The sequence below is a fragment of the Carya illinoinensis genome, chromosome 7 (genome assembly GCF_018687715.1).
Source record: "Carya illinoinensis cultivar Pawnee chromosome 7, C.illinoinensisPawnee_v1, whole genome shotgun sequence".
Classification (NCBI taxonomy): Eukaryota; Viridiplantae; Streptophyta; class Magnoliopsida; order Fagales; family Juglandaceae; genus Carya; species Carya illinoinensis.
In genome coordinates, this window is record NC_056758.1 from 23,776,466 (window position 1) to 23,848,554 (window position 72,089).

At 41.5% G+C, this 72,089-nt stretch overlaps 1 protein-coding gene across 1 annotated transcript; it reads left to right on the top strand.

Annotated features, from left to right (window-relative positions):
* The first annotated feature begins 43,720 nt into the window (after positions 1-43,720).
* On the top strand, positions 43,721-44,812 carry LOC122316247. The gene has a single exon (XM_043132778.1). It carries the CDS (start codon positions 43,721-43,723, stop codon positions 44,810-44,812), a length of 1,092 nt encoding a protein of 363 aa, XP_042988712.1.
* Positions 44,813-72,089: the final 27,277 nt, after the last annotated feature.

Below are 72,089 nucleotides of genomic sequence, written 5' to 3' on the forward strand. Positions count from 1 at the left end.
AGACAATATCGAATTTAAATCGTTGTTGGTTGTTTTTAATAAGTTGAAACAGTTATAATAAATCATGTAAAATAATGTATAGCAGCATTAGAAGCAAATCATAACAATGAAGTTGAAAACAAATATCATATCGGATGAACAGTACCATGAACACTATTGCTCTTACTTTTTTTCATTGCTAATTTACTTCTATACTAATATATAATTTATTTTTATACTAGTCTTATATTATACTGTCTAATTACATTTTATTATACTATAGTATTATATATTATTTTTAATGTCTAATTACATGCAATTATACATTATTATTACATGTTATTATACTTTAGTAAATTAGTACATGTGTTATTAATTTATTATACAAAACTTATTTAAATACTAGTGTTTAATTTATTTCTATACTTGATTATGCTTTGTTGTAATACTATGATGTATACATATTGTTAACGTCGTATTTCGAATACCTTTGTGCTAGACTCTCAGCAACTTGGATTTTCGGTCTTGGGCTTGCTAATATAGAGAAAACACCCAGAGACGGGGGCTTTGGTGGAGACTGGGGAGTCTCTGATGCCAAAGTTAGTATTGTCTTAGTATTTTATGTGAGTGAATAGAGAGTTCAGAAAAAGTTCTTCATATTTGGGGATTGGCTTTTATACTAGGTTTTTGGGGCCAACTTCCCATATTTCATGTCAGGGGAATGTGTCCTCTCACCAGCTCCTTTCATAAGATTCCATTAATGCGGCTTGGCTTCTTGGGTAGCACAATTAATGTAGTGTGACTCTTTGTCCCTTTTATCTTAAGGGTGCAAGTCGTCAGGCTTCTCCTTTAGTCAACCCATTTGTTTGCACTATGTTATTTGAGACTAAGCGTCATATGGGGATGCCGAGGTGATATGTCCCCTTCCTTCCCTGCATCTTGGGGGGTCTTTCCCTGCGATTATGTCCACAAGCCATCCTTTGATGGGCAGAGGGTGTCTAATGAGCTAAGGGGCCACCCATTCAGGCCGAGCTTCTCATGTTTGGGCTTAACTTCTAGGCTTTTGGCCAGAGGGAAAATCCCCTTACAGTTACCCCACCAATTCCTATTATACTAGTCCGATTGGAATTTCTTCTTTCATTTCCCTTCACGTCCTTATGCAGCTGTTGATGTTTGATATCCTCTCTTCTTGGAAAGGGTGACCCCTTCACCTCTTGGTTCTTCCATGTGTCGGGCCTAGGGCTCCCTTATTGGGTCTTTTCATCATTTGATGTGATGTGAGACGGTTCTCTTCCTAACTTTATTGGCATGTTTTTTGATGATTGGGTTCTAGCTCTCGATTGCGTCAGATATGTCCCTTCCACGTTGATGGTTGTTAGGCAACTCTCCCCACATCTCATCATGCTGCATATTTCCCTGGATTTGAATCATTCTGTATCTTGTTCAGTTCATGGGGGTGGGGGTGAAAGGCCAACTGTTGCAACCCTATATAAGCTTTGTCTTGTCCTTCTCATTCCCCCTTTGCCACATTTGCCTTCTCCTTGCATCCCAGTTTCCTCATTCTTCTTTACTCGACTTCTCATTCTTCCTGTCACCTTTCTTGCTATCACCCCCGATGGCTTTTAAGAAGATTGTTCAACCTAAGATTCTTGGGGAGCTAGGCCAACCTGAGGTCTGCACCTCAAAGCAAGTTTATGCCGGTTACCTTTGGCGCTCAGAGGTTACCCACGAGTTCTTGTCGTCGTTGTTTTCCACCTACCATGTCCCAGAGACAATGGTTTTCAAGGTCCCTGGACTGCAGGAAGGAGCCATCGACGCTGAGGGTTTTGCCTCGCACGTTGCTCTCTTCCCTAGTAGCTTCTCTTACAGGTTGTGGTTGCCTTTCCTTTGCCCATTTGCGACATGTTGGACCATCTTGAGTTGGCTTCCTCCAAGCTTCACCCAAACGCTTGGAGGGTTCTAATGTGTTGTTGCACTATATGGCAGTGTGCCTTACTGGAGCCTAACTTGGAGCATGTTGACTTGACTGGCCGCCAATTTTGAATTCCTTCTTACTCAAAACCTTATAATGCGCGATGGGAACCTTTGCAGTTTCAGGGCGATGCATGCCCTTGTCATACTGGAGTCACACTACCGCAAAGTCAAGGATTTGACCAGTAAGTTTTTCTTCATATCGGGTTGAGGATGGGAATTTCCTGTTGAGCAAATAAACCATGCTCTACCGCAGGAGGGATAAAGTAGCACTTAGGCGTGACTCATCCCTTTAGTATCCTGCAGGGAGGTAAGTTGTTGTTCGGAGATAAACTTGGCGAGATAATCGTTGGTGGAATGCAAACAGACACACATTCTATTCCTAAAAAAGTCATGCTTTCATTAATTAAAGCTTATACAACTATGTAAATTATAAATTACAAAACTTCCTCTGGCAAAGAAGAGTTCTGATAGCACAATAGTCCATTCTCCTTGCTTGTTTGTGATATGCGCCCCCCACTCCTCCTACAGCCCAACAGGGAGCGTTGTTGACGAAGATCGATTGAGGCTTCAAATGAGGCACATATCTGACCCCTTCTACTAGTCACTTTTCGCTCCTTCTTCTTTCAAGGCCGGGGGTAGATCACATGTACCCTGCCAACTCTAGGCTTCAGTTCCTGCACAAAGCATTCCTGTGCCAAGACTTGTTCTCCTTGGATCTCCCTCACTCAGTTAGAGGTTGGGAACTTCATCTTCAAGTGGTAGGTGGAGGTGATTGTCTTCAGGTTTTTTAGGGTTGACTGGCCAATTATGGCATTGTAAAATGACAGGGCCTTCACCACCAACAAGTCGATCATGAGAGAGGTCGTACAGGGAGCACTGCCTGCTAATACAAACAGTGCGATGGGGATAGTTTTCGTCTTGAAGTTGGCGACTAGCATGGTCACCATGAGGGCATCGTTATGTGGGTAAAGGACCCTTCCTCATCACTTTCTCTGAAGGAGATTATGGGGGCCGGCTCGCTTCTCCTATACTTGGTGGGGCAGTACTCAGCCAAGTACACTTCCTGGTATCGAGCCTCCTAGGCGTATGCCTTTCGCCTAGATGAGGTCATGGCTCCGCCAGCAAAACCCCCTATGATGGTCATGATTTCTCCTAATGGGAGTCCTCCATGCAACAACTGGCGGCGGCCACATGGGGGCCTTCGCTTGACTTCCTTTGCCTCAAGCTTTCTTCCCTCCTTGGTTTGTTGCCCCTCTCGGCGCTTCTCTCACTCTCCACACCCGTTTCTGGCCTATGAGCTGGAGGATACCTCTACATTGGCTGATCTACTTGGTCTCTTCCCCCTCTCAAGGAGTGGTAGTCTTCAATATTGTGGGTGGTGGACTGGTGGTAGGTGCAATAACGGTGGGCTGCCTGGCTGTCATCTTGGGTGGGCTGATGGTAGTCTTTTTAGATGGTGAGCGTTGACTGGTCAAGCCAAAACCCCAGGCCCTTTAAGGGGGCTTCTTTCCTCACATGTTTCTCTCTGCCTCTCGCGAGCCTTGCCTTTGAATGGGGCCTTCCTTTCTCTGTTTGCACACTCCAGCTCCTTCCTCCTCGATTCGGTTAGGGCATGGAGCATATCCTTGGCGTTGATGAAATTTTCAGCTTGATCCATGAACTCCCATAATGTGGCGGGAGTCCTTCTTGCTTCTTCACCATAAATTGGGGCTGGGGCCATACACCTCCTAGGAGCACTACCAAAGTTTTCTTCTCGTCTTGGTTATTTGTCTTCATGCACTCCTCGTTGAACTTAGACAAGTACGCCTTTAGGTTCTCGTCCTCCCCTTGCTTGATGGTAAAGAGGTAAGTTGCAAGGTGACGTCTTCTTTTGCTTGCCATGAAATGTATGAGGAACAAGCGAACCAGTTGCTTGAAACTGTCCATGGATCTAGGTGCTAGGGAACCAATCCACACCCTCGCTGGGCCCATCAAAGTCAGTGGGAAGGCTCGGTAGGCCACTTTTCCTCAGATATCGTGAAGGGTCATGTGAGCCTTGAAGGCTTCCAAGTGCTCGAGGTCCTTGGTCCTGTCATACATCTCCATGAGCGGGATCGAGAACTTTGGTGTTAAGGACACAACCATCACCTCCTCACTGTAAGGTAGCCCCTTGTTGGTGAGCAGTTCGTCCATCAATGATGGGGTATCCATCTTCCTTGCCATTGCCTCGTACTTTCCCTTGAGGTTGTGTAGCTCGTTCTGCATATTCTTCCTCTCTTCCTTCGCATTGCCTTCCCCTTCGGTGTTTCTGGACCCAACATGCTCGCTATTGCTAGGCTCCACTTCATTTCTTAGCTCGTTGGTGGTGTCTTTGAGCATTTCATTCTCTTTCTAGAGGGTCTCCACCTTAGCATACAACTTTCTCACTAACTGTTCCATTGCTGCTAACCTAACTTCTGTGTTTATTGATGTTGCTTCCTCTTGCCCCCAAGCCATTTGAGAACGAGCTGTCACAGGTATACGAAGGACACATGAAGTCAATGGAGATCCCAATGATGGAGCCACTGTTGATGTCGCATTTCGCACACCTTTGTGCCAGGCTCTCATTAACTCGGGTCTCCGATGCCAAAGTTAGTAATATCCTAGTATTTTGTGTGAGTGAATTGAGAGTTCAGAGAGAGTTCTTTGTACATGGAGATTGCCTTTTATACTAGGTTTCTGGGGGTTCACTACCCATACTTCATGTCAAGGGTATGTGTCCCCTCACCCGCTCCTTTAGTAAGATTCCATTAATGCAGCATGACTTCTGGAGTAGCACAATTAATGCGGCGTGTCTCTTTGTCCTTTCTATCCTACAGGTGCACGTCATCAGGCTCCTCCCCCTTTGCTTGTCAGAAGATCATGGGCTCTCTACATTTCCCGTCCACTTATTTGCACTGTCCTATTTGAGAATAGGCATCATAGAGGGATGCCAAGGTGAGATGTCCCTCTCCTTCCCTACGTCTTGAGGGGTCTTCCCACATGATTATGGCCATAGGCCGTCCTCTGATGGGTCAAGGGCCTCTAATGGGCTAAGGAGCCACCCATCCGGGTCGGACTCCTCATATTTGGGCTTAACTTCTAGGCTTTTGGCCTTGGGGGAAAAATCCCCTTACACATGTACTAAACTATTATTAGTCTATTTTTATTATATTATAAATATATTATGTTATAGTAATTAGCTCATACTAGTATATTATTGAATATAACTATATAAATATACTTGTATATATGATAAATATATAGATAAATACATATTTTTATAACATATGTACAATATCAGAATCGGATTTGGAGGGCAAAGTCGAAGTCGGATCTTATCAGAGTTGGTCTAGCGACACCTTCGACTCTAGCTCCTCCTATGATGCCCCCAGCCTTGCTTGGGATTGGACGAAATCTGAAGGATCGGGACATACAACACAAGGTTACATACCCTTTGTATATGATAGTTAAGATGCAATACACCTATATTTTAGCAATATGCAGTAAATCACAGTGAAAAAATTCTTAGCTTACTTAAGGACGGTGGCAAAATGAATAAACATGGTGCCAAGGTAAAATCCCAAAAGATAGTACTTTCATAATAAGTTTCCAAAAGAGTTAATAGTTGAAATCTTTTCCCAAAACAAGGGACCATCCAAAATATTGTCTTTATCAAAATACCCTTAAGTTTCTATCACCAAAATACTAAAGCCTCTCTGGCTTAATCTTTTACCCAAGAAACTGATCCTCGCTTAGGTTCCTGAGTCTCTTAAGCTCATTAATGAGATGAAAGGCTTTCGTAAGGGTCTTATTGATTGATTCCAAAAGTTCAGGGATTGAGGGCTCAGAGGAGTTAGTCTCCGTTTTCAGCACTATCCTCTCTGGAGGGAGTACCATCCTTTTCTGTTTTTTCATCTAAACCTATCACAACTTCTACCATTCTAGAAAAGGAATAATAGTAGAATATACAACTGTGAGATTTCGAGAAATCTCAATAAGTGAACAATCATCATACAATAAATAACACAAGCATATATAAGCAAACCACAAACAAGTGCAGTTTATAACCAATGCATGAACATAAACTCTTACAAGGAAACTTGACACATGCAACTTGACTTTTCATAAACTTTCCTTTCTTCTTTTAATCTTCTTAACACGTGTTCATATCATTTGAGCTCGGAATCTTGCACTTGGCACGACGTGTATTGCCATAACATTTCGTAACATATCGTGTCTTATCACAGAGTTCAAATGCCTTGTTCTTTTCATGCTTTACATGATTAGATAGCTCACGGCTCCCCTAAGCACCGTGTGTTCCCCGTTAGTTACCACATTATCCATCAAGCCCTTTGATTAAGGTGACTACGTCTTAATGATAACATGGTCTTTATATGCAGAAGTTCGTTTATTTTGCCTTCACCGTAGCACTCACCCACTAGTTTTAGGTAAAACCTTGCTCCGGTATCCTTTCTTAGGAACCTTTCAAGGTTCGTTGACTGTACTTCATCAACCCAGGGGTCTCCACTCAACTTTAAACACTCTTGAGTGGACAGGGAATTCCCCTAGGGCATTTCCCCATCCTAGCATTAGGGTTGTGATAAAAACATGCTTCGACTCTTCTCTTTTTTGAAACATGGACCCCAATGCATGAAACATGACATAGCAACTTATTACACTCATGCAAGCATGGACAATCCGAAACACATATGAGCCAAATGAGCATGCACATTTCACAATATGGCTTGAAAATATTAGAACATACAATCATAGGATGAATACATGTAAACACATATGAATCACACTTCCACACCCAAAACAAATTCAGTTTTCCTTAAAATAGCCTTGGCCGAAACCTCCAAATCCTTTAAACATGAGTTTCCATCATTCCATTTCATATTCACATGCTTACACACATTCATGGATCAACAAGCATACATAGTATGGAAATAGGTTAAAGCTGAAACCCTAAATAGGTTGAGGCCGAAACCCTAAACATGACATATTCAAGATATACAATGACATATCATCATCCAAACATGGCATTTCATTCTAATATCACAATCAAATAGGCATGCCATCATAGAACAAGATTTAATCCAAAGAAGTAACAAACAAAAGTTCAGCATACATATACAAGAGTTATTCAATAATAAGTTGGAAGTTTACTTACAAAAAATCTGATTGTATAATTTGGCAAAAATATGAAAAAGTACATGCAATACATATTATAAACCACTAGAGAAACCCTAATCTTGAAGCAAGGGTGGATATGTGTGTGCACTTATATTTTCATAAAAGCTTTGTAAACCAAACCCTAGAGTTCGAAAACCTAGAGGATTGAACTCTAGGTTTTCCCTTGGTTTATGGTCATGACCTTGCTCCCTCTTTCTCTTTCATGCATCTACAAGTTAAAACTTAAAACATCCATCTCTGGTTCTTCCTCTCATGGAGTGAAACCCTAGTTTTTCTTTCTTAAGTAAAAACTTAAACTTATCCTCTACAAATCTTGGGTTCCTTTTGCTTAAAACATAAAAGGTATCTAGGTTTCAAAGAGGAAACCCTAGTCACAAGAGCGAAAATGTGTGGTTGTGAAGAAAAACTTAAAAACCGAATGGAAATGGTAGATTTCCTTCTTGGGCGTGTGTGTGTGTGTGTGAAGAAAATGGTGGAATGGTTCTCACCTCCTTGAACTCTTTCCCAAGCCGAATGACGTAGAGTATCCTTCTTGTGATTCTCGACATAGAAGAAGTGAAATGGTGCCATTTGGTTGGTGAGAAAGTGCAAAGAACTTGAGAGAAATGGATGGTGCCGAAATCCTTAGAAAGAAAGTTAAGAATGAAGCAAAAAGGCCTCCCTCATTTTCGGCTATCCCTTTATATAGGGAACCTTCTATTACTCTAGAAAGAACCAAAGCCCTTTGCATGTTTGCCACTTGGCAAAGCAACTCTTCTACTTTCCCTTAGATGGGATTGCATAGAAACCCAAAAGCCTCCTCCAAGGGTGGCGTGTAGCACCAAAACCAAAACCCCATCTTGCCTCACCTTCCCATTTTGCCCTTCTCTTCTTGTCTAGATACGTAGAACCTAATGGTTGAAAAGTAAAAACACAATTCAAATCCTCCTTGGATTCCATTACCATGTGCATGATTGAGCTATAATATTGTGATTATTTTGCACTTAAATTCGAGTCAATCACACTTTTCTTACTAGTAATTGAATGGGTTAGGCCTTGACAAATCAATTCTAACTCAATTGATAACAGCCTAATTTTATAATCTTAATCTCTAATTTATTACATGAAATTGAGGATGTTAATTGTTGTGCAAATATGCATGTGAGCCATGCAGAAATTTCCCAAGACTTCACTCATGGAAGCAACTCATGCAATGCCCCTGCAGACTCACACACGAAAGTGTTGCAATTTTAACAACATGGAAATGACTTTTCGTATTGATGAAATATGAGTTTGGGCCATGTGGAAATTAATCACGAAGCCTCGAAAGCACTTCATGGAGCATCAAGCAGAAAACACTTCACACAAGCCCCCTATTTCAAACTGAAAGCACGTTGCACTAAAGCTAATCTCATGCTTTAGCCCCTGCTACTCACCACACCGAAACACTAAATAAAAGCACCAGACTTTAACTTTACGAAATTCACGCATGGGGTTTACCAACATCACATGCTACAGAAAACGACTACTCCTTACTTTTTCTTTGACTCTTCAATTGGCTTTTCCCTCAAAAGTAATTCACGTTGCACCTCACGGAAGCCACAAGTCAAATGCAGGAATTATTCACGCTAGCTCCAGCCTGCAGAACACAGAAGTATTGCAATTTCAGACACACTCTAGGATTTTCTTGTTTTGGGTCTTGAAAAAATGAAAGGCAAAGAGCAATTTTGCTCTATTGGGATTGACAAGACGCAGCAGGAGAGTTAGGGGAAATTTCATTTGGAGTCACGTTGCACTGACTTTCAGAAGTTTAGGCTTTAGCTTGCCAAGAAAGGAAAGAGGAGCAAAATAGGAGATTTGGATGTTGGCTTGCGAAAACAAAGAAAGGAAGACAAGCTGGACCAGAAGAAAAGAAATGGAGAAGAGAAAGAAACACACTTCACACTAGCTTCATTTTTTAACTCTGTTGGTCTAAGTCATAGAAAGTCAATGTTTTTGTTACCTGAAAGGTGGGGGAAAATGCAAGGAGGGAGCCCTCATTCAGTGGCTTTGGCTGGAGAGTTCAGTAGGACTTCCGAAGACCCAATTTTCCTTTCTACATTTTTAGCTTTTACATTTCCTTGCCTTGTGTTTAATTCAAGCATTTGTTTACATTGCACTAACATTTAAATTGGTTTCAGTTAGTTTGTTTTCAGTTTCAACCGAATACTTTCAGCATGTATTGTATTTGTGTTCATTTTTAGTAGTGTGCAATTTCTCTTTCACTGATTTTCAGTTAGCTTCAAGCGTATTCTTGCCTGATTTATGTTGGTTGTTTGGAATTTGTTTGGACGTGCGTAGGATTATTTCCTTTGGTGATGACTAATCTAAGTACTGTAATTTTTTTGGGGTTAGATTGAACTTTATAGATTGGAAAATAGTAGCTTTTTTATTTGCACACATGCTGTTTGATGAAATGTCCCTTAGAACGTAAGATTTGTGAACTTCCTTTTATTGCTTGGAAACATTGGATTAGATGACATTGATGAATGTGGTTTAACTTCTTAAGTGAGGATAATCATAATTTAATCAATGTACGTTCACGAATCCACTTTGAAAAAGCAGTGGTTCTACACAACACTACACCTAGAGGGGGTGAATAGGTGTAATCCAATTTTTATGGCCTTTTGAAAATTAGTTAAACAAGCAGTTAGTAAATGAATCAAATAACATAAATAATCAACACATGATTTTGATCATGGAGTGGAAACTCATTTGAAGAACATCTTCAAAATCTAAAACCACTGCGGGTGTAAGACACCACCTTAAATCCACTATAAAAATTTTAGTTCGTTACAACCAATTTAGAGACACTCACAAAACCTTTGTAGTAGCTAAACCTGGCTTGCCATACCACGAGCCACCCACTCGATCTCTACACGCATGTAGTGTTGGAACTCCGACCTTTCTATAACTTCCCACGGGAACCTCTCGATCTCTGTATCAATAGTAGCTCCGGACTCTTCCGACCAACAAATATGTCCACTTCAATGGACTCATGTAAGAGTTGATTTTGAGTGTGTTGTGGTGGAGAAGTGTTTATCCAAGAGAGAATCAACCAAATGGGGGAGAGGTTGCTCTAAGAAGTTCTTGGAGGCCCTTAGGGTTTTTGCTCTGATTCTCCACACTTAGAACAGAAGTTAAGCTATTCTATTTATAGTTCCAATCAAAGGAGGCGCTACAAAACCCTAAATTGTAAGTGATATGGAACATTGGCTCGAGCAAAGTATCGAGCGAAGGTCAAGCGGCACAATATGCCTGAGTTCGCTCGACGCTGAGTGTCGAGCGAACACTCTGCCTGGGTTCGCTTGAGCTCAGTTTCAAGTGAGTGTCGAGCGGCCCAATTTGCCTGAGTTCGCTCGAGCTCAGTGTCGAGTGGCACAGTTAGCTCGAGCATCATGTTAAGCGAGGGTCGAGCGAAGACATCTGTTTTGACCAATAACGAGCACACTTCAAGCACGCTTCAAGCCTTTCCACAACAACATTTGTTACAATGCTATTTTACACAGGTTTTCACAAGAATATGCTAATATGCTCATTTTTCCCTCAACAATCTCCCCCTTTGGAATTTCTGTGACAAAACCTCTAACCTATACGTAAGACTTAATCCTAGCGCAGCCATCACTAGATTCATATTCTTGAACACTTTGAAATATTTCTGCACACACTTAGAAAAAGGGTAAACATACCCATACACATATGCACAAAAACGTGTTTGCAATTCGCAAACCATAATTCATGAATAGACATGTCAAGTACAGGTTTTAGAAAATAAATATTTCATTAAGCAACAAATCAAAAATTGAGTTCAAGAACCATTAGTCAAACAACAACAGCTAACATGAGATATAAATCAAAAGACACAACCAAAAGCTGTTGTTCCCCCAACAAAAATGTGTTACTAAACAACTAACACTCCCCCTGAGTTAACACTGTGTTACTAAAAAACTAACACTCCCCCTAAGTTAGTACAAGTAACACTCCACACTCCCCCTGAGTTAGTACTGTACTACTCCCCCTTTTGGTCACAACAGGCAAAGGGTCTCAATCATCACCATCTGCATCCTCATCATCCTCATTAAGTTGCCCTTCGATGTCATTGAAACGTTGGGTCACAAACTGCTGCAGATTATCAATTTTAACATCAAGGCTATGAACTGTAGCATCTATAGTATCGAATCGGGCATCAAGATAGGCTAGATACTTAAGAACCTGCTGAAGGTTGGGCTCAATCGAACCAGGGGCTGAAGTGGATGGTGCCGAGGGAGACAGCTGAGAACTGGATGGCTGAGAGTTCGAAGGCTGAGATGAGGGAGAGGGAGGGTGCTCAACAAGGAGAGGGTGCGGGGTGGTGTGAGCACGACTAAGCTGGATAGTCCTACGACCAATAGGAGTGTTAAGTGCAATTCTAGGCTCATGGGGAAGTAAAACAACTGACTGGGAGAGGGCCAATCGGGTGATTAGACAAGCTAAGGGAAAACCAGTCCGTGTTTTGGAGGACCGATACGCCTCAAGAATAACCCGACACAAAAGACTTCCTAGATCAATGGGGACACCATTGATCAAGGCATACAACAGAGTGACACGGTCAAGACCCACATCACTATTATGAACATTAGGATCTAAATTAGTAAGAACAATCCTACTGAGAATGAGGTGATCAGGTGTAAAACAAGCAGTCAAAAGAGGGGTCGTCCCTTCCCAATTACTAGGCTGACCACAAAGACATCCAGTAATGACTTGTGGACTGGGAGGAGATGTCCGTGTATAGGGATATACAGGATGGGACACACAAGGGGCATTTAGAAGATCCGCTATCATGCCCAAAGTTACCCGGAAGAGAATGTTCCGGAGACTAACCTCAAACGAGCCATCATTAGACACGTTATGAATGTTGGAGTAAAACTCCCTAACCAACTCCACAGAAGGAGTGGGATGACCAGTGGTCAAGCTTGCCATTGGTGAGACTCAAAGATACGAGGAATGATGGTCTCGGTAAGCTCACCTAAAGAGACTTCACGCTCGACTATAGGAGTACGATGAGAGAAGTTCTGAGAATACAACTCCTGCGCTTGTGCATTACAGAAGTGAGCTTGAGCGGGTGCAGGGGGGTTGTGGCGAGGACGAACACGTTGAGACATGGTTTTGGTTATAGACAGGGTCAATGACGTTAGACAAGGCTAAGGCAATGTGAAGACCTGATGAATGCATGTTTAATATGTCAAATGCATGATGATGATTAAATCTAAAGCTTGACCTTCATGCCAACCATGCTGACACAACAATGCCAATCGACAATGCAAGACTCAGTGCATGCCCATGTTTCACTCTTCATTTTTCAAACCAATGATACATGCCTAGTCCAAAATGACCCATGTGCATGCCAATGCCAACCCATATGCATGAACCATGTCTCTTCTAAAATAAACCACCTTCAAACACAATGCAATCTTAAGTCAAACGACGTCCCAACACTAGGATAGACGTGAAATAGGTATGGGAACAATGCTATGCCAATGCTTGATGAAAAAGAGAAAACAAAAATCATTGAGGCATTTTACCAAACACTTGGAGTGCATCCAAGTGAGAAACTCGGGCAAAAACCCATGGGAGTTTCAAAAGCCTCCTAAATACAACCAAACACACAACCATTACTCCAAAGGAGTTTCAATAAACCAAAAGAAAAGAAAACTTTCAAGAAATATCTCAAATAACCCCAATCCGAAACCCATATGAAAAACACACGAAAATACACCCAAAATAAATTCAGCAAATCATGAAAAAACAAAAGAGAATGGGCTTTACCTTGATTTGGATTTGATTTCGGAAGAAAATCCAAGTTTAAACCGAATGATTTTGAGGAACAAAGATGAAAACACAAGGGAGAGGAGAAAATTGCTCACAGCGTACTGCTCGAGTGGCGCTGGAGCTTTTATAATAGGCCTTCGCTCGAGCAAACTTAAAACCCTCGAGCGGCCTGTCGAGTGATTGTCGCTCGAGTGGTGTCGAGCGAGGGTCGAGCGAGACCTCCATAAAAGCATATTTTGCCCAGTTTTGAAACACATAACACTCACATGAATTGGACAAATATTGGGAAAGTCAATTTTCAAACCAAGAGTACATATCAAATGTAGAGGAGCATCATATTCTCATAAAACACATAGCTAAAAACAAAGTATCACAAGTAATGTAGACGAGCGTGTTTAAAGCGGTCCTTGCCCAATCAAGAAATTTCAACCGTAAAGCGTGAGCAGGGTTGGGCTGAACATGAAACCATTAGTGCTTGGGAAGCTCTTTTAAGACACAGAAAGTCAAACCCAATGCTGCTAGGACCTGAAACTTTCTGTTTAAATACTTGTTTCAGTATGTTCAAGAAAACAGAAAACTTATTCTGTTTTTCACCCATTTTTTTATTTTTTTATTTATAACAACATCACTTTTTCTTTTCCTTTTGAGATACCATATTTTTGCATAAGCGAACCATGATGAGGTCATCTAGCCCGTGGTCAATTCTGTATGTAGGTAGAGCTTCCTACCACCTTTGATTACCTTCCCAATAAACTCATAAGTGGTGAAATGTCAATTGACCGAGTTTGGAGTGAAGTGTGTGATGCCAGTCACAGATTACAAGAGATACTCATGTTCCAAAGTTTTGTAAAACATAGGTATATGATACAAATCTCAAAAGACACATGCACCTAGATTTTAGAATTAACAACCCCACTATTATATAGCGCAATCATGGAGTGCATGTACGAGCAGCAAACAACAACTAAGAAACTAGACAACTAACAAAAAAATCAACAACAAAATAAAATAAAAATGCATGTAATGCATACCTGTCAGTCTACAGCACCAAAACCATATGTGGCTTGCGTCATTCCCATTTGGATGATCGACCTTGGTACCCCTTTTCTTGAGTAGGGCTTTTCAATTCTCTTGGTGTGCCTCCTAAGCTCAAAACAGTTTGGTCGGATGTGACCAATCTTACCACAATGATGGCACACAGGGCTTGCTTTGTGAACTCTTTGTCTCAAGAAGGTTGAGACATTCTTAGGGCCATTCATGTAATTCTTACCCCTTCTAGAAGGATAAGCAGTTCTACTCTTAACGAATGTGGGAGCATGCACAAAGTGACTCATTAATTTAAAACAGTCTGGTCTAATATGACCTATCTTTCCACAGTGATGACATATGGGGCTCATGTTGCGAGCTCCTTGTCTTTTGGGAGGAGGAACTGACTTTTGCACTTGCAAAAGCTTCTTACCCTTTTCAGATGGATGAGCCTTCCTTTTCTCAGTCATTTCAGGAACAAACACTTTTTTTCTCACACTTTTATAGAAGGCTTTTGAGTTTGCAGGAGCATCAGGATTCTCTTCAAAGTAGCCTAAACCACTCTTATCACTAGAGGACTTTCCTAAACTTAGGAGTTTGTCAAGTTGGTTTGTCCCAATGGAGAATTTCTGCAACTTAGTATTTAACAAAGTTAGCTCACTTTTATTAGTTGTCACTTTATCTTCCAAAGTCACATTCCTCTTTTGTAACTCATCTGTTAGACCAATGGCTTCTCTTAGTTTGCCTTGGAGTCCTTCATTTTCTCTTTTGCATAAATCTATTTCCTCAATATGTGCTTTATTGAGTTTCCTCAATTTCACACATTCCTTATACAACTTCTCATAGATTTCCTGCAAGTCATCTTCATTCCCAGATTCATTTTCAGAAACACTCTCAATTTCAACCATAGATTCACTGCTATGACTTTTTCCTACAACAGAGGAAGTGAAAGTCATGTAGTTGAGATTTTTCTTCATGGGAGAATTCTCTTGTGAGTCACTTGACTCAGACTCACTATCAGTCAAGGAAGCAACATTAGCTTTCTCTTTGGCCTTCTTGTAATTTGCACACTCAAATCGAATGTGACCAAAACCATGACATTCATGGCACTGAATATTGTCCTTGGCAGCTCTAATGTCTTGCTTATAGCTCCTTTCTCAGTTTTCTGAACTTGAACCCCCATTGAAACCTTTGAACCTTCTCTTCTCCTGTCTTGGGTTTTTCTGGGCAAACATCACTCATTGCAAGTCCATCAGAAGATTCACCAGACTCCTCTCTAATAGCATTGAGGGCTAAGGACTTGTTTTTCTTATCCACAGGAAGAGTATGTTCATAGGTTTGTAAGGAACCCACCAACTCTTCAATCCTCATGTTGTCCAAGTCTTTGCTTTCTTCTATCGCAGTGACTTTGGGATGAAACCTCTCAGGAAGAGATCTAAGGACTTTTCTCACAATTCTGTTCTCAGGAATTCAATCCCCTAAATTAAAATGAGAATTGACAATATCATTAAGTTTGCTATAGAAGCCATCAAAAGTTTCATCATCCTTCATCCTAAGTTCTTTAAAGTTGGTGGTCAGCATTTGAAGTTTATAATTCTTTACAGCCTTGGTACCTTCATGGGTAACCTCAAGAATGTCCCATGCCTCTTTTCTCACAATTTTTGTTATTTGATTCAAAATCTAAAACCACTCAAGGTGTAAGACACCACCTCAAATCCACTATAGAAATTTTAGTTCGTTACAACCAATTTAGAGACACTCACAAAACCTTTGTAGTAGCTAAACTTGGCTTGCAACGCCACGAGCAACCCACTCGATCTCTACACGCATGTAGTGTCGAAACTCCGACCTTTCTATAGCTTCCCACGAGAACCTCTCGATCTCTGCATCAACAAGAGCTCCAGACTCTTCCGGCCAACAAATATGTCCACTTCAATGGACTCATGCAAGAGTTTATTTTGAGTGTGTTGTGGTGGAGAAGTGTTTATCCAAGAGAGAATCAACCAAATGGGGGAGGGGTTGCTCTAAGAAGTTCTTGGAGGCCCTTAGGGTTTTTGCTCTAATTCTCCACACTTAGAATAGAAGTTAAGCTATTCTATTTATAGTTCCAATCAGAGGAGGCGCTTCAAAACCCTAAATTGTAAGTGATATGGAACATTGGCTCGAGCGAAGGTCGAGCAGCACAATATGCCTGAGTTCGCTCGAGCTCAATGTCAAGCCTTCTAAATAAGGGTCCTTAGCATCCAAGAATAAGGCCTACTAAGAGTTTTTATTCCCACACTTAACTCTACCATCTCTATCCCTAGAAGATCAAGAGACCTTTTTATAATAAGATAAATAATAAAAGAAACGGGGACTTGGCAAAGTTCGGGTTCTCACATAGCCCCCGACTAAAAAATTAAAAAAAAAATCTGGCTTTGACTCAGATTTTTCAGAGTGTGGAGCGGAGCCAGATTCGAAGTCGAATTTTCAAAGTTTTGCTCAGCCTTACCCACCCCCTGAAACGATTTTGAAAGGTGTGAAACCATAAAAAGAAACCCAATCACCCAAATGATGAAAAAGACTCTTTCAATACCTCCAGTTCTGGAACCAGACTTTGATCTGCTTTGGGTCGATGTTGGATAGAATAGGAAACTCCCACATCAAGTGTTGCTGGTACAAGGAGCTGGGTTTTGGACAATTAGCATAGACATGCTCGAGTGCCTCTACCTGTTCAACCATGTACCTTACGTACTTGTCGGCATCAAGGTATCGGTTGATGCTCCCATTGCTACTCTCTTTGTGCTATTGAGCCACAACCAATGCCATTTCTCTCAAATCTCAACCAAGAACAGTTGAAAGTTGCTTCCTTTGTGGGTTTTTGTTTAGAGAGTTTGAGTATAAAAATTCTTTCCAGCGAGAAGCTACTCTTGTAATACCCGAGTCTTGCTATATAAGTCTTTACGTCATTTTATTTTATTCTTTAAGTTAAATATTTTAAGGTAAATATTTTTACTATTTTATTATTTTATTTTAAGATGGGTGTTTTTTATTTTATGTGAATTATTAAAATAAGTTGAGAGCATGATTTTAATACCTACAATATACTTCTCTTAAGTCCTAACTTTAATTATTTATGAATTTGACCCATTGATTTTATACCATTGGATTGGGTAGGTGGAATAAGTATTTTCTCATATTTGATCCAAGCCGTCCGTCCCTCACCAAACCTTCAAGATAAGCTTTGACTAAACATCCTTATTTCCCTTAAGGAATTGTAAGTCTTCTTCTCATTTCCTCAAGCCGACGTCTACTTCATTTCTCTCTTCTTCTTCCTTCATCTTCCAATTCAAGGGAAAACCAAAATTTCCTTTCCATTATTCAAGCCGTGTGACCTCCAAGAGAAAGAAAGAAATTTGTTTTCCCCCAAATTGTGCCATACACTTCTCTTTTATACCCATTTTGGATTTATTCATAGCTTGAAGTTTAAAGTTTGTTTTGATCTTGCAAGAGGTGAAGAAGTTGAGGGTAAGAGGTTTTTAACTCATTCCTTAGTATGGGTAATATATGGGTTTCGAAATTCATGGCTTATCTTATATATATATATATATAAATATATATTTATATTCGGTTTTGGGGTGTTGTTTAAGACCAACCGAACCATGTGTAATACTTATGTTCAGTTTATGTTTTTACATCTCTTTTATGTTGTGATTTTATATGCATATATTCATGCCCTGTTTTGAGTAACCGAATACGTATAGGGGCTGTGTTGAAGTTGTGATTTTGTATACATAATTATGCCCTGTTTTGTTTAGCCAAGTATGTATATGGGGCTATGTTGATGTTGTGATTTTGTATACATAATTATGCCCTATTTTGTTTAGCCAAGTATATATATATATGGGGCTGTGTTGATGTTGTGATTTTGTATACATAATTATGCCCTATTTTGTTTAGCCGAGTATGTATATGGGGCTGTGTTGGTGCTATGATTTCCATACGTATATATATATATATATATATATTTATATATATATATATGCCCTGTTTTGAGTAACCGAATATGTATGAGCTGTGTTAATGTGGTGACTTTCATGTATATATAGTTATGGACTGTTTTGAGTAACTAAATATGTAACGAGGTTGTGTTGGTGTTGTGCTTTTATATATTTGAAATAAAAGAGGGTCTTTAACAAATGAACTTACTTAGAATTTTAAATGATTCTTGGAATAAATTTGGTATGAGTATTTGTGTAGTGAGTTTTATTTTGGAAGTGGTGTTATGTTTTCTTTATTGGAAGGCTAGAGGTGTTAGATTATTATGGCTATATGTAATCCTATAAACTTGTTTTAAAATGGGTATTAAATGATTTAATTATAAACTTTGATGTTAAGGATTTTGAGTAACTTAATGGGCTATTCTAGCTATTTTCTATGTTATGCTTAACTAAATAATATGTGTTAATTAGGTTAATTATTATGCTTATGTTACTCTTGTAAGGGTTAGTCAAGAGCGTAGTTACTTGAAGTAACGTTACAGGTAGAAAACGACATTAGAATTATAATATTTTAGCTTCTCTTTAAAAGGAGGCCTAAAGGATGTCGGATGAGTATTAACATGCTTATTATTTATTGGATTAGGACCTACTGGCGTTGAAGGAACTGAAGTGGATCGACGTAAGTAGCTATGACCATATCTCTTTTCAAAGGTTCCTCTAATTTAAAGAGTACATGAACTTATATTATGTACACGCCTTTCTTGGTAGCCCCTGTGAAGTACCCTATCGATTATAATTGTGTGTAGGTGTATATGGTAATGCATGCATCATGAGATTTTCATACATGCTCCTTTAAATAACTAATGTTCTACTTATATATAAGCATGACATAATATGCTATTTTTCCAAAATAACTGCATATGCATTAGACTAAGAAAAGATACTAAAAATGTCTGACTGCAAAGAAAGAAAAGAAATGAACGAAGGTTAATGTATGAAAATACGTAATGGCCATATGAATGAAAAGGGTACCAAAGGACTAGGCAAATTGCAATACCGAATAAGTAGTATTGGTAGTGCACCTAGTGCTACCCCCTAATGGAAATGGATTTCTAACATGTGGCCATGGGTGGAATTCAGGTCCAAAAGGGCTGCTAACCCCAACACACGTGACGTAATGGTGTGCTGGCCAAAAGAAAGTGAAAGGTGAAAATAAGCATATGCATGAAAGTATGATATATAAGTATGTATGAAAATAAGAAGTAAAGATTATGCATGAAAGTATGAAATAAGTGTATACATGATAGTAATAAGTAAAGGTATGCATGAAAGCATGACTAAACTTTTAACCTGTTTATGCATGAAAGTATTGTCAGAATTAGTAATTGTTTATGGATGCATATTTTTCAAAAGAAAATACTAGATGTGATGACCCGCTTTCGCTTGTATTTTCGCTGAAATGCTTGTTTTTATTTTAATTAATATATTAGCTTATTTATTTTAAATTATTGCATTTTAAAATTAGTTTTTAATTTAATTGATGTTGTGTTTTATTTCTTTTTGTTGTTTACAGTTTTTAATATCTTTGCGGCGGTTTAGTGTTGTTTTCCCGGAATGAGAATTAGACCTCATCTTCTTTCCCTACACCTCTTTTCTTTTTCCTTTTTCTCTTTTTTCTTCTTTCTTTTTTCTTTCTTTTTTCTCTTTTTTCTTTCTTTTCTTCTTTTCCTCTCCTCCCCGCGTCGACCCCCCGTCTCTCTCTCTCTCTCTCTCTCTCTCTCTCTCTCTCTCTCTCTCTCTCTCTCTCTCTCTCTCTCTCTCTCTCTCCTATCTCTCTCACGCAGGAGCCCCTTTCAGCCTCGACCTGCCGCCGTCCGGCCACCGTGCGGCTCACCGCCTCCACCGTTCGACTCCCCTCCCTCCGGCGCACCTCCCCACCAAAACCCACCCCCATCCGGCCGGCCGTTTGGCCGGAAAAGCCCTTCAAAGGCTGCACGGTTTTTGTTCCGATCCGCCGCCGTCGCTCCACCTCCGGCCACTATTTCTTCACCACTTCATCACCGGTCCCTTGTCGTCCTAACCCACCTATTTCCGGCCTCCAACGACCACCGGAACAGCTCCCACGAGCTAGCTTTCCTTTTTGGGAAATCCGGCCCCTCTCCGGCGTTTTCGCCGCCACCCACGGCCAACCACCACTTCCAATAGCTTCACAATCATCCCTAGACCATTCCCTATCGATCCCAAGCCCTGGTTTGTCCCCGTTCAAAAGTGGGTATTTCACAACCCACGGCCACAGTGATTTTTCACTGTAACGTTGCTTTTTCTCCGCCGTTTGCAACGCCGGGTGTTTTCTAAAATTACCGTATAGCGCTGTAAGTATTTTCCAAACCCTATTTTCAGATTTAAATATATATCGCTCATTCAATTTATTATTGCCGCTGGTTGGTTAATTCCGGACTGAGTCCGAGGAGTTCGGGGGTCGGATGAATGGAGGACAGAGTTGCTTGATTTATTGTGTTATGGTTGGTTGTTTGTTTTGTGCATTGATAATTGCATTTGCATGGTGCATGCACGTGTATTTTATTTTATTTGAGAAATCCTGTTTTGCTGGCGTGAATGGATTTTCGGGTGCGTGTGTCTCACGAGCCCAAGCCGGGATGGGTTATTATCTCGGTGGAGCTCCTCTGGTCACTCGGGAGTGGATAATACTGAGTGACGTCCCCTGGGTTGTCGCTGGGCGACGACAGGAGCGGGGCTAGAGGATGGCCCGGCCAGGTACGCGCGGGGCGCGAGTCTGGGCATCGCTCTACTCACCGACTCCGTGGCCCTTCGCTGGCGAGGGCTAGAGGATGGCCTGGCCAGGTACGCGTGGGGCGCGAGTCTGGGCATCGCTCGTTTAGGTGTCACATGCGTAGTCGTTACCTGCGGTGTGACACAGAGCCAGGGTGTGCGGATGATCCCTAGGGGAGATCATGGTGCATGCATAACCGGTTTGTTTTTATGGTGTTCAGATGTGGGCCATTTTCTGGGAAAATGGTGGTTTGGGCCATTATCTGGGATAATGGCGAGGCGTGGTTTTTAAGGATATGTTTTTATTGGGCCAAATGGGTTTTTTGGCGTGTGTGGTAAAAATGTGGTTTTGCGGGACATGTGTATTGGCTTTTCTTGCATCCATGTTGCTTGAGTTCTATGTGTTTTTATCTGGTGGTGTTTGGGTTTTACTTACCTGCGGTACCATTTTTGGTTCCGTAGCTTTTGGTGCAGAGTTCGAGGATGAGGAGGAGGAGGCTGAGCCCGAGGATGCGGCTCCGCCGGGTTGCTGATGTTATGCTTTGTATTTGATATTATATTATATGCTTGTTTTGTAATATTTTATTTATGTACGTTTTGGAATAGCTTTGTATTAAACAAGAAAAATTCTGGTACTTAGTTATTGACTTGCTTTTCACTGCGTTTTTCTCGTGCACTCTGTTGCTTTTGCACACACTTGGCACACGTCGTTAGGGTGGTGACCCGTGATGTCATCATCCGGATGTCTCGATTTCCCTGTGTCCGTGCATGGGGATTTGGGGGCGTCACAGGTGGTATCAGAGCGGTTTGGCTCTGGGTAAAACCACATGTCCCGTGGGTAGTACCAGAATGCTTTTAAGGTTGTGTTTTAATTATGTTAAGTACAGTTATTTTATTTGTTTTATTTGTTTGAGTTTGTTTATTTGTTTTTATTTAGTTATGTTTTTACAAGTTGTTTCTTTTGTTTTGGTGTGATGTGGTGTTGGTCTTTGGTTCTGTTTTGTTGGTTGTTGGTTTTATTTGTTTTTGTTTCTCTGAAAGGGGGTCAAAGGTTGTGGTGGCAGGAAAATGGGAAGGCCAAAGAAATCTACTCAGGAGCCACGGGACAATACATCAAGAGATGACTCCATAGCTCAAGCCATACGGCAGATGACGGAGTTTATGCAGCAAAATTATAGGCCACAACAGACAGGGCCTTGGCCACAACCAGGGGGACCTTGGCCACAACAAGGGGGTCCCTGGCCGCCACAAGGAGGGCCTTGTCCGTAACAAGAAGGATTTTGGCCGCAACCAGGAGGTCCTTGGCCATATCAGGGAGGGCCTTGGCCTTACCCGAGAGGATCTAGCAGCATGGTGCAAGCCGGGTGCACCTATGAGCGCTTCCTGGCGCATAGGACTCCACACTTCACTGGAGAAGAGGATCCGCTTCGAGATGAAAAGTGGATCAAGGACCTGGAGAGAACATTTGAGGTGTGTGGATGCACCGAGGCGCAACAGGTACTCTACGCCAGCTATCTCTTGCAAGGCAAGGCGTCTGATTGGTGGGATACCAAGAGGGTGATGCTGGAATCAGAATTGGGATCTTTCGCTGCGGTGACCTGGCAGCGCTTCAAGAAGGAGTTTAATGACCGCTTCTTTCCCGCATCGGTAAGGAAGCAAAAGGCGAGAGAGTTCTCAGATTTGGTCCAAGGGGGCGCGACAGTGGAACAGTACGCCTGGAGATTCATAGAACTTGAGCGATTTGCTCCTCACCTTATCGCCACAGAGGAGATGCAAGCTGATCATTTTCAGGAGGGACTGCGCCCTGATATACGCCGTATGGTGGTCAGCCATCGGATATCCACTTTTCAGGAATTAGTGGATGTGGCCACCCTGGTGGAACGAGAAAACAATCTGAGTATGGGCCCCCTCCAGGACATAAGAGGCGGAGTTTTTCTGGTGAAGGAAGCAGCTCGGGTTCGCCTCAGAAATTTGTTCAGCGGACCGGGACTCGACCGCAAGCATCCTCAAGTGTTCGCATGGGAGGACGTGTGCCTGTTTGCGGAGTTTGTAATAGAGCCCATGTGGGTGAGTGCCCTTCTGGTGGGGCTCGATGTTATAATTGTGGCCAGCAGGGTCACTTTGCCCGAGAATGTCCAAGAACAGTTCAAGGAAGCCGTGGAGGTAGACGCGGTGGAAGAACAAACCCGAGACAAACAGTGCAAGCCCGGGTTTATGCTGTCACACCCGGAGAGGTGGATGATGAGGCGCCAGCGACCCATGATGCTGGAGTAATCACAGGTATGGATTAATTTAATTTTAAGTTGGATTTAATTTTTGGTGTATTTGGTTTATTCTTTGTTTTTTGGATTTCATGGGTTGATGTGTTTGGTTCAGGAAGAGTCCGTTTGTATGAGTTTTATGCTTGTACTTTGTTTGATTCCGGTGCGTCGCAGTCATTTGTATCTTCCACGTTTGCACGGGTGTGTAATTTGGTCACGGAACCATTGCCGAAGGCTATGGTAGTGGCTCTACCCGATGGTGAAATGGTGTGGTGTTCCAAGGTTGCTTTGGGATGCCCGTTAAATTTTGACGGGAGATTCTTGGATGCTGATTTGGTGGTGTTCAAGCTGTTGGGTTTTGATATCATCCTCGGAATGGATTGGCTATACCGATATTCTACTAGTATTAATTGCAGAAGTCGGATAATTAGCTTTCAGCTTCCAGATGGTGATTGTCTAGAATTTGCAGGGAGTAAGTTAAAGGAAAAGCCGGTAATTATATCGGCAATTCAAGCAAAAAGGGAGATTGCATGGGGAGCGGATGCATTCTTGGTTCAGATGGTGTCCACGCCGTCCGAGGAGAAGTCTTTGGCAGACATTCCAGTTGTGGAAGAATTTCCCGATGTGTTTGTGGATGACTTGCCCGGACTACCCCCTGTGCGGGAAATGGAGTTTGTTATAGACTTGGAACCTGGAGCGACTCCTGTGCATAAAGCTCCTTATCGCATGGCACCGGCTGAATTAAAAGAGTTGAAGACTCAGTTGCAAGAGCTGGTAGAGAAGGGATTTATTCAACCTAGTACTTTACCGTGGGGTGCACCAGTTTTGTTTGTTAAAAAGAAAGATGGAACCCTCCGTATGTGCATAGATTATCAGGAATTGAATAAGGTGACCATCAAAAATAAATATCCTCTCCCATGGATTGATGATTTATTTGATCAGCTTCAAGGAGCAGCTGTGTTCTCTAAAATTGATTTGAGGTCGGGATACTACCAGCTGAGGATCAGAGACAAGGATGTGCCTAAAACTGCTTTCAGGTCGAGGTATGGACACTACGAATTTAAGGTGATGCCGTTTGGGTTAGCTAATGCCCCTGCTGCTTTCATGGATTTAATGAATCGAGTATTTCGACCTTATCTGGATTCTTTGTGATGGTATTTATTGATGATATACTGATTTATTCCCGAGATGTTGAAGAGCATGTGTATCATCTTCATCTGGTACTTGGGAAATTGAGAGAACACCAACTGTACGCCAAGCTCAGTAAGTGTGAATTCTGGTTGGAAGAAGTTAAATTTCTTGGGCATGTAATTTCCCGAGACGGAGTGGCTGTTGATCCTAGTAAGGTAGAAGCCATTTTGTCATGCCAGCGCCCGACTACAGTGCGCGAGATCCGGAGTTTCTTGGGGCTGGCCGGGTATTACCGAAGATTTGTAGAGGGTTTTGCTCGCCTATCCGGACCTCTCACAGCTTTGACTCGGAAGAATACAGAATTTGTTTGGTCAGAGAAATGTGAGAGAAGCTTCCAGGAATTAAAGAACCGGTTGACGACGGCACCAGTGTTAGCGCTCCCAGAACCGCATAAGCCATTCGTAGTCTTCAGTGATGCGTCTAAGTTTGGTTTGGGTTGTGTCCTTATGCAGGAAGGACGAGTTGTTGCCTATGCATCTCATCAGCTAAAGGACCATGAGAAGAATTATCCGACGCACGATCTAGAATTGGCTACGATTGTTTTTGCCCTCAAGATCTGGCGGCACTTCTTGTATGGGGAAGCTTGCGAGGTATTTATTGATCACAAGAGCTTGAAGCATTTGTTTTCCCAGAAAAATCTGAATATGAGGCAGAGGCGATGGCTGGAGCTAATCAATGACTATCAGTGTGAGATCAAGTACCATCCGGGGAAGGCTAATATAGTTGCTGATGCTTTGAGCCAGAAGTCGCACTTAGAAGATGAAGTCGAGCCGTCAGAATTGGATTCGTTGCTTTGTGGGATGAGAAGGCTCCTCATAGAGAGTTCGCAGCAAGAAGAGGTTTTATCTTCAGTTCTTGATATTCGGGTAACTGATTTTGAAGAATTGAAGACTCTCCAAAGGAAGGATCCGAAGCTGCTGAACATCAGAAAAAGAGTCAGAAAATCTCGAGGGCCGTTGCATTATAGCATGGATAATGATGGGATACTTCGGTTCCGAGATCGCAGAGTGGTCCCCAAGGACTCAGATTTCAAAGAACGGATCTTGGCAGAAGCTCATGCGGCCCCTTATTCAGTTCATCCCGGCAGTACAAAGATGTATCGGGACTTGAGGAAAGATTACTGGTGGGATGGAATGAAGAAGGATATTACCTTATATGTTGAGAAATGCCACACATGCCGTCAAGTGAAGGCCGAGCACCAAAGACCTGCAGGTATGCTCCAACCCCTCCCTATTCCTGAGTGGAAATGGGATGATATCACGATAGACTTTGTAGTGGGTTTGCCGAGAACGCCTAGTGGGAAAAATTCTGTTTGGGTAATTGTTGACCGGTTAACGAAGAGTGCTCATTTTCTGCCTGTTAATAACACCGACTCTTTGGGTAAGTTGACCCGCTTGTATGTCAAGGAGATAGTGCGGCTGCACAGCATACCAAAGAGTATAGTGTCGGATCGAGACCCGAGGTTCACGTCGCAGTTCTGGAAGAGTTTGCAGGCAGCTTTGGGTACTAAGTTGAAGTTCAGTACTGCATATCACCCGCAGACAGATGGCCAGTCAGAGCGCACAATTCAGACCCTTGAAGACATGTTGCGAGCATGTGTCATGGATTTTCAAGGGAGTTGGGAAAACCATTTGCCGCTCATCGAGTTTGCATATAATAACAGCTTACATGCGACCATTCAAATGGCTCCCTACGAAGCTCTTTATGGGAGAAAGTACAGGTCGCCCTTGTGTTGGGATGAAGTCGGGGAGAGTAGGATAATTGGACCCGAAATAATTCAAGAAATGCAAAGCCAAGTCCGGATCATCAGAGATAAAATGGCGGTAGCTCAGAGTCACCAGAAAAGCTACGCTGATACCAGGAGGAGAGAGTTGTCTTTTGAAGTTGGTGATTGGGTTTATCTCAAAGTCTCTCCCATGAGAGATGTTAAGCGTTTTGGTAAGAAAAGGAAGCTAGATCCGAGGTATGTCGGCCCTTTTCAGATTCTGGAGAAGGTAGGGTCCGTCGCCTATAGAGTTGCTTTGCCAGATTATTTTGGGGATGTTCATGATGTCTTCCATGTATCATCCCTGAAGAAGAGCTTTGGACAGCAAGAGCCACGCTTTGTCGACCCAGCGGGTATTCAGTTGCAACCGGATCTCACTTATGAGGTTGTTCCGTCGCAGATCATGGATTGGAAGGAGCAACAGTTGAGGTCTAAGACGATACCTTTGGTTAAAGTGGCTTGGGGAGATCCGTTAGCTCAAGACTTCTCTTGGGAGCGAGTAGCGGACATGAGGGAGCAGTACCCATACTTGTTTGAATAATGAAGGTATGTATCTTAATCTTGGTCACAGTTGGTATATGTGCGTTTATGTGGCTTGCTTTAAGTTGGTGGTTGATCTTACAAATTTTGAGGACGAAATTTGTTTTAAGGGGAGGAGGATGTGATGACCCGCTTTCGCTTGTATTTTCGCTGAAATGGTTGCTTTTATTTTAATTAATATATTAGCTTATTTATTTGTTGAGGGAAAAATGAGCGTGTTGGCATATTCTTGTGAAAACCTGTGTAAAATAGTGTTGTAACAAGTGTTGTTGCGGAAGGATTGAAGTGGGCTTGAAGTGTGCTCATTATTGGTCGGAAGAAGCGACTTCGCTCGACCCTCGCTCGACAGAGCGCTCGAGCGAACTCAGGCAGATTCAACCGCTCGACCATCGCTCGACATACGGCTCGAGCGAACTCAGGCAGATTCAACCGCTCGACCCTCGCTCGACACTGAGCTCAAGCGAACCCAGGCAGAGTGTGTCGCTCGACCCTCGCTCGACACTGAGCTCGAGCGAACTCAGGCAGAGTCGACCGCTCGATACTCGCTCGACATGGCGCTCGAGCGAACTCAGGCAGATTTCGGCGCTCGACCTTCGCTCGACACTTCGCTCGAGCCAATGTTCCAGATCACTTACAATGTAGGGTTTTGAACGCCTCATTTGATGGGAACTATAAATAGAACATGTTAGCTTCTGTTCTATGTGTGGAGAATCAGAGCAAAAACCCTAAGGGCCTCCAAGAACTTCTTAGAGCAACCTCTCCCCCATTTGGTTGATTCTCTCTTGGAAAAATATTACTCCATCATAACACATTCAAAATCAACTCTTATTTGAGTCCATTGAAGTGGACATTGCTGTTGGCCGGAAGAGTCCGGAGCTGCCGTTGATGTAGAGATCGAGAGGTTCTCGTGGGAAGCTATAGGAAGGTCGGAGTTCCGACACTACATGCGTGTAGAGATCGAGTGGGTCACTCGTGGTGTTGCAAGCCAAGTTTAGCTACTACAAAGGTTTTGTGAGTGTTCTAAATTGGTTGTAACAAACTAAAGTTTCTATAGTGGATTTGAGGTGGTGTCTTACACCCGGAGTGGTTTTAGATTTTGAAGAGGTTCTTCAAATGAGTTTCCACTCCGTGAACAAAATCATGTGTTGATTATTTGTGTTATTTGTTTCATTTATTATCTGCTTGTTTGATTAATTTTCAAAAGGCCATAAAAATTAGATTACACCTATTCACCCCCCCTCTAGGTGTAGTGTTGTGTAGAACCACTGCTTTTTCATTATTTTAAATTATTGCGTTTTAAAATTAGTTTTTAATTTAATTGATGTTGTGTTTTATTTCTTTTAGTTGTTTACAGTTTTTAATATCTTTGCGGCGGTTTAGTGTTGTTTTCCCGGAATGAGGATTAGACCTCATCTTCTTTCCCTACACCTCTTTTCTTTTTCCTTTTTCTCTTTTTTCTTCTTTCTTTTTCCTTTCTTTTTTCTCTTTTTTCTTTCTTTTCTTCTTTTCCTCTCCTCCCCGCGTCGACCCCCCCGTCTCTCTCTCTCTCCTCTCTCTCTCACGCCGGAGCCCCTTTCAGCCTCGACCCGCCGCCGCCCGGCCACCTGCGGCTCACCGCCGCCACCGTTCGACTCCCCTCCCTCCAGCGCACCTCCCCACCAAAACCCACCCCCATCCGGCCGGCCGTTTGGCCGGAAAAGCCCTTCAAAGGCTACACGGTTTTTGCTCCGATCCGCCGCCGTCGCTCCACCTCCGGCCACCATTTCTTCACCACTTCATCACCGGTCCCTTGTCGTCCTAACCCACCTATTTCCGGCCTCCAACGACCACCGGAACAGCTCCCACGAGCTAGCTTTCTTTTTTGAAAAATCCGGCCTCTCTCCGGCGTTTTCGCCGCCACCCACGGCCAACCACCACTTCCAATAGCTTCACAATCATCCCTAGACCATTCCCTATCGATCCCAAGCCCTGGTTTGTCCCCGTTCAAAAGTGGGTATTTCACAACCCACGGCCACAGTGATTTTTCACTGTAACGTTGCTTTTTCTCCGCCGTTTGCAACGCCAGGTGTTTTCTAAAATTACCGTATAGCGCTATAAGTATTTTCCAAACCCTATTTTCAGATTTAAATATATATCGCTCATTCAATTTATTATTGCCGCTGGTTGGTTAATTCCGGACTGAGTCCGAGGAGTTCGGGGGTCGGATGGATGGAGGACGGAGTTGCTTGATTTATTGTGTTATGGTTGGTTGTTTGTTTTGTGCATTGATAATTGCATTTGCATGGTGCATGCACGTGTATTTTATTTTATTTGAGAAATCATGTTTTGCTGGCGTGAATGGATTTTCGGGTGTGTGTGTCTCACGAGCCCAAGCCGGGATGGGTTATTATCTCGGTGGAGCTCCTCTGGTCACTCGGGAGTGGATAATACTGAGTGACGTCTCCTGGGTTTTCGCTGGGCGACGACGGGAGCGGAGCTAGAGGATGGCCCGGCCAGGTACGCACGGGGCACGAGTCTGGGCATCGCTCTACTCACCGACTCCGTGGCCCTTCGCTGGCGAGGGCTAGAGGATGGTCTGGCCAGGTACGCGTGGGGCGCGAGTCTGGGCATCGCTCGTTTAGGTGTCACATGCGTAGTCGTTACCTGCGGTGTGGCACAGAGCCAGGGTGTGCGGATGATCCCTAGGGGAGATCATGGTGCATGCATAACCGGTTTGTTTTTATGGTGTTCGGATGTGGGTCATTTTCTGGGAAAATGGTGGTTTGGGCCATTATCTGGGATAATGGCGAGGTGTGGTTTTTAAGGATATGTTTTTATTGGGCCAAATGGGTTTTTTGGCGTGTGTGGTAAAAATGTGGTTTTGCGGGACATATGCATTGGCTTTTCTTACATCCATGTTGCTTGAGTTCTATGTGTTTTTATCTGGTGGTGTTTGGGTTTTACTTACCTGCGGTACCATTTTTGGTTCCGTAACTTTTGGTGCAGAGTTCGAGGATGAGGAGGAGGAGGCTGAGCCCGAGGATGCGGCTCTGCCGGGTTGCTGATGTTATGCTTTGTATTTGATATTATATTATATGCGTGTTTTGTAATATTTTATTTATGTACGTTTTGGAATAGCTTTGTATTAAACAAGAAAAATTCTGGTACTTAGTTATTGACTTGCTTTTCGCTGCTTTTTTCTCGTGCACTCTGTTGCTTTTGCACACACTTGGCACTCGTCGTTAGGGTGGTGACCCGTGATGTCTCGATTTTCCCGTATCCGTGCGTGGGGATTTGGGGGCGTCACACTAGATACTTATTAAGTTAACAGCATTGTGTACTACTTACTGAGTATTAGACTCATTTTGTGTTTATGTTTTAAACGTCCAGGTACAGATGAAGCGACTGAGGAGCTGGATACTACTAAGCAGGGAGGGGTAGGCGTTTAGTAGTCCCTTGGTAGTTTGGTCTCTTTTTGGTAACGGCATATGTTTTCTTATGTTTTGAGAATGGACCCCACATGAGGATGTTTAGAGAATGGACCCCACATGGAGATGCTTATTTGGGTTAAATTTTAGACAAGATACATTCGGGTATAATGTGTATTTTATAGTGGGGTGATGGAATCCCTTTCTACTTTTAGTTAGTCTTCTTTTGTAAGGACTGTAGGTACTGAGTCCCTTTTTGTTTAAAATAGTTACATTATATGAATAGATGACGGATTCTGAAAGTTTTTTATAAATGAATATAAATGTATGTCTATCAGGTATTTCTTTTAGTTTAGAAATCTAGAAATTATGCATGATGCATTCGAACCTGTCGCGTATTATTTTACTTAAATTTATATATATATAATGGGCATTTAATAATACTAATAATATATAGTTATAATAGAAAAAAGAAGAGGTATGAGATTACGATCTCACTCATAATAGGGTGGGATTATGACAACTCTACCGTCTTCGAGAAATGAATACTGGGAAAGGACTTTTGGTGCTATTCTAAGGGTGTGGATGGAGAGCCAAGACAGTGATGTGATATAAGGGGCTGAGCTGAAATAGTGGAAAATGAAAGAAAGAAAAGGATGATTTGCGTGCAAATCGAGAGACGAGCAGTAGCATAAATGATTTGTTTATAATTTATTTGAAGGGAAAAAGTAACTCAAGTGACCCGATAGTTTGGGTCGGGCTTGAACCCAGCTTGGGCTGATCGGGTTGTAGGCCTGGTGATTGGACCATTGGAACTTTATGAGTCATCGGACCATTCTTGAAAAAGCGACTGACCAAAACGATTCCTACAAAGTAATATAATCTGTAGAAATAAAGCGATTCTAAATAGAGTTTGAAACTGTAACTATTCTATCTACCATGCATGAATGTTTGCATGCCGTTCACGTCAGCACAAATGTTTTTTTACAGTCTAGTCTAAGGTGTGCAAGCTTCGAAAGTTCATTTAAAAAAAAAAAAAAAAGTTAAGCCTACTTTCTTTTAAAATTACCGTACAAAATTTACACGCTTTAAAAATATATTTAATATTACTAAAAAGACCATCTCCTATTGTAGTGATTTTATTGACCTAATGTAATGCCCAACCTAAGACTTTTTTTAAAAGCCCGACTCTAACCCAACCCATGTACACAGCCCTTGTTCTTTTATTTAAAAAAGAAGTGAAATGGTGTACTTCACTAAAATTTCCTTGAGAAATACTTTTTGCAGTCGGGAAATGTAGTCGGCGTGCAGTCGTGGAGAAAAAAGTAAATTAATACGGGACCTACATGAAAAAAAAAATTATTTTTATAACTTTTTTTTATTCATGTAAGTCCCCCTGAATATAAAATAATTTTTTTATAATTTTTTTATTCATTCCGTACAGCTGACTATATTTGCCGACTGTATCTAGCAAAGCCCAATTCCCTTACTCCCATGCCATCCCCCTTGTTCCTCACCTTTCTTCTTCTCCTGCTATTTTTCCTTCAACCAACGCCCTATTTCTTTTCTCCCATCGTCTACACCACCCCCCTCTCTCTCAACTATTTCAAGGAATCCATATATTTTTCGACACTAACTTCACCATGATTTGGTTAATATCGCCAATTGTAACGCACGAAATTTACTCCAAAGATGCTAATCAACCAATCGAAATAATAGGATTTTCCCAGTAAGTAGGCATAGAATGAAGCACACAACTCACACCAGTTATCTCTTCTTATTTCATGTTTGCTACTCTCTCTCTAGTTCTTCACGTTTTGGTAAGTCATCTTGTAGTTAGGTCATGTTGATCATGTGATTATTAGTGCTGACTTTGTAGTTTTTCGTTTATGTAAGTTGTTTATTTATTTGGAATATGCATTTTGGTTAGGAGAACATGAGATTTAGGTAGGAGTTTAAATTAGGTCTGTAAGTATTTGGAACAATGATCCGTTTGGTAGGGTTTTTATTTTCTTTGAAATAAGAAATTGAGTTTTGATGTAAGTGCGTTATGAGTAACTTGAAACTTTGTGTATGTACAAACTGTCATTTCTTTGGAAGACCGTGTGTTTGATTTACAGCTTTAGGTTTTTTTTTTTTTTTTTTTTTTTTTTAATTTCTTATATACAAACCGATATTGGCATAAGATGAACCACTATGTTTTGGTGTTAATGGTCTTTAATCAAGTAATTATATTGAGAAATTATAAAACAACAACCCCTTTACAATTTTTTACAATTTTGAATTTTCATATAAAATAATTTTATTTTGAAATATTTATTTTAATTTTGATTTTGATTTGATGTGTTTGAATTTTAAAAAAATATTATTTTATTGATAAGTTGTAAATAAAATGTAGTTAGGTTCTAACTCTATCATTGCTCAATTATATTACATAATTGTGTAGGTGGATATTGTTGTATTCTCGATTTTAGAGGGATTGATAAAAAAACAATTTTTTTTTTTTTTTGGCACTAATCTTGCGTGCTCACTTCTTCCTGCGAAACACTAGTCCTGGACATCTAATTCTTCATAATTGAGTGTGTACAATATGTAGAGCCATCTTCCTTCAATCGCTTGTTGTGCAGAAGTATTTCCTTGACCTGATCGACATTCTTGAGCAAAAATTCTCTTTTGTACATCCTCCGTTCTTGTGTCTTCATATAACACCCCATCTAAAAAATCTGTTAAGACTTAGATATTAACTCCCTTAATCCTAATTAGCATATGATTTGTGATTTTTATTTCATTTTATTTTATTTTTATTGAGAATCACACCTTGGGTTTAGTTGGAAGTAGTGTGAGAATCTAGTATGTTATTTTTAGAATGACTTCCAAGAACTAATAGAAGATTGCATCCTTAGTGGGCTAATCCAAAAGGTTAAGTGTGGACTGTTTTAGGTTTGAGCTCAAGAGTGTTTAAGAAGAATGTGGGCCAATAATAGGAACCTAAGCCTAAACTCATTAAGATTTTTTGGAGTAATAGGCCTTTCTTGAAAAGCCTTAAGAAATAGGGTCAACTGTGAGAAGGACTTGAAGACTTTGGGCCTAACTTGGTCATAGTGAAGAGCTTAGGCCCCAACCTTGGAAAAACATGCTTTGTTGGCCCAATCTTGGTTGATCCTTGAAGCCCTTATCAAGGCCTCAAATTTGGACCTAAGACACACTCTTTAATCCACACCAAAAGCCCACATCAAAGCAATTTCCTCAAAAGGCTCCTCAAGCCCAACAAGGCCCAAAAGCCTTGCCTTCCAATTTTTGCACTTCTATTTTGAAGCCCACATGTACCATAGCTTTGTTCTCCCTCAAATCCATATTATACCCCACGCCTCTGAGGTTTTCTTTGGACCTAAATTAAGCTTTTAACTTGAGTTAAAAGCATTAATCAACTTACACATAATTAGTTATCTCTAAACCATGTTTTAAGTTTAATTTCTTTTTTAATTATTTCTCACATTTTTTATCTGAACTCCACAATTTTATTATTGTTTTTCATCATTTTTATATAAAATTAGAATATTAGTCTTGATCCAACACGTGTCAATTGAGGCAAAGACATGTCATTGACCAAAACACCACAATTGGCACCTTGATGCATCACTTGGTACATTGTACCAATTCAGCCCCTAGGTCATGCCAATTACACCTTTTTCTTAAGGTAATTTTCATCTTTTAACCCCTCACATTATCCCTCTTAGTTCAATTTGAGTGTTGGTCGAATTGGCTCCAAGGAACCAAAGCATAAAAATCCAAAATGTTACATTAGAAGTTTAGTTGAAGCCAAATCGAATGGGTTTGTGGTTGTTTGGATTTCTGCACTTGGCTAAACCACCACCATACGCCACCTTCCTCTTCCTCCAATCCCCAAGAGCCCCTCTAGTTATCAGGGTGAGTCTTCACTCAAGCCACCCCAAGTAGAGCCAAAACTGATTGGCTATTGTGCAAAACATCACTTGGCAACCACCCACTTCACCCTCTTCCATGGGCTGCACACTCATCATCAATTAGCAGCCAATGCCTCAGCCTTCCACCACCTGAAAAGGGTATCAAAGAGTGTCATTTCAGCCATGGAGATAAAACAAAGGTGATGCAACCAATGAAGTGAAAATTTGTCCAAATTTTCAAACTTCTACCTGGCAGCCTTGCACCCTTAGCCTCCTTGCAGTACCTGACCTTAATGAGATGATGGTGGCATAGGGCACTACTCACACCTGCACAAAGACGACAAAATCTGGAATTTTCCACTCATCACCACCATTGCCCACTTCCACCACTCATGAACCTCACCATCGTCAAGCCTCTCTCCACTCACCCCTCCATTGAACACTATAAATACCCCTCCTCACTTCCTCATTTCTCCACACCTCTTCTCACAGCCTTCTCTTGATATTCTTGAGAGCTCTTCTCCCCTTGGTGTGCAAGAGAGTGGAAACCGAGTGAGTTAGGTGAAGTTCTTGAGTGAAGTGTGTTTGAGAGCTTTAAGGGCCACGACTTTTGTAAGTATTCTTGCTTAATCTCTTGCCAAGTATTAGAATAGTATGTTAGGTTTTAATTTATGGCATAAGAATGAATTTTTAATTGATTTTAATCAAGGGTTAGCTTGTTAATACCAAACCGGGTTGACAGATTTGATGATTTGAGGAAATAAATTATTTTGGGTTGAATTTGTAGCCATGGCATGAGTTGGTATGATTTTATATGATTCATAAATGTCTTAGAATGATTTTGGAAGGTTTAATTTTGAATTTACAAGCATGCCACAATAGGTTTTAATTCTATCTTGTATTGATCATCTAAGCATGCACGGTTTTGATTAATTTATGCTTAACTTATGAAGTTTTTATTAGTTTACCTAGGTTTGAATAATGTTGATATGAACCCGCAGGATGAAAATCCCTTGAACCTACAATCAATTTGAAAACTTACCCAAGAATGCCAAACTCAAGTCTATGGATGGAGAATTTAGACCCGTTGAACAGTGTCATGCTACAGTACTTCTAAACCCTAGTTCAAATAAGTAAGACATATGTGGGTTAAGCATCCTCAAACCCACTTATTCAAAACTAATAATAAAAATCCTTTAAACAAATTGAAAGCCTTAATATCTAAAGGCCATGTTTCTAAGTCAAGTCTTCCACAGCTTGGATCAAGTGGATCAAAGTTGGTTCTTCTTCTTTCAAGCTCATCTTGAGTGTTGGGCTCTTGCTAGCTTCTTCCCAAGTGGTTTGTACTAATCCTTGCATTGCTTCTTTGATCTTCTTGGCTCTCGATCTTGTAATTGGCCCATCTGAAACTTGCAAAGGATCTTTAAGAGTAGGCCTGCCTTGGTTCCCATCATTCCCCCTCTCCTAAAAAAGATTCGACCTCGAATCTTCACCTACATCAAAAGGAGAAAGATCAGAAACATTGAAGGTAGCAGACACATTATACTCACCTGGGAGATCCACTTTATAGGCATTGTCATTAATTTTCTCAAGGATTTGGAAAGGTCCATCTCCTCGAGGATGCAACTTAGTCCTCCGATAAACTGGGAATCTTTCTTTGCGCATGTGAACCCAAACCCAATCTCCAGGTTCAAAGATGACACACCTTCGCCCTTTATTGGCTTGGGAAGCAACCCTTTCATTCTTTTGCACAATTTGAAACCGTACCCTCTCATGGAGTGACTTCACCAATTCCGCCTTCTTTTGTCCATCCAAGCTACTCCTGCCATCAATCGGTAAAGGCATCAAATCTAAAGGGGTAAGTGGATTGAATCCATAAACAATTTCAAAATTGATTGTAGGTTCAAGGGATCTTTAAGAGTAGGCCTGCCTTGGTTCCCATCATTCCCCCTCTCCTAAAAAAGATTCGACCTCGAATCTTCACCTACATCAAAAGGAGAAAGATCAGAAACATTGAAGGTAGCAGACACATTATACTCACCTGGGAGATCCACTTTATAGGCATTGTCATTAATTTTCTCAAGGATTTGGAAAGGTCCATCTCCTCGAGGATGCAACTTAGTCCTCCGATGAGATGGGAATCTTTCTTTGCGCATGTGAACCCAAACCCAATCTCCAGGTTCAAAGATGACACGCCTTCGTCCTTTATTAGCTCGGGAAGCAACCTTTTCATTCTTTTGGGCAATTTGAAGTCGTACCCTCTCATGGAGTGACTTCACCAACTCCGTCTTCTTTTGTCCATCCAAGCTACTCCTGCCATCAACCGGTAAAGGCATCAAATCTAAAGGGGTAAGCGGATTGAATCCATAAACAATTTCAAAAGAAGAATATGAAGTAGTAGTATGCATGGTCCTATTATATGCAAACTCTATGAATGACAAACAATCCTTCCAAGTTTTTAAATTCTTATGAACAACAGTGCGTAAAAGCTGAGTTAAGGTCCTATTAACTACTTCAGTCTGTCCATCAGTCTGCGGATGACAAGTAGTGGAAAATAAGAGCTTGGTACCCAATTTCCCCCACAACACCTTCCAAAAGTAGCTAAGGAATTTAACATCCCTATCAGAAACAATACTCCTGGGAATACCATGGAGTCGCACTATCTCCCTGAAAAATAAGTCAGCTATGTTTGTGGCATCATCTGTTTTATGGCATGGAATGAAATGTGTCATCTTACTAAATCTATCCACAACCACAAAAATAGAATCTCTACCCCTTTTTGTCCTAGGTAGCCCCAATACAAAGTCCATAGATATGTCGACCCATGGTTCACTAGGAACGGGTAAGGGTGTATACAACCCATGTGACAACACTTTAGATTTGGCCTTCCTACATGTAATGCATCTGCCACAAATGCGAGTGACATCTCTCTTCATCTTAGGCCAAAAGAAATGTTCATGCAAAATATCCAAAGTCTTCTTGACACCAAAGTGTCCCATTAATCCCCCACCATGTGCCTCACGCACTAGTAATTCACGCATAGAATAACTTGGCACACAAAGTTTGTTTTCTTTAAACAAGTAACCCTCATGCTTGTAAAACTTACCAAATGCTGCCTTATCACATGTCATGTACACATTAGAAAAGTCAGCATCGTCGGCATATAGGTCTTTCACATATTGAAACCCAAGCATCTTAGCACTCATAGAAGTAAGAAGTACATACCTTCGAGATAAAGCATCAGCAACAATGTTCTCCTTACCTTGCTTGTAACAGATGACATATGAAAATGTCTCAATGTATTCCATCCAATGAGCATGCCTTTTATTCAACTTACCTTCACCCTTGAGATGCTTCAATGATTCATGATCGGTGTGGATCACAAATTCCCTAAGCCATAGGTAGTGCTGCCAAGTCTCCAATGCACGAACAAGAGCATAAAACTCTTTGTCATAAGTAGGGTACTTGAGTGAGGTCCCACTTAACTTTTCACTGAAGAAGGCTATGGGCCGCCTATCCTGCATCAAAATAGATCCAATTCCTATACCTAAGGCATCACATTCAATCTCAAAAACTTTGTTAAAATCAGGTAATGCTAGCACAGGTGCAGAGCACAACCTTTCTTTAATGGTGGAAAAAGCTTTCTCTTGATTAGCCCCCCAATGAAACCCAACATTCTTTTTAATGACTTCAGTGAGTGGTACAGCAATGGTGCTAAAGTCTTTAACAAAACGTCGATAAAAGCTAGCTAAGCCATGAAAGCTTCTTACCTCAGTGATGCTCTTTGGCATTGGCCACTCCCTGATGGCCTTGACTTTCTCTTCATCCACCTCAATACCCTTTGTACTAACAACATATCCAAGAAAAACAACTCTTTCCATGCAAAAGGTACATTTCTTGAAATTAGCATACAACTTTTCACATCTCAACACATTAAACACACATCTCAAATGCTTAATATGCTCATTTAAGTCCTTGTTGTACACTAGGATATCATCAAAATACACAACCACAAACTTGCCAATGAATGCACGTAGTACATGGTTCATCAATCTCATGAAAGTACTGGGCGCATTTGTAAGTCCAAATGGCATAACCAACCATTCATAAAGGTCATACTTAGTCTTAAAAGCAGTTTTCCATTCATCACCCTCTTTCATTCTAATTTGATGGTACCCACTTTTAAGATCAATTTTACTAAAAATACAAGAGCCATGCAATTCATCAAGCATATCATCTAATCTAGGAATGGGATGCCGATAATTTATTGTAATATTGTTGGTCGCCCTGCAATCAACACACATTCTCCACTTCCCATCCTTCTTTGGCACTAATAGCACTGGTACTGCACATGGGTTCATGCTCTCCCTCACGTACCCCTTGCTCGTCAAGTCCTCAACTTGCCTCTGAAGCTCCTTTGTCTCCTCTGGATTACTCCTATAGGCTGGTTGGTTTGGAATAGCAGCTCCAGGTACAAAATCAATCTGATGCTCAATGCCTCTAATGGGTGGCAACTCATTAGGCATCTCCTCAGGGAATACATCATCAAACTCCTGCAACAAGGAAATAGCCAAACTAGGAAGAGACTGGTGAGTGTCATCAAGAGTAAGATAAGACTCTTTATAGACAAGAAAAATCATAGGACGATATGCAAAGAAAGCCCTCTTAACCTCACTCTCTCTGGCATAGAAACTCACTTTTGTCTTTCCTTTCCTCTCTGCAGACTCTCTTTCTTTTTTCTCTCGTGGCTCTACTCTTTTTTCTCTACTCTCAGCCACATCTCTACTTTCTTTTTCACTCTTTTTGTTGTGCTCATTTTCACTATCACTCTTTCTTTTCTGCTCAATCTCTCTTTCACTCATTCTTTTTTTATCACTCTCATTTTCACTCTTTATTTTTTGATCACTCTCATTTTCACTCTTTTTTTTTTAGCAACCTCACTTTTCAGTTTCAGTTGGTCTTCATAGACCTGGCTTGGAGTTAAAGGAGCAAGCTTGATTGTTTTGCCCTCCTTTACAAAACTGTACATGTTTTTGAACCCATCATGTGTCACCCTCCTATCATACTGCCACGGCCTCCCCAACAAAATATGGCCAACATGCATAGGCACAACATCACAAAGCACCTCATCCCGATACCTCCCAATTGAAAAAGGAACTAACACTTGTCTATCCACCCTAACTTCCCCACAATTATTCAACCACTGCAATTTGTATGGTCTAGAGTGTTTTAAGGTTGGTAAATTCAATTTCTCAACCAAAGTAGTACTAGCCACATTAGTACAACTCCCTTCATCAATGATCATACTACATACTTTGCTATTGACATGGCATCTAGTATGGAAAATGTTCTCTCTCTGTTGCTCGGCATCATCCACCTTAATGTGTGTGTTGAGAGCATGCCTACCAACAAGAGACTCACTCACAGCGTATATCACTCATTCGTCATCACTAGCATTAACCAACTCGGGCACTCCATCACGATCATCCTCACTCTCAGTCATCACCTCCCCATTGTCACGCATAATCATCACTCGCCTATTTGGACATTGAGAAGCAATGTGCCCTGAACCCAAACACTTAAAACATTTAATATCTCTATTCCTTGAAGGTTGAGATTCTACCTTGGCTTTGCTGCTAGGTCCCTCATCTTTGCCCTTAGGTGGTTCGATCTTTCTCTTTGCTTCAGCAGGATCATTCCTATCCCACTTTGATTTCGAAGTAGTGCTAGAAACCAAAGTGTACCTTGCTGTCCCTTTTCTCTTTAATTACCTCTCCACCTTCATAGCCATGTGCACCATGTCCTCTATCTCTACATAATGTTGCAATTCAACCATATTGGCTATATCTCTATTCAAACCACTCAAAAATCTAGCCATGGTGGCCTCCCAGTCCTCCTCTACATTAGCCCGAATCATAGCCACCTCCATCTCTTATGGTAATCCTCCACACTCCTAGACCCCTGTGTAAGATTTTGGAGCTTTTGATAAAGGTCCCTATAGTAGTGACTAGGTACAAATTTCTGCCTCATGAGAGCTTTCAACTCTCTCCATGTCTCTATAGGCCTCTCATGATTCCTCCTCCTAGTAGTCACTAATTGATCCCACCAAATAATAGCATAATCAGTGAATTCAATTACTGCCAACTTTACTTTCTTCTCCTCAGAGTACTTATGACAATCAAATACCAAATCTATTTTTTTCTCCCACTCTAGATAAACCTCTGGGTCAGTTCTACCTTGGAAAGATAGTATTGTCATTTTGATGCTCCCCAAGTCTCTATCGACACCATCCCGACCCCCTAGGTTCCCCTCAAATCCTCTTTCACACCTAACTCCTATATGTCTACCCAACCCAATTTCAGATATTAGGTCTTCCTCATCCTTATCATCTCCTTCATTCTCATATGCATTTTCAACCCTAGGCTCACGTCGCCTCCGATTTCTCCCACCTTGCATATTTCTAATCTCTGCTTGTTGTTGATTCATCCTATCCTCCATTTGCCCCAATAGCATGTTCATCCGCTCAAACTGTTGTTGCATGACTTGTAACACAAATGAGTTATCTGCTATCCCCTTGGGTGATGAGCCACTGCGGTGAGACATTGTAATGTGCAGCAAAAAGAAAATGTTAGTAGAAAAAGAAAGGACCTCACACGCTCCCTTACGTGTTTACACTCAAATGATGGCACTCCACTCGTGTTTCACTCTAAATTTCCTTTTTTTTCTCGATAATAATCTCACACTCTCTTGCCTTGTATCTTGAGTTTTCCCACTCAAGTTCTTTCAGAACTAATTGAACTAAATCAAAACAAAGCAACCTTGTTTAATCCCAACTAGCAATTAGATCCAAGAAACAAGAACAAGAGAAACACGGAAGGAAAGAAACGACACGAGAATCACGGAAATTATACGAATGGAAGAGTGACTGTAACACAAGATACCAACTATAATGAAGGATGCACAACCCCTATGATGAAAGGCTCAAGAAAAAAATTTTGGACTTTTCTACACTTTTTTTTTTTTGGACGATTTTTTTTCTTTTTTTTCTTTTTTTTTCTTTTCTCAACAATTCAACCACAAACAGAAATATTCAATTGGGATAATTAAACAATTAAATTTAAACACATAAAAATTGACAAGAAAATAGATGGGAATCAATGAAACCATAGAAATTTCAACCCTAAATGGTGCAAATTTTCGCAGCCCTAGAAAAAATGAATTTCTGCATTTTTTTTGGAACCTTAGAACAATGAAACTCTAGAATTAAAGATGCAATAAATAAAAGATAGAATTAGACCTGAATAGAAACCTTGCTCTGAATACCAAATGATATGAACTCGCGGGAAGAGAATCCCTTGAACCCACAATCAATTTGAAAACTTACCCAAGAACGCCAAACTCAAGTCTATGGATGGAGAATTTAGACCCGTTGAGAACTCGTTTCAAGAACCTAGATTATATCAAAATCTAGACCCGTTGAAATCCCCTCTAAAGAACCCAAATTACGAGGAGGAATGCCACAAAGGTTGTGATTTACCTTTGATAAGTTCAAGAGTTCAATTAAGAACAAGAGGAGAAAACTCACTCACAATTAAAATTTGAAATAAAATAATGTCTGCCTTGAAATGGCTGGTTACATCATTTAAATACCCTCCCCAAAACATGATAAAACCCTAGACTAAAATTTGAGATCCTTTCTCTCAGAAATGCCCTTAGTGAACAGTAGCTGCGGTACTGTAGCGTGAACAGTGTCATGCTACAGTACTTCTAAACCCTAGTTCAAATAAGTAAGTCATATGTGGGTTAAGTATCCTCAAACCCACTTATTCAAAACTAATAATAAAAATCCTTTAAACAAATTGAAAGCCTTAATATCTAAAGGCCATGTTTCTAAGTCAAGTCTTCTACAGCTTGGATCAAGTGGATCAAAGTTGGTTCTTCTTCTTTCAAGCTCATCTTGAGTGTTGGGCTCTTACTAGCTTCTTCCCAAGTGGTTTGTACTAATCCTTGCATTGCTTCTTTGATCTTCTTGGCTCTCGATCTTGTAATTGGCCCATCTGAAACTTGCAAAGGATCTTTAAGAGTAGGCCTGCCTTGGTTCCCATCAAATGTGCATCGATATTATAAAAACTACACTTTTCTTTTTTAGTTTTGAGTCTTCTCTCTCTTGCTCTCTCTGAGGCGATAGAGGTGAAGGAAACTCTTGCTTTGGGCAAGGAGTGTCTCCTGGTTCTCGGACTGAAGGAGTAAGGTTTGTTATTTGTAGTATAGAACTATCTCTAGTTCAACAGAGGTGCTACCGAAAGGGTAATCCATACAGAAAGTCCAAAGGAAAAGAGTGAGTAGTCTTCTGAGTCATAATCCTAGCAACACGTTTGGAGGCAAAAATGGCTGATACCATCCTGGAGAACTGGGACAAGCTGAAATTGACTGAGGCTGAACAAGCGGAAGTCCACTTTGAGTTATCCACTAAAGAGCTAGCATTTCGACGTGGTAACCTCTGCCTACTGGGACTCATTGTGGCAGAGAAGGTTGTCAACAGTGAAGCCTTCAAAGCCACCATGACCAGAATATGGAGAATGCGAGGAGGGGTCCAGTTCAAAAAAGTAGGCACAAACCTGTTCTTGTTAGAGTTTCAAACAGTAAGTGATATGACAAAGATCAAACAGGGTCGACCGTGGATGTTTGACCATAACCTGATTTGTCTAGAGGATTATAATGGATTAGTTGCTCCTAAGGATATGAATTTTGACAAGGAACCAATCTGGGTCCAACTTCATAACATACCCCTTGGGGGTATGACCAAGCAGGTGGGGAAAAACATAGGGGAACTGGCGGGAGAAGTCCTAGAAATTGATGTTGATGAGGAAGGAATTGGGTGGGGGCCTTATCTAAGAGTCAAGATAGTCATCAATATTGCAAAGCCTTTGATGAGAGGTGCAATGAGTTACTTTAATGGGAACCGAGTGTGGATAGCTTTTCGCTATGAAAGGTTGCCATCCTTTTGCTTCAGCTGTGGGGTTGTCAAGCATGGCCCCTCAGGGTGTGAGAGCCCCATGCAACCGAGCTCCATGCATAGTAGAGAGGCGCCTCAATATGGAGCATGGTTACGTGCTTCATACCAGAAAAGTGCTGCCAAAGAAACACAGGGAGAGCAGGGCGGGAAAGGCACTGTAGCACCTCGAGTTTCAGAACCAAGGGAAGGAGATGATGACGTGGAACAAGCCTACCGACCACAGGGGCAGAAGTCAACTAGTTCTGACGTGGCTAGAGATACGCAGGAATCCTGCCCACATGGAGATCTGCCGATGTTGACAAGACTAGACCCTCCTAGTCAACCATCAGGTACTTCCCCCATACTTTGCTCTGAAGTCTTTTCCAAGAAAGGGGGGTCTGTTAATATAATTCATGGAGCTAAAGTAGGAGGCCATACACTGGGGGCCACTGACATCCAAGGGGAAGGAAAAACTGGCGGGAGAAAACAAGAAAACATTTTGGGGCAAAAAGAAAATCACGTGCCAGAAACAGCACACAATACCCCTACCCAAAGCTGTAAACCTCAGGAACTGCCTAATGAGAGGAGTGTCTTAAATGAGATAGAAATGAACTTTGAAACAATGGCCAATAGACCAGGACAGGGGAAAACATGGAAAAGAAGAAAACGTAATGTTCATGATACCTCCTCTAATCTGTTAGAGGAAAGGCAGGATACAGTTGGCTTTAATGAACAAGCTTCTAATCAACTGAAGAGGATGGGAGTGCATAACATGTCAACAAGAAAGAAAATTAAAACCAACATGGTGTTAATAGATGAGGATTTGACTGAAGGGGCAGTGGCTGGTGCTCAGCCCTGCCCAACACAATGATTTGCATTAGCTGGAACTGCCGTGGGCTTGGGAACCCACGGGGAGTTCGTGCACTTCGTGACCTGGTCAGGAAGGAAGTTCCCATGGTCCTGTTCTTGCAGGAAACAAAATTACATGTAACTAAAATGGAGTGTGTGAAAAGACTTTTGGGTTATGAATGCTGTTTTGCTGTGAGCAGTGAGGGGAGAAGTGGGGGATTGGCTTTGATGTGGCAAGAGGAGACAAATTTGAATGTGCAAAGCTACTCTAAGAACCATATTGATGCTCTAATACATAATGCAGAACATGATGGACAGTGGCAGTTTACTGGTGTATATGGCCATCCTGATACAGAATTAAGGCAAGAGACTTGGAATACAATTCGATCTTTGAGGGGCACAGTATCTGTCCCATGGTTGGTGTGTGGTGACTTTAATGAGGTCTTATGTTGGCAGGAAAAGAGAGGGGGTAGGAATAGACCTGAAAGACAAATGAGAACCTTCAGACAGCTACTTGATGACTGCTCCTTCGTTGATCTGGGATTCATGGGACCCCCATTCACCTGGTGCAACAAAAGGGATGTTCAACATACAGTTAGTGAAAGGCTGGATAGATATCTGGCTAATCAGGGGTGGATTGATTGGTTCCCAGGCTTTCGAGTGGTACATGGTAGTTCAGCCTCCTCTGACCACCTCCCAATTCTTCTGTATTCAAGGAGAGAAAAAAGTTCCAAAAGAAACAAGCTCTTTAGATTTGAAGCTATGTGGACTGAGGAAGGGGAGTATGAAAACATTGTGGAAGACTCGTGGAATGGAAGAACAAGTGGTAACCAAATGAATAACATCAAGACAAGGATTGGAGCCTGCTCCCAGAGACTGGCACAATGGAACAAGACCAAGTATGGTAATGTGCAGAAGAGAATTCAGCAATGTAGAACCCACCTGCAACAGGTCCAGGAGAGGGACCCCTATCATTCTCAGATGGAACTCCACCAAGAGGCAAGATGTCAGCTGCAAATGTGGTTGGAAAGGGAAGAGATCCTATGGTGCCAAAGAGCTAAGTCACTATGGCTACAAGGGGGAGACCAGAACACCAAGTATTTCCACTAGAAGGCTTCTCAGAGAAAGGCAAAGAAGTGGATTAAAGGACTAAAAGATGAGGCAGGTGAATGGCAAGTTGATGAAGGGAGAGATACAGTGATCATGGAGTACTTTCAGAACCTGTTTAAAGCCACTAATTAGAATGTTAACTTGGATTTTTTAAACAACATGGAGGGTAGAATAACTGAAGACATGAACCAGGACCTATTGAGAGAGTTCAAGAGAGAAGAAGTTAAGGCTGCTCTTGACCAGATGCACCCAACCAAAGCTCCTGGACCCGATGGCCTCTCTCCTTTGTTTTACCAAAAGTATTGGCATATAGTTGGCACAGCCACAACTGATGCTGTGATGCAGGCACTACAAAGTGGCACCCTCCCACCTACCATCAACCATACCTTTATCACCTTGATTCCAAAGAAAAAAAGGCCTGACAAGATAACTGAATTTAGGCCAATTAGCCTATGTAATGTGGTCTACAAATTAGTTTCGAAGGTCTTGGCAAATAGGCTCAAGCAGATACTGAATGATGTCATATCAAGCTCACAGAGTGCCTTTGTACCAAGAAGGTTGATTAGTGACAATGTGTTGGTGGCATATGAGATGATCCATTATCTAAGGAACAGAAGGAAAGGAAAAGATGGGTATATGTCTATTAAGTTGGACATTAGCAAGGCCTATGATAGGCTAGAATGGGACTACTTAGAGGCTGTGATGAATAGAATGGGCTTCCACCCCCGATGGACTCAACTGGTTATGATGTGTGTCAAGACTGTAAGTTTTTCAGTACTCATTAATGGAGAACCAAAAGGCCCCATCCATCCCTCTCGAGGTATAAGGCAAGGAGATCCTTTGTCTCCTTACCTATTCCTCCTAGGCACTGAAGGACTCATTAGTTTACTAAAACAAGCAGAAGAATTGAGAAAGCTACCTGGCATCAGAATCTGTAGAGGAGCTCCAAGAATTTCACACTTGCTATTTGCAGATGACAGCATCCTATTCTGTAAAGCTAACAAGGCAGAAAATAGTCACATTCAGCAACTTCTTGGCCAGTATGAAGAGGCTTCAGGGCAGAAAGTAAATAGAGACAAAACATCAATGATTTTCAGTAAGAATGTAGACTCAACCAAACAGAAAGAACTGATGGGTTTATGGGGGGTGCAACACTTCCAGCAGTATGACAAGTACCTGGGATTACCCCCACTAGTGGGTAGATCAAAGACAAGAGCTTTCTCGGATATCAAATATAAGGTATGGACCAAACTGAAGAATTGGAAAGAGACTATGCTATCTCAAGGGGGTAAGGAAGTCCTCATTAAAGCAGTGGCCCTCTCCATCCCAACATATACCATGAGCTGCTTTAAGCTACCAGGAAGCCTTTGCCATGAGCTGGAGCAGATGATGGCACGATTTTGGTGGGGGCAGAAACAAGAAGAACATAAAATCCACTGGGTTAGCTGGACCAAGCTTTGCAAACATAAACAGGCGGGAGGGTTGGGATTCAAAGACCTTAGAACTTTCAATGATGCTCTCTTAGCAAAACAGGGTTGGAGAATCATGAAAGAACCAGGTACACTGATTCATAAGTTATTTAAGGCAAGGTACTTCCCAAAGGATAAATTCCTAGAGGCCAAGTTAGGATTTAACCCGAGCTTTGCATGGAAGGGAATTTGGGAGACAAAGAAACTATTGGAGAGGGGATGCAAGTGGAGAGTGGGGTCAGGACAGAGTGTTAAGGTGTGGGGAGACAATTGGATCCCTGGCCTCTCACCCCTAAGCAGAAGTGATGGAATTGCAGCAGCATATGACCAAAATGCCACGGTTGATAGCCTAATAGACCCTCAAACTAGATGGTGGGATATGGAAAAGGTTAGGACCTTGCTGCCTGCCCAAGCAGCAAATGCAGTTTTAAAAATAGTCCTGAGTGGAAGTAACCATGAAGACAAGATCATCTGGGATCCTGAGCCACATGGAAAGTTTACAGTTAAGAGTGCCTATCGGCTTTTTAGAGAGGCAAAACAGAATGGGGTGGAAGGTGAGAGCTCGAGAAACATGGGACTAAAGAAATTATGGAAGGATCTATGGAACTTGAAACTCCCAGCCAAGATTAAGATATTTGCATGGAAAGCTTGTAAAGAAAGCCTACCAACTAAGCTCAATCTGGTGCAAAGAAAAGTGTTATATGAGGAAACTTGCAAGCTATGCAACCGAGAGATAGAAGATGTAGCTCATGCATTATGCTTCTGCCCTTCAGTGAGGAAAGCTTGGGAAACACACTTGCCTATTATCTTCTCATCTGGCCTGCCTAAATTGTATGGGGACCTTGCTGGATACATAAGTGGCCTAAAACAGAAAGACCACCTGGAGCTCTTTTTTCTGATTTCGTGGAGCTGCTGGTACAGGCGTAACCAAGCAACCTTTGAAGACAAACAAATCCATGTTGACCAAGCTATAGCCCACGCCCTAGCTGTCCAGCATGTCTATAAAACAACTCGTGGCCAACCCATGAAAATGGTGAGACAATACTGCAGATGGGAGCCCCCCCAGCCAGGAACTTTCAAACTAAATGTAGATGGGGCTATTTTCCAGAACCAACAAAGTGCAGGAATTGGTGCTATCCTAAGAGACAGTAAAGGTGAAGTTCTTATGGCAGCTAGCAAAAGGGAATCAGCAGTGGGTGATGCAACAAGCATTGAAATGCTGGCAATCCTCAGGGGCCTACAGCTAACACTTCATTTGGGTATTCAGCATCTTATCATTGAAAGTGATGCCTTGACCTTAGTAAAAGAGTTGCAAAAGACAGAACCATCGATGACTCTAGTTGGTAATGTAATTAGGGATACTAAGGAGCTTATGAGCTGCTTTCGAGTGTGTGATGTAAGACATACTATGAGATCTTGTAATGAAGTAGCACATAAACTTGCAAGGCATGCTTGGCAAGTTACTGATATTAGTCTTTGGTGGGGGTCTGTCCCTAATGTAATTGCTCCAGCCCTATGGGCAGAGAGGCAATTGTAATGCTAATATCTGTTGAATGAAAGGTTTCTTTCCATCGAAAAAAAAAAAAAATATTCAAGCCTAACAATAAGATTCTTAGTCATACCATCTTCCCGCCATAGCTTAACCTTTAACCCACTTTTCAATTTCGAACAAAACAAAACAAAATAAAACAAAACAAAATAACATAAAATCAAATCAAATAAATAAAATAATATAATTTTGAATTCAAATCAAATCAAATTAAATAAAATAAATTCAAATTTACTAAAATAATTTCAAATAAACTAAAATCGAATCTAATTCAAATGAAAGAAATAAAATAATTTAAAATCACAACTTTAAAATATTCTGGTACTGTACCAACCGGACATGTGATTTTACCTAGAGTCGAATTGCACTGATACCACCTGTGATGCCCCCAACTCCCACGTACTGACATGTGGAAATCAAGGTGTCCGGATGATGACAACCCGGATCACGCATCCTATTGCTAAGTGCCAAGTGTGTGTATATACAAGAAGTGTACAACAAAATAACGCAGCAGATAAATAAGGTTAGTCGACTAAGTACGAGAATTTTTTTTTTAAATATAAGTTAGCTTAAAATAAGCATACCAAAAATATTACAAATTAAAGTAATGAAGTCGTAATCCAAAATACATAATTTAAAAGAAAAAAATAATCTCCAACAATTACAAGTAGAGACGCCAATCTACTCCTCTGGTGGAGCCTCCTCCTCGTGCTCAGCCTCTTCTTCATCTGCAACAAAATCAATGATATCAAAAAAGGGTACCGCAGGTAAGTAATAAACCAAATAAACCTCGAGATAAAAATACATTTATACAATAACAAAATGCATGAATATGATGCCATATGCATGAGACTCAAAAATCATCCTTTCCCTGAAAAGAATAATTTTCCATGCATGCCAAAAATCCCATTTGGCCCAGAAATCCAATCCATTAAAACAGTCCCGCCATTTTCCTATAAAATGGCCCAACATAAAATCCATTAATCCAATCTCGCCATTTTTCCAAAAAGTGGCCCAATATTTATCAAAACCAATATCCAATTTTTTACCCATATGCACCATGGTCTCCCCTAGGAACCATCTGCACACCTTGCCTCCCTTTGCCACACTATGAGTAACGATCGTGCGTGTGACTTCATAACTAGTAATACCTAGTTCCACGCCTAGCGCATTCATAGTCAAGCATCCTCTAACCCCCGTCAATAGAGGGGCCACGGAGTCGACAAGAGAGCGTTACCATCCCGTCCATTCCTGTTGTCGTCCAGCGACAACCCAGGGGACTTCATTCAGTATATTGAGCTTCCGAATGACTAGAGAAGCTCCACTGAGATAATGTTCTATCTCATCTTGGGGTCGTGATACACACGCATTCAAAAATCCACATACACATGAAAACCCAGTTTTCATTATGCATATGAAGATGCATGCACTGTGCAAAAATCCAATTTTCATTTTACAAACATGAACATGCCTACACCTTGCAATGCATGTGACAAGTCACAAAAAAATCCAACAAAGCCCAACATCATCCAATCAAACAAAAAACTCTGTTCTCCATTCTAACCAACCCCCAAACTCCTCGGACTCTGTCTGGCACAACCAACCAATTTACAGAATATTTGTTAAAGCATAAATATTTTTAAATCATAAGAGTTATTCAGAAAAATACTTACTACGCTTTAAAGGCAATAGTCTGAAAGATCAAACGCGCTCAAGCTCACAGGTGATGCCAAAAGTGATAGAGCAGCGATGGATAGTGCTTTTTCAAACAATGGTCGTGGGTCCAAAATAGGGAATTTCGAAGGGGGAAGCTTGGCTGGCTATGGAGGGCATGGAGGAGCTAAGGGAGGTGTTGGGGGGCAGCTGGTGATGGTGGATCTAGCCATGAGAGGAAGGGAAACCCATTTCGGGTTAGGCTCATGCGGGGGAAAAGGGGCTACTGTGAGGGGTTGGTTCAGTGGCAGCATTAGATGGTGGCCCATGGTGGCCTAGTGAGAGAGAGGAAAACCGAGAGAGAGTGGAAGAAAGTACGGCTGGTAGGGGCGTCGAGATGGCATGGGGAGGTTGCCGGTGAGGAAGGAGGTGTGACAGTAGTGCGGTGGCCTGAAAACTGCGGACGACGGCGCTAGAGTAAAAGGAGGCTATAGCTTGGAGAGGGCTGTGGGGGAAGGTGGAGGTGAGGCAGGAGTTGGGATCGGAGGGAAGTGGTTGTCGGCATGAGGGGAAGCCAACGAGGTGGGCAGTGATGCCACAATGCGGTGGACTTGGGCTTGCTGGGAGGAGAGAACATAGGAGAGGGAAATAGGGGACAGGTCGCTCGGTTGGAAGGCAGGGGAGAAAGAAGAGGAAAGAAAAGAAGAAAAAGAAAGAAGAAAAAGGAAAAGGAAAAAAGAGGAAAAGAAAAAGGATTGGAAAGAAAATGAAATGCAGTCTTTTTAACTGGGGTCTCAAAACTGATCCAATGAAAAAAAAAGATTTGAAAACGGCAATTTAAATAAAATAACTTAAACTCAATGACTAAATAAAATAAGATAATAAAACTCAACAGTAAAAATAAGAAAATAATTTAGAACAAAAAGAAATTTAAATAATGAAAAGCAATTAAAATTAAGAAAGTACATTAAAATAAATTTCACAACTTAAAAAAATCATAAAATTAATCTAACGATTAACACATTAAATTTAAAACAAGAGAATTATTATTTATAATAATTTAAATAATCCTCCTTTAAAAATACACGTAAATATTGGGTATTACATTCTCACCCCTTAAAATAAATTTTGTCCTCGAAATTTGTATGGTCAAACATCGGCGCCAAGCAGGATGCAAGATACAACTAGGGGTGCTACCCGCACCATACGGTGCGGGGTAGGCACCCCCCCGCCCCCCGCCCCCGCATGGGGCGGATGGGGAAAATCCCCCCCGTCCCCCGCCTCCGGTGTGCGGGGGCGAGGTACCCTGTCCCGCATGACGGGGTACGGGGTGGGGGGGCAGTCCGTCCGGCCCCCCGCACCCCCCTTCTCTCTCTCTTTTTCTTCTCTCTCTGCCATTTTCCCTCTACACCGTTCTCCCTCTCTCCCCCCATAGCTTGCTTGAAATGGTGCGCTCCACTGTAGCCCACGCCCACGCCTCGACGCCATAACAGCCACCGTAGCCCACGGCCACGCCCTTACGTCGAGAGGCCATAACAGCCACCAACGCCCACGCCACGGAGATTCATCGACGAGATTCGACTGATTTCAGAGTAATGTAGCAGAGAGAGATAAGGAGATTCATCACAATCGAATCTCAAGCATCGGATAAACGGAAAAAAAAAAAAAAAAGAGTAAGAAAAACCATAACCTGGTTGAATTGAAGCACATCGGACTTGAAGCGGAGTCGATCCCCTTTATCGCAGCGAAATCGAATCCTCTTCCGAGCGCCTGAATTGAAGCACATCGGCTGCGCTTGGCGAACTTGAGCCTAAAATCACTCGCGAAATCGAATCCTCTTCCGAGCGCCTCCAAAGCCCTCATCTCAACGCCCGTCTCTGCACTCTCTTAGATATATATATTATATATGATACGGGGCGGGGGAAAAACGGACCGGGGGGGGTCCGTCCCCGTCCCCCGCCCCCGCATGGGTTACAGCTTACGGGCCGGGGGGCCCCGCCCCGGTCCTGACGGTGCGGATGCCCCGCCCCACACTGTGCGGGGACGGGGCGAACGGGGCGGGGCAGCGGGTAACGGGGCCCCGCTGCCCACCCCTAGATACAACTTCGAACACACTTGAGAAAACATACCATCAACTAATCCCAAACAAAAGCATGAGTAATGCTCTCCCCAAATCCATTCCTATAGGAGATTCCATCATATCTGCCCTAGTCTCCCAGTGACACATTACACCTAGTACATCACGCCAAGTACTCCTTGGGTGGCTATGTAATCTGAACCTCCATTTTCCACCAGAACTTTAATACAACACCCAGTAAATTCTAATGATTCTTATTTTCATACAACAAACTGTGCTAACCTCAATTGACTCCTATGCTAAAATTTCCAAATACAGGGAGCTTTGTGACTACTTACATACATTGCAAGCCAAACACAGAATGTCAAATGGCCTTTTCTTTCTAGGAGTGTGTCCATTTTCCAAAGGACAAAAGCTTAAGTATGTGCTTTGCTTAAAAATTAAAATTAAAATTAAAAATAAAATTAAAAAAATTGAAGGCCTATATATACATTCTTAAAATAATTAAAAAATATGCAAAAATCTGGTCAATAAAATAGCTAGTATTCTAATTAATGCACTCACTATATTTAATATGTTTCTCACTCTTAGGGCTCATTTGAACATTTAGAATATCTCAAAATATTTATGAATAATAGTAAAAAATATTGTGAATACTAGTAAAATTAATTGAGTCAATATGTTTTATTGAGTTTTGAGAAATGAGAGAGAAAAGTTAAATAAAAATATGAAAAATTCTAAAGGCAATCATTTTTGCCCACCCCAAAAACATTCTTCTTCTACCATTCTCCTGTAACATCCCCTTCTTTTCTCTTCTCCAAACTCTGAACCCTAAACCTAGCCAAAGACGCCATCTCCATTCCCCTTTAGCTAGTCCCAAGTTCTCCAATCTCTGAACCCTCCCTCGTAGCAAGCCCCTATGTCCAAAACGCTTGTAGGCCAAATCCCCCATAGTAAGCCCTTGTAGCTAAAGCCACGATGCCAAAGCTCTATCTTCCGTAGCCGAAGGATCCTTCACTTCACTTCTCCAATCTCTGAACCATAGCCAAAGTGCCAAGTTTATCTTCCATAGCCAGCCACGACACCTTCTCCATTTCCCCATAGCAAGCCCCAAGTTTAGTCTCCATTCACCATCTCTCTCTCTCTCTCTCTCTCTCTCTCTCTCTCTCTCTCTCTCTCTCTCTCTCTCTCTCTCTCTCTGTCTCTCTCTCTCTCTCTCTCTCTCTGATTTTGGTTGGATAGAATTTAGGTGGATTAATGTTGCATTGTGGATTTGTAGTTATTTTGGTTGTTTGCATCTGGGATGCAACATGTTAGGTGTAAAAGTTAGTTTTGTAATTAGTAGTTTTTAGATGAGAGAATCGAAAGTAATTCCTGTATTACTTTGATTGGGGGGAGTGGTACTTCACATTTTGTCAATTTGTGTGGAGAGGGCTCAATGTGACCAGTGGACTTGGGTTACCAATCAAGCTACTAACCCACAGTCACTTGAGAACCTTGCCCACCTTCAAGGCCCAGTTCATCCTAATCACCAAAAGAATAACTGCCTTAGAGTCCATTGAGCAAGGAAAGCTATCAGTTGGGGCAAGGAAAACTATCGATTGGGTACAAATAAGCCCTTGAACCCAGGATTTAAATTTCAAATAGCAAATAAGTCCACTATCACATAATAACAAAAGTATTATGGGCTCTATATATGTAAAGAACCTAAGTATGTAGAGATCATCTGATTCATTAGTATTAAAGAGAGTTTTCCATCGTGATTGCTGACTTAGGCATCAGAGGCGTTCTCCAAAATCCCCCCAAGCTATTCTACGCTTTGGTTGCAGGTGATCGAACGTGGGTGGCAGCGTTCATAATTGTACAACATAATCTTATTATTCCCTTAATTTGGTCAATAACAAATGGTATAACTAAATTTTTTGGACCATGTCACCATGATGCGGTGATTATTACATAAACACTAAACTGGACCCATGGGGAATGGTTCAATCCTCAGCTATGGTTGATCTCTTTTTAAGGTTGATCTCCCAATACCTTTATCAAAGGTTGAAATATTGTAATTAACTCTTGATATCCAAAGCATTGAATATTATCAGTTTTCCATGATAAAGTTGGATTGTAGTGTTTTAAATCCAGTCTTTCTTACACTTTTTCTTTAATACGATCTTATGTTTTTTTATATGTTGGTGAAAGATGCTATGTGTAGTAAAAAAAACAAGTGCAGAAGTAGGACCACAAGATTTATTTATGTTAATTGCTACTTACTCTTCTGAAATTATGAATGGCACCACATTCTTAAAAGAAAAGTCTGCAGTTTCTTAAACAAATATTGGGTTTGGGCTTGCTTTTACTTGGAAACCCCTTGCACTAAAAATGGATCAACCACTCATGAACTCATTAATAATAAAAGTTTGAGACAGTTATACTGTCATGCCCTTAGATAGATCTCAAAATGAAAATATAAGAACTTTGGCTTTACATGCAGATGGATCTTTTTAGCTGCTATCATTTAGATTTGTAATGTCATCTTTATTGAGGCAAATAATTCCTCTACACTTAAAATCTCAACACTGCCAGATAGCAGCACTACAAAGGAGGAAGATTCTAGAACGTCACACAACACTACACCTGTAGTAGAGAATATTTCTGTTGTAACTGAATGTTGATGTGTCTCACTACCATTGGTTCATGTAAAGGAATTCTTTGTATTCTTTCTTTCTCTTACATAAATCAGAAGTGTATAAATATACACTATTGTAAAGCCTTGGTGAAATAAAGAAGAATTACAACTTCATTTCCGAGTTTCTTTTACTCTCTAATTTTCATAGTTATTTCATCAAGCACATACTGTGCAAAAACTCTCATATGGTATCATAGAGCGCCTAGGACCAACGTCCCATCTGCTACAATGGATGATATAGAAAACTCCTCTTGTAAATCCCCCTCCTCCTCCCGTAAATCCCAACCCTCCTCTCGTCAATACAACCCCTCCCCAAATCAATCCAATCTCTTCTCTAGCTAACCCAACTATAATTAGTTCCTCATCTCACTTCATTACAATTAAACCTACCTTGGAAAACTACCTCCTTTGGAAGGCTCAGATTGTGCCATTCCTTCGAGGTCATTAGCTTCTTGGCTATGTGGACGGCACCATCCCTATGCCGCCTCCCATGGTTAACAATGCTATAAATCCTGAATACACAAAATGGGTAGTATAGGACCAACTCATCGTTTCAACAATTAATGCCTCTTTATCTGATACGGTTCTTGCACAAGTGCTCTCCTGCACAACCTCCTCTGCGATTTGGACCACTTCGAAAAATTTATTTGCAGCTCAATCTTCTGCTCCGTGATGCAAACCAAGCTCCAGCTCCCCCACCTTGAAAAAGGGCTCCGCTACCATAACTAAGTATTTTCACAAAGTTACCACTCTCGCTGGTACACTTAGTGCCACTGGCCATCCATTACCCATATCTGAGTTCACTATCTACTTATTGGCTGGTTTAGGTTCTGACTATGAGTCCCTTGTGACCTCCCTTGCCACTCGGCCAGATCCTTTGTCCACCTCTCAAATTTATAGTTATCTTCTGAACCATGAGTCCTGTATTTCACACCAGACCAATGCTCTTCTCTCACCCACCTCCCTTACTGCAAATAATACAACCACACCAAACACTCATACATCCAATTCCTTTCCCCACCGAGGACGATGTTCCAACTCTCGTGGTCGCCGTGGCCTTAGCTTTCCTACCGATGGAAACTCTTGTCCTCGTCCAATGAATTCTCGCCCTCTGTGTCAATTTTGCAACAAGCCCGACCACACTATCCTGACCTGTTATTTTCATTTTGATCATTCCTACCAAGCCCCACCACCCTCTTCTTTCTCTGCCAATCTCACGACCATGAACCCAGCACCTCCTTCTAGCTCTTAGTTCCCTGATATGCTGCCACGAATCACTTTGCACCTGACCTCTCTAACCTTCATTTCAATGTTGCAAGTTATCAGGGCACTGATTAGGTCAGCATTGGAGACGGTTCCTCCCTCCCCATCCATCATACTGGTTCTGCTCACCTTTCCTCTACCTCTCACAATTTTTTTCTCCTTAAAATTTTTCATGTTCCTTCTATAACTCGTAATCTTCTTTCTGTACATCAATTTTGCATTGATAATCCAGTTTATTTTGAATTTCATGTTCATACTTTCTTTGTGAAGGATTTGAAAACTCGGGTGGTACTCTTCCAAGGCCACGTTGAAGATGGTCTCTATATGCTGCCTTTTGGTGTTACGGCTTCTTCTCCATCCAATTCCACCTCTCCTCAACTCTGTCTTACTGAGTGAACAACACCTGCAATCTGGCACACTCGCCTTGGTCACCCGTCAGCACACACTACAGCTTTTACAATAAATCAGTTTTGGCTCCCTGTTATAGCATCCACCAATGTCTCTCCACCATGCCTTGCTTGCCCTCAAGCTAAAACCCATGCACTTCCGCATCCACGCTCTCCTTCTCGATCTACTGCACCTTTTAATCTTTGATTTTTGGACGTATGGGGGCCGGCGCCTATGCCATCCTCCTCTGGATGTAAATTTTATCTCAGTATTGTCAATGATTATTCTAAGTATCTTTGGTGTTTTCCACTGCAATCTAAGTCCGATGTGATCATCTTCTTCACGGCTTTTCTCGCACATGTTACAAATTATTTTTCTTCCATAATTCGAGAAATACAAACCGATGGGGGTAGGGAGTTTCAGCCTTTGAAAAAATTATGTCAAACTCATGGAATAATTCATTGCGTCTCTTGCCCCTACTCTCATGCCCAAAATGGCACAATCGAATGGCGTCATCGCCAACTTGTTGAGACTGGGCTCTCCTTGCTAGCCCATGCCTCAGTCCCTCAACGCTTTTAGGCTAAATCTTTCCACACGACAGTTTATTTAATCAATAGACTCCCTACACCCATTCTTCATAACAGATCACCCTTTCAAGTTCTTTTCAAAAAATTACCTGATTACAAATTTTTAAAGACATTTGGGTGCCTCTGTTGGCCCAATCTCTGGCCCGTTAATCCCATAAAATGGATCTATGATCCAAACCTTGTGTCTTTATGGGTTACAGCCCAAACCATAAAGGCTATATCTGTCTTCATGTACCCACATACCGAATTTACATTTATCGGGATGTACAATTTCATGAGACCAGTTTTCCCTTTGCCTCTACTTCTTCCGAGCCTCAATCTAATTCTCAAACTCGCAGCCCACCCATGACTTTGCCATTCTCGCCCTCTTCATTTGTTCCACTTTCCTCTGGACCAATTCTTCACCAGCCTTTACACACGACTCATGATCAGCCCATTTCCACTTCTCCTACTCAAGCTTAGCCCACTTCACCTACTGACGATCCACCTACTTCACCAACTTGGCCTTCCATTCCTTTGATAGACTCTGGAACACACAACCGTCCTCTCTCCTCTAGGTATTTTTCTTCCCACACCACTCTCCCTGAGCCGCCTTCTCCTGCGTCCTCAATGCCTTCTTCTTCTCTCCCACAACCTCACCATCCTATGACCACACGATCCCGGAATAGTATCCACTGCCCTCTCAAATGGACCGACGGAACTATTGCATGGCCAACCCCAAAACCATCCCTTCATCACACTGATACCATCACTTCAAGTGTTCCAGAGGAGCCCTCCTCTTTCACCGAGGCCTCCAAGCATCATGAGTGGCGTGAGGCAATGGCCCTTGAATTTCAAGCTCTCCTCTCTAACCGAACATGGGATTTAGTCCCTTTTTCTCCTACTTTGAATGTTCTTGGTTCAAAGTGGGTCTTGAAGACTAAAAGACGCGCTGACGGAACCCTTGAACGCCGCAAGGCCCAGCTTGTGGCCAAGGGTTTTCACCAACATGCCGGCGTCGATTTTTCTGAGACATACAACCCAGTTGTGAAACCTGTAACGATCTGTCTCATTCTCTCCATTGATGTTTCCTCTCAGAATGCCTTCCTTCATGGGGACTTGGAAAAGGCTATTTATATGCAGCAACTGCCAGGCTTTACTAATCCGGACTGTCCTCAGCATCTCTGTAAGTTTCGTAAATCCTTGTATGGTCTCAAACAAGCCCCTAGGGCTTGGTTTTCTAAGCTCAGTAGCAAACTTCTGTCCTCAGGATTTATTGCATCTAGATCCGATATATCCTTGTTTATTTTCTCAAACAATGTTGACTCGGTTTTTGTTTTAATATAAGTAGATGACATTATCGTAACAAGCTCTAGTCCCATTCTTATTTCTCAATTCATTTCTGCTCTAAAAAATTCCTTTCCAATTAAAGATCTGGGTGACTTACACTATTTCTTAGGAATAGAAATTTCTCGATCCTCTAATGGTTTGTGCATGACCCAATCTAAATACATTCATGATCTCTTGAAAACAATGAACATGCATGAATCTAAGCCTGTTTCCACCCCTATGTCATCCTCTGTTAAGCTCACGACAACTGATGGACCATCCTTTGAGGATCCTCAGCTGTATCGCAGTACTGTTGGGAGTCTTCAGTACCTCTCATTTACATGTCCTAATATTTCTTTTGCAGTCAACAAAGTATGTCAGTATATGCACAGTCCTCGCCTTCCCCATTGGTAGGCAGTCAAACGCATTTTGCGTTATCTTCGTTTCACATCTAACTTTGGTTTGCATTTCTCTCACAAGTCTTCCTTTACTTTATCTGCTTTCTCTTATGCTAACTGGGCTGGATGCCCAGATGATCGCAAATCCACTGGAGGTTACTATGTGTATTTTGGTTCTAACTTGGTATCCTGGGTTTCCAAAAAGCAACCCACTATTGCTCGTTCCTCAACTAAAGCTAAATACAAAGTTGTTGCTAATACAACCTGTGAGATACTTTGGATTCAATCCCTGCTTAGTGAGCTAAAAATTTTTCTTGCCGACCCACCCACCTTGTGGTGTGATAATCTTGGTGCAACCTATTTAGCTATTAACCCTGTCCTACACTCTCGCACTAAGCATGTGGCTTTAGACTACCACTTTGTCCGAGAACGTGTCGCTGCCAAGGCCCTTTGGGTATCCTTTGTTTCCAGCAAGGATCAACTTGCTGATATTTTTACAAAGCCACTTTCCACTACTCGGTATTCTCTTATGCGATCAAGCCCCAATGTTTCCCCAATGATGCTTACCTTGAGGGGGGCTATTGAGGCAAATAATTCCTCTACACTTAAAATCTCAACACTGCTAGACAGCAGCACTACAAAGGAGGAAGATTCTGGAACGTCACACAACACTACACCTGTAGCAGAGAATATTTTTATTGTAACTGAATGTTGATGTGTCTCACTACCATTGGTTCATGTAAAGGAATTCTTTGCATTCTTTCTTTCTCTTAGATAAATTAGAAGTGTATAAATATATACTATTGTAAAGCCTTGGCGAAATAAAGAAGAATTACAACTTCATTTTCGAGTTTCTTTTACTCTCTGGTTTTCATAGTTATTTCATCAAGCACATACTGTGCAAAAACTCTCATAATCTTCACCATTTAAAATTTGACATCTGAAGTCTGAGGCTTCAAGTGTCCTAAGTCTAAGGCTTCATGAATCGGGGTTGGTCTACAAACCCAGGGATTCAACCTGCAGACACATGGAAGATATTGTAGTGAACAGATAATACCTCCCTTTGATCCAGAAGGTTATCCTACCAATTTATTCAAGGGTTATTCAAGATAGAGTCTGAGGTTAATCATTATCATCACCTCCATGCTGCAATAAATAATACCTGAAGGCAATGTATTTGATATTCATTTATATACTTATATATAATGAGATCATTCTCTCTAAATTAGGCATCAGAGTCTCACTAAGTATACTGTGCCACCATCTCATTTGTTATAGCTCATCCATACAATTTGGGGTGTGAAACACGTATTTAACATGTTTTCTTTTTCATATTAATTTATGAATATAATGACTCTTTAAATATGAATTTTTTACTCAATGCATCTTTTTAATTTCTACTAGTGTTTACTTTTCGCTTTACTAGTTGTAAACCATTGAAACCAAGACACCGCAGCTAGCTCATAAACCGAAGGTAATTCCCGTTTTCAATTTGAGCGACACTCTTCTATAGTTTTATCGATACTCTTCTTTAGTTTTATTGAATCAGCATTACTCAACGATGTGATAACCCATTTTTACGTGTATTTTCACTGAATGAGTATTTTAATTTAATTAATATATTGGTTCTTTTATTTTAAATTATTGTATTTTAATTGGTTTTATTTTAGTTTGATGTGGTGTTTAATTTATTTTAGTCGTTTTATGGTTTTTAAAATCGTTTTTGTCGGATCAGTTTTTGGACTCCGGATGTGAGGATTGGACCTCATTTCTTTTCCCCTATCTTTTCTTTTTCTTTTCTCTTTTTCTTTTTCCCTTTTTCCTTTTTCTTTCTTTTTTCTTTCTTTTCTTCTTCTTCTTTTTCCTTCTCCTCTCCTGCGTGCACTCTCTCTCCCTCTCTTCCCGTCGCCGTCCAGTTGAGCCACCCAGACCTACTACCGTCGGCCAACGTGACCAACACAACCACCACCGTTCGACTCTCCTCTAGCCGGCGCACCACCCCACCAATTTCCAGCCCCATCCGAGCTGCCGTTAATCTCTTACAGCCCCTCCAAGCCGCACGGCTTTGAGCCATTTTCGGCGCCGTCGCTCCACCTCCGGCCACCACCTCTTCACCACTTTATCCCCTACCTCTTGACATCCTAACCCACCCATTTCTGGCCCCGATCTGTTGCCGGAGCAGCTCCCACGAGCTCAACTCCAATCTGCCCCTTTTTGCACTTCCACCGCCACCCACGGCCAAAACTCACTTTCATTAGTTTCATAAACATCTCTAGGCCATTCCCTATCAATTTCGTATCTTAGTTTGTCCCTGTTCGAAAGTGGGTAATTTATAACCCACGGCCACAGTGTAAAATACATTGTTACGTTGCTTTTTCTCCGCCGTTTGCAATGTCGTGAGCTTTCAAAAAATATCTTATACCGCTGTAAGTATTTTCTAAACTCTATTTTAGATTTAAATATATTTTGTTTTTACAATAAATTATTTGACTGATTGGTTGATTCCAGACTGAGTTCGAAGAGTTCGGGGGTCGGATGGATTGAGGACGGAGTTGCTTGGTTTGTTGATTTGTGATTGGTTGGATGATTTGTATCTTGAGGTGTGCATTGCATGAGGCATTCATGTGCATTTTATAAAATTGAGAAAATCCAGTTTTATTTACGTAAATGGATTTTCGGGTGCGTGTGTATCACGACCCCAAGCCGAGATAGGGTATTATCTTGGTGGAGCTCCTCTGGTCATTCGGAAGCGTAATATACTGAGTGACGTCCCCTGGGTTATCGCTGGGCGACAACGGGAGTTGGCGGGATGGTAACGCTCTCGTACCGACTTCGTGGCCCTTCGCTAGCGAGAGCTAGAAGATACTTGGCTACGTACGCGCGGGGTGCAAAACTGGGCATCGCTCGTTATGAAGTCACACGCACGATCGTTACTAGTGGTGTGACGATGGGAGCTAGGGTGTGCGGATGAACCCTAGGGGAGGTCATGGTGCATTCGGATTAATTGAAAATTGATTTGAGTTGGATTTGGGCCAAATGAGACTTTTGGCATGAGTTGAAAAGTAATATGTTTTTGGGGCCAAATGGGATTTTTGGCGTGCGTGGAAAAATGCAGTTTACGGGTCATTTGCATTTGCATTCTTTCATGCATTTTGTTTGAGTTTAATATGTTTTTATCTAGTGGGGTTTGGATCTTTACTTACCCGCGGCACCATTTTGGTACCGTAAGTTTTGATGCAGAGATCGAGGAGGAGGAGGAGGCGGCTTCGCTGGAGTATTGATTTGGAGTTATGCTTTGTAGTTGGTTTTGAAACGATATTTGTAGCTTGTAATATTTTATTATGTATGTTTTGAATGGCTTTGTATTAAACAAAGAAAAAATTTTGGTACTTAGTTAATGACTTTGTTTATCCGCTGGGTGTTTTCTTTTGCACACTTGTTGCATGTACACACACTTGGCACTTGGCGATAGGGTGGTGACCCGTGATGTCATCATCCAGACGTCTCGATTTCCCCGTGTCTGTACGTGGGATTTGGGGGCGTCACATGTGGTATCAAAGCGGTTTGGCTCTAGGTAAAACCACATGTCCCGTAGGTGTAGTACCAGAAAGTTTTTTAAAGTTGTGTTTTGAAATTTATTTTAAGTAAAGTTGCTTTGTGATTTGTTTTATTTGATTTGAATTTATTTAAGCTATCTTGTTTGTATTTATTTATTTAGTTATGTTATTGCATGCTAGTATATGTTTTATTTTCTTGTTATGTGGTTTGGTTTTGGTTTTTGGTTTTATGTTATTGGTTTTATTTGTTTTTTTTAAAGGGGGTCAAAGGTTGTGTTGTGGTAGGAAAATGGTGAGGCCAAGAAAGTCTACTCAAGAGCCTCGGGACGATACGTCGAGAGATGATGCTATAGCCCAAGCGATAAGGCAAATGACTGAGTTCATGTAGCTAAATTTTAGGCCACAACAAGGAGGGCCTAGTGGAGTGGTGCAAGCTGGATGCACCTACGAGCACTTTCTAGCGCATAGAACTCCACCCTTCACGGGATAAGAGGATCCACTTCGGCATGGGAAGTGCGTTAGAGACTTAGAAAGAACTTTTGAAGTATGTGGTTGCACTGAGGCCCAACAAGTACTTTATGCTAGCTATCTGTTGCAAGGCACTACTTCTGAGTGGTGGGATACAAAAAGAGTAATGTTGGACTCAGAATTGGGGTCTTTCGCCGTTGTGTCTTGGCAGCGCTTTAAGAAAAACTTTAATGATCGATTCTTTCCTGCTTCTGTGAGGCGACAAAAACTAAGAGAGTTCACAAGCTTGGTCCAAGGGAGTATGACCGTGGAACAGTATGCCTGGAGATTTATAGAGCTTGGGTGATTTGCTCCCCACCTCATCGCCACGGAGGAGATGCAGGTCGAGCGTTTCCAGGAGGGTCTGCGTCTTGATATATGCTGAATGGTGGTCTGCCACCAGATTTCCACTTTTCAGGATTTAGTGGACTTGGCCACTCTTGTAGAGCGAGAGAATAATTTGAGTATGGGCTCCCCTCCAGGACAAAAAAGGCGGAGTTTTACTGGTGAAGGAAGTAGTTCGGGTTCGCCTCAGAAATTTATTCAGCGGACCGGGACTCAACCACAAGCAGCCTCAGGTGTACGTATGGGAGGACGGGTGCTAATTTGTGGAAGATGTAATGGAGCTCATGAGGGTGAGTGTCGGCTAAGTCGTGGAACCCATTGTTACCGTTGTGGCCAAGAGGGACATTTCGCTCGTGAGTGCCCTGTTAGAGTTCAAGGAAGCCGTGGAGGTAGATGTGGTAGAAGAACAAATCAGAGGCAAATAGTGCAAGCCCGGGTTTAAGCTGTTACACCCGAAGATGTTGATGATGAGGCACCAGTGATCCATGATGCTGGAGTGATTACAGGTATGGATCTAATTTAATTTTGGATTTGATTTTTGGTGTGTTTTGGTTTCTTCTTTGTATTTGGATTTCATGGGTTAATGTGTCTGGTTCAGGGAGAGTCCGTTTATATGAATTTTATGCTTGCACTTTGTTTGATTCGGGTGCATCTCAGTTGTTTGTATCTTCCACTTTCGCTTGGATATGTAGTCTAGTTACGGAACCTTTGCCAAAGTCATTGGTAGTGGCTCTACCAAATGGTGAAGTGGTGTGGTGTTCCAAAGTTGCTTTGGGTTGCCCTTTGAATTTTGGTGGAAGGTTTCTGGATGCAGATTTGGTTGTGTTTAAGCTGCTGGGATTTGATATCATCCTTGGGATGGATTGGCTATACCGATATTCTGCGAGTATTAATTGTAGAAGTCGGGTAATTAGCTTTCAGCTCCCAGATGGTGATTATCTGGAATTTGCAGGAAGTAAGCTAAAAGAAAAGCCGGTAGTTATATCGGCAATTCAAGCGAGAAGAGATATTGCATGTGGAGTGGATGTCTTGTTAGTCCAAATGGTGTCTTCTCCGTCTGAGAAGAAATCATTGGTAGATATCCCCGTTGTGGAAGAATTTCCTGACGTGTTTGTGGATGACTTATCTGGTCTACCGCCTGTTCGTGAAATGAAGTTTGTTATTGACTTGGAACCTGAAGCGGCCCTTGTACATAAAGCTCCTTAGCGGATGGCACTAGCTGAATTAAAAGAGTTGAAGGCTCAGTTGCAAGAGTTGGTAGATAAGGGGTTTATTCAGCCAAGTACTTCGCCATGAGGTGCGCCAGTGCTGTTTGTTAAAAAGAAAGATGGTACCCTCAGAATGTGCATTGATTATTGGGAATTAAATAAGGTGACCATCAAGAATAAATATCCTCTCAAACGGATCGATGATTTGTTTGATCAGCTGTGTTCTCGAAGATTGATTTGAGATCAGGATACTACCAGTTGAGGATAAGAGACAAGGATGTACCCAAACCTGTTTTCAGATCGAGATATGGGCATTATGAATTTAAGGTGATGCCTTTTGGGTTAGCCAATGCCCCTGCCGCTTTTATGGATTTAATGAATCGGGTATTTAGACCTTATTTGGATTCCTTTGTGGTAGTTTTCATCGATGATATTTTAATTTATTCCCGAAATTTTGAAGAGCATGCTTATCATCTTCGTCTAGTTCTTGGGAAATTAAGAGAACACCAATTGTATGCCAAGCTCAGCAAATGTGAATTCTGGTTGGAGGAAGTTAGATTTCTTAGGTATGTGGTTTCCCGAAACGGGGTGGTTGTTGATCATAGTAAGGTGGAAGCCATTTTGTCATGGCAGCGTCCAATGACCGTGCGTGAGATTCGGAGTTTCTTGGGACTTGCCGAATATTACCAAAGATTTATGGAGGGATTTTCTCGCTTATCCGGACCTCTCACAGCTTTGACTAGAAAGAATGCAAAATTTATTTGGTCAGAAGCTTCCAAGAATTGAAGAACAGGTTGACAACTGCACCAGTGTTGGCACTTCCAGAACCGCATAAGCCATTCGTAGTTTTTAGCGATGCGTCTAAATTTGGATTGGGTTGTGTCCTTATGTAGGAAGGACGAGTTGTTGCTTATGCATCCCATCAGTAAAGGATCATGAGAAGAATTATCAAACGCACGATTTAGAATTGGTTGCGATTGTATTTGCTCTTAAGATCTGGCGGCACTATCTATATGGGGAAGTTTGCGAAGTATACACCGATCACAAGAGCTTGAAGCACTTGTTTTCCCAGAAGAATCTGAACATGAGGCAAAGGCGATGGCTAGAGTTAATCAGTGACTATCAGTGCGAGATCAAGTATCATCCGAGGAAGGCAAATATAGTTACGGATGCTTTGAATTGAAAGTCGCACTTGGAAGATGAAGCCAAATCGTCAGAATTGGATTCTTTACTTTGCGGGATGAGAAGACTACTTATTGAAAGTTCACAGCAAGAGGAAATATTATCTTCAATTCTTGATATTCGAGTAGCTGATTTTGAGGAATTGAAGACTCTTCAAAGGAAGGACCCGAAGCTGTTGGATATCAGAAAAAGAGTCAGAAAATCTCGAGGGTCGTTGCACTATAGTATGGATAAAGATGGAATTCTTCGGTTCCGAGATCCTAGAGTGGTCCCCAAAGATTCAGAATTCAAGGAGCGAATCATGGCAGAAGCTCATGTGGCCCCTTATTCAGTTCATCCTGGCAGTACGAAGATGTACCGGGACTTGAAGAAAAATTATTGGTGGGAAGGGATGAAGAAGGATATTGCCTTGTATATCAAAAGATGTCACACATGCCGTCAAGTCAAGGCCAAGCATCAAAGACCCGCTGGTATGCTCAAACCCCTCCTTATTCCTGAGTGAAAGTGGGACGACATCACGATGGATTTTGTAGTGGGCTTACCGAGGACTCCTAGTGGGAAGAACTTGGTTTGGGTGATTGTTGACCGGTTAACGAAGAGTGCTCATTTCTTGCCTGTTAATAACACTGATTCCTTGGGTAAGTTGACACGCTTGTACGTAAAAGAGATAGTGCGGCTGCACGGTATACCGAAGAGTATTGTGTTGGATCAGAACCCAAGGTTCACATCTCAGTTTTGGAAAAATTTGCAAGCAGCATTGGGTACTAAGTTGAAGTTTAGTACTGCATATCAGCCTCAGACGGATGGCCAATTAGAGCGCACTATTCAGACCCTTGAGGATATGTTGCGAGCATGTGTTATGGAATTTCAAGGGAATTGGGAAAATCACTTGCCGCTCATAGAATTTGCTTATAATAATAGCTTCCATGTGTCCATCCAGATGGCTCCTTATGAAGTTTTTTATAGGAGGAAGTGTAGATCGCCTTTATGTTGGGATTAAGTCAGGGAGAATAAAATAGTTGGACCCGACATAATTCAAGAGATGTAAAGCCAAGTTCGGATTATCAGGGATAAAATGGCGGCAGCTCAGAGTCGTCAAAAAAGTTATGTAGATACAAGGAGGAGAGAGTTATCTTTTGAAGAATGTGATTGAGTTTATCTCAAAATCTCTCCCATGAAAGGAGTTAAGCGTTTTGGTAAAAGAAGGAAACTGGATCTGAGATATGTCGGCCCTTTTCAAATTTTGGATAAGGTAGGGTCCGTCGCTTATAGAATTGCTTTGCCAGAATATTTCGGGGATATTCACGATGTCTTCCATGTATCATCCTTGAAGAAGAGTTTTGGACAACAAGAGCCGCGCTTTATCGACCCAGAGAGTATTCAGTTGCAACCGGACCTTACTTATGAGGTCGTTCCTTCACAGATCATGGACTGCAAAGAGCAACAGTTGAGATCCAAGATGATACCTCTGGTAAAGGTGGCATGGGGGGATCCGTTAGCTCAAAATTTCTCTTGGGAGTGAGTAGCAGACATGAGGGAGCAGTACCCCTACCTGTTTGAGTAAATGACGGTACATTTCTTAAACTTGGTCTCAGTGGAATCATGTGGCTTGTTTCAAGTTAGTGTTTGATCTTGCAAATTTCGAGGACGAAATTTGTTTCTATGGGGGAGAGGATGTGATAACTCGTTTTTACGTGTATTTTCACTGAAGGAGTATTTTAATTTAATTAATATATTGGTTCTTTTATTTTAAATTATTGTATTTTAATTGGTTTTATTTTAGTTTGATGTGGTGTTTAATTTATTTTAGTCATTTTATGGTTTTTAAAATCGTTTTCATCAGATCAGTTTTTGGATTCCGGAGGTGAGGATTGAACTTCATTTCTTTTCCCTCATCTTTTCTTTTTCTTTTCTCTTTTTCTTTTTCCCTTTTTCCTTTTTCTTTCTTTTTTCTTTCTTTTCTTCTTCTTCTTTTTCCTTCTCCTCTCCTGTGCGCACGTCTCTCTCCCTCTCTTCTCGTTGCCATCTAGTTGAGCCACCCAAACCCACCGCCGCAGGCCGACGTGGCCAACACAGCCACCACCGTTCAACTCCCCTACGGCCGGCGCACCACCCCACCAATTTCCAGCCCCATCCGAGCCGCCGTTAACCCCCTACAGCCCCTCCAAGCCGCACGACTCAATGAATACATCCAACTTTTCGCCTTATCCTTTAGTGAGAAAGGAGAGAACTTAAAAGTCAAACAACATCTACAGTGCTAGGTTGACCATGAAATGTAGCAACAACCTCTTCAAACTCCCTAATATGCACATATGGATTTTCACTCTCTAAACTATGAAAAGTAGGGAGAAGTTGTATTATACCTAGTTTGAAATCCATTAAAGGAATATTTTGTGGAAATATAATGCATGATGGTGTTGCTATGCATGTAGGGTGAAGGTACTCATGTAGAGTCCTAAGTTGATCTCCATGTTCACTCTTTTTTTTTAGACTAGATGGATTATCAAACAAATGATTAGAAAAATTAGACCCTGACTCTAACTCTAACGCATGTCTATAAGAAAATCGACCTGAGATATCTTTATACATGTTCATGCAAGGTAGAGAAAAATGCAACACTAAAAAAAATTACAAAAAGAAAAAGAAAAGAAAATAACGATGCAGCAAGTTGAAAGAGGGAATGAAGTTACCGCTTTTATAAATTGCTGAAAAGAAAAAATATCTAGTAGTTCTTCTACTGTCTCCCTAGCAACGGCGCCAAAATTTGATTACATCTAAAGAATAACGCTGTAGTTGTAACATAGTTTTGGGGTGTCAATTCCATAGGGAAACAAATTAAAAGAATAGTAGAAGGAGCAAAGAAACTAAAGAAAAATATTAAATAATTAATGAAAAACAAAAATTAATTTTAAATGCAAATTGAAGTGAAGCATAGTTATTAATGGAAGAAGTACTCAAATTTGATGAATAGTAGAGCTTCGGGAATTCCTTGCACAATACTAAAGTATGTCCAGACTGTCTTTTAGCAAATTTCAGACTTGGACTTATTGCAGTTTCCTTTTGTGATTTTTTTTCTTGATCCAAATTGCTCTCAAACCTCATGAAGGTTCTCATTTGAATTTGACTGGGCTTTGACTTGCTTTTTTATGAACTCTGAAATTAAATATAAAAAACTGTTTATGAGTATCCCAATGTAAATAAAACCCAATTTATTACTTTTTATGAGTATTAAAAACTGTTTATAAGTATAAAAACTGTTTACCAACATACACTAAACCTTTTCTTTATTACTTATGTTCCCAATTTATAACCCAGAAACAATGTCAAGAGATAAACCCAAGAATATAAAAAATCTTTGCCAACCAAACATGTTAATGGAAAATGTGCTTACCAACTAGATCTAACGACGCCGAGGTGTGGGGAGCTAGCATGCCATGGTGACGATGGAGTTCACATCGGTAGCGGAGGAGTTCTACCAAAAGCTAGGATTTGAGAGAAAGACGTTCTGGGTCGAGGAGAGAAGTCGCTGCTAGCTCTGAAGAGACAGTGGCAGTGAAGAGTAGCCAAACTGCAAGTGGAGGAACAAGAGGGATAAAGAGTCGTCGAGTGTGAAATGGGGAGATGTGGGGGTAAAAAGTTTGTCGAGTTTGTCATCTTCTCTTCTTCTTGCGTTTTTCATACTTTTTTTCTTTTTTAATAAAACAAGTGCTGACGTGGCAGAACGCCTCATCAGTGGTGTGTGCAATTGTGTGTGAAAATGTAAAAATATTATAAAATTAAAATAATATTTGAATATAATTTTTAATAATACTTTTCTTTTGAAATTTGAAAAAGGTTATGTTAATTTTTGTATTTTATTTGAAAGTTTGGAAGAGTCATAATGATTAGGTAATTATTAGATTAAAAAGTTCAAAATTAAAAATTAAAAAGTATTTTATATTTAAGTGATGAGAACTACTACAAATACAAAGAGACTATATAAAGTAAAACTCACAAACTGATATTGTTTCACAAAATCCGTTAAATCTACTTTATAATAAAAGTAACTTTAAAATCTGATGTACAACGTCAAACCACATCAGTTTGTAGTGTACTTTTGTGTAATCTTTTTAGGGTAAAATATTTTCTTTTAGGTGATACTTGACGATGAAATATCTTAAAATACCTGAAAATATTTTTTTATATAAATAAGCTGAGCATAGAAAGAAGCCAAAGTAAGGTGTCAAAGAGGCCCACAGGAAAAGGAGTAAGAAGTGTAGTGTAATCGTGTTAAAACTCATGATGTTGGAAAATATATAAAACATAATGTATAATGTTCTATTTTTTTTTTTCCCTCAACAAATAAGGATATTCATAGATAAACTAGCGGTTACAAAGATACAAGATTTGGTGGGGTGGGAGTCCCCTACAGTCTTCCCAAACCAATATATTACAATATGAAAAAGAAAAAGAAGGATCTAGAGCCAAAAGTATGACTCCCACCCATTTCTAACAAGGGGGGACACTAACAAGGGGGGACAGCTTAGTAACGGTTTTTATATAGTCTGATAAATAGACTATAGAGATGCGGCTTCTAGCCTAAATGGTTGTGTGATGCAACTTGTTAGTTTTGACCAACTAGAAGAAATTTTTACATTCACTTTCACTTGATCCTTAGTTAGGAAAAGCGAGAACATAGCATTGGAACTGAAAACTATGATGAATCGCCAATGAGGGCCCGTTAGTGGCAGTGGTGCAACCCACACACCACATCTGGAGTTTAGAGAATAGTCAGATTTCGATGATTCGATGCCATTGATCCTGAAACTGCCACACGAAGATCACACGCAGCATAAGCCACGTGTGAGTTGTATGTGCTGCACGTATAAGCAGATTTCTTCTGCCAACTAGACGATCGGCATCTAGAGAAGCTGACGAAGGGGTGCATGTTAGCCCTATGAAGCAGATCGACTAAGTTAAATAGTGCTGACAGAAAAATCTAAGAAAACCAAAAATAGATAAAGTTGAATGGAAATAGACAAGGTCGTGGCTGGCGAGGAGAGGAGGTGGGTAGAGACGAAGCACCAACCCCACTCCCCTCGGTGAACGAAAAAATTTTCTAGGTGAGGTGATGAGGAGTCTATGACGCCCCCAAATCCCCACGCACGGACACGGAAAAATCGAGACGTCCGGGTGATAACATCACGGGTCACCACCCTATCGACGAGTGCCAAGTGTGTGTATAAGCAACAAATGTGCACGAAGAAACACGCAGTGGATAAGCAAAGTCAATAACTAAGTACCAGAATTTTTCTTAATTTAATACAAAGCTGTTCAAAACATACATAATAAAATATTACAAAACACAAATATAATTTTAAACCAAATAACAAAACTTAAACTTTAACTTCAGCACCCCGACGGAGCCGCATCCTCTGGCTCAGCCTCCTCCTCCTCATCCTCGATCTCTGCACCAAAATCTACGGTACTAAAAATAGTGCCGCAGGTAACTAAAATCCAAACACCACCAGATAAAAACATATAAAACTCAAACAATATGCATGAAAGGATGCCAATGCACAAAACCATAAAATCATATTTTTTCCACGCATGCCAAAAATCTCATTTGGCCCAAAAACATAACCTTTCCAAATATCACGCCAAAAGTCACATTTGGCCCATATCAAACTCAAATCGTTAACCAATTAATCCGTATGCACCATGACCTCCCCTAGGGGTCATTCGCACACCCTGGTTCCAGTGCCACACCGCAAGTAACGACCACGCATGTGACACCTAAACGAGCGATGCCCAGTTCCTCGCCCCACACGTTCATAGCCAAGCATCCTCTAGCCCTCGCCAGTGAAGGGCCACGGAGTCGGTGCATAGAGCGATGCCCGATTCCGCGTCCGGCGCGTTCGTAGGCAAGCATCCTCTAGCCCCCGCTCCCGTCGTCGCCCGGCGACAACTCAGGGGACGTCACTCAGTTTATTACACTCCCGAGTGACCAAAGGAGCTCCACCGGGATAATACCCCATCCAGGCTTGGGGTCGTGATACACACGTACCCGTAAATCCACTTACGCCAATAAAACAAGATTTTCTCAAATTAAATAAAACGCACGTGCATGCACCATGTAAATGTGATTTCAATGCACAAAACGATCAACCAACCATAAATCAATAAATCAAGCAACTCTGTCCTCCATCCATCCAACCCCCGAACTCTTCGGACTTAGTCCGGAATCAGGCAACCAACAACAAATAATTATTAACTGAGCAAAATATATTTAAATCTAAAAGTAGGGTTTGGAAAATACTTACAGCGCTATATGGTATTTTTAGAAAGCTCGCGGCCTTGCAAACGGCGGAAGAAAAGTAACGTAACAGTGAAATTTCACTGTGGCCGTCGGTTGTAAAATACCCACTTTTGAACGGGGACAAACCAAAGCTCAGGATTGATAAGGAATGGTCTAAGGATGTTTATGAAGCTAGTGGAAGTGGAGTTTGGTCGTGGGTGGCGACGAAAATGGTGGTTGAAGGGCTGAAATATCCAAATCAGAAACTAGCTCGTGGGAGCTGTTCCGGCGACAGTTAGAGGCCGGAAATGGGTGGGTTAGGACGGCAAGGAGTCGGTGATGAAGTGGTGGTGGCCGGAGGTGGAGCGACGGCGGCAGATCGGAGCAAAAACTGTGTGGCTTAAAGGTGGTTTTCCGGCTAAATGGCAGCTCCGTTGGCGGTGGAAATTTGTGGGGTGGTTCACCGGAGAGAGGGGAAGAAAATGGTGGGGGTGGTGTGCCACACGGTGGCCGGCGGCGGTGGGTCTGGGTGATAGGGGCGTTCGGCGTGAAGGAGAGAGAGAGAGAGAGAGAGAGAGAGAGAGAGAGAGAGAGAGAGAGAGAGAGAGAGAGAGAGAGAGAGAGAGAGACGAACGGGGGAGGGGGTTCGCGCAGGTGAGAAAATCGGGGAGGAGAAAAAGAAAGAAAAAAAGAAAGACAAAGAAGAAAACAGAGAAAGAAGAGAAAAAGAAAAGAGAAAAAGAAAAGATGATGAAAAAGAAATGAGGTCCAGTTCTCACTCCGGAAACCAAAACAGATCCGTCGAAAACGATTTTAAAAACCGTAAA

Excerpts from the sequence above, each read along its gene's own strand:
- LOC122316247 (XM_043132778.1), top strand. The coding sequence starts at position 43,721 with ATGATTTGCATTAGCTGGAACTGCCGTGGGCTTGGGAACCCACGGGGA.